This window comes from Symphalangus syndactylus, chromosome 24 (genome assembly GCF_028878055.3).
Source record: "Symphalangus syndactylus isolate Jambi chromosome 24, NHGRI_mSymSyn1-v2.1_pri, whole genome shotgun sequence".
Classification (NCBI taxonomy): domain Eukaryota; kingdom Metazoa; phylum Chordata; class Mammalia; order Primates; family Hylobatidae; genus Symphalangus; species Symphalangus syndactylus.
In genome coordinates, this window is record NC_072446.2 from 29,024,575 (window position 1) to 29,096,017 (window position 71,443).

General features: G+C 45.5%; 1 protein-coding gene, 1 non-coding gene and 1 pseudogene across 2 annotated transcripts; 1 reads left to right on the top strand and 2 right to left on the bottom strand.

The window, feature by feature from the left end:
- Positions 1-23,709: 23,709 nt before the first annotated feature.
- LOC129474975 (U6 spliceosomal RNA) lies at positions 23,710-23,816 on the bottom strand. The gene has a single exon (XR_008654714.1). It is a non-coding gene; the product is annotated as a U6 spliceosomal RNA (small nuclear RNA).
- A 9,388-nt stretch (positions 23,817-33,204) lies between these two features.
- Positions 33,205-38,927, bottom strand: SRSF6 (serine and arginine rich splicing factor 6). Its single transcript, XM_055266412.2, has 6 exons — positions 38,650-38,927; positions 38,281-38,429; positions 36,898-37,022; positions 36,551-36,759; positions 36,194-36,277; positions 33,205-36,089 (listed from the first exon to the last, which is right to left on the bottom strand). The coding sequence occupies exons 1-6, from the start codon at positions 38,754-38,756 to the stop codon at positions 35,729-35,731; spliced, it is 1,035 nt and encodes a 344-aa protein (XP_055122387.1). The 5' UTR covers positions 38,757-38,927; the 3' UTR covers positions 33,205-35,728.
- A 30,697-nt stretch (positions 38,928-69,624) lies between these two features.
- LOC134735852 (eukaryotic translation initiation factor 4E-binding protein 2-like) overlaps positions 69,625-71,443 on the top strand; it is a 2,734-nt pseudogene continuing 915 nt past the window's right edge.

Consider the following 71,443-nt stretch of genomic DNA (forward strand, 5'->3'; position numbering starts at 1 on the left):
GCCCAGGAGTTTAAAGCCAGCCTGGGCAACATAGTGAGACCCTGTGAAAAAAAAAAATTACCAGGCTTCCAAAGAAGCAGGAAAATATGACCTGTAAGCAGGAGATGAAAGAATTAGTAGAAAAGGTTTTAAAAACAGTTATTATAACTATATTCCATATGCTCAAGAAGCTAGAGGAATAAATGAACATGTTAAGTAGTGAAGTAGAAGATAATTTTTTTTTTTTTTTGAGACCAAGTCTCGCTCTGTTGCCCAGGCTGGAGTGCAGTGGTGAGATCTCGGCTCACTGTAAGCTCCACCTCCCGGGTTCACGCCATTCTCCTGCCTCAGCCTCCAAAGTAGCTGAAACTACAGGCGTCCGCCACCACACCCAGCTAATTTTTTGTATTTTTAGTAGAGACGGGGTTTCACTGTGTTGGCCAGTATGGTCTCGATCTCCTGACCTCATGCTCCACCCGCCTCGGCCTCCCGAAGTGCTGGGACTACAGGTGTGAGCCACTATGCCCAGCCAGAAGAGGAGGCTGGGCATGGTGGATCACGCCTGTAATTCCAGCACTTCGGGAGGCCGAGGTGGGCGGATCACCAGAGATCATAAGTTTGAGACCAGCCTGGCCAACATGGCAAAACCCTGTCTCTACTAAAAATACAAAAAAATTAGCCAGGCATGGTGTCGGGCACCTGTAATCCCAGCTGCTTGGGAGGCTGAGGCAGGAGAATTGCTTGAACCCGGGAGTCAGAGTTTGTGCTGAGATTGTGCCACTGCACTCCAGCTTGGGCGACAGAGTAGGACTCCAACTTGGGAAAAAAAAAAAAAGAAGATAATTTTTAAAAGACCCAAATTAGGCCGGGCGCGGTGGGTCACGCTTGTAATCCCAGCACTTTGGGAGGCCGAGGCGGGCGGATCACGAGGTCAGGAGATCGAGACCACAGTGAAACCCCGTCTCTACTAAAAATACAAAAAATTAGCCAGGTGTGGTGGCGGGTGCCTGTAGTCCCAGCTACTCGGAGAGGCTGAGGCAGGAGAATGGCATGAACCCGGGAGGCGGAGCTTGCAGTGAGCCGAGATTGTGCCACTGCACTCCAGCCTGGGCGACAGAGCGAGACTCCGTCTCAAAAAAATAAAATGAAATAAAATAAAAAAAAGACCAAAATTAAACTTCTAGATATAAAAAATACAATGTTTGAGATGAAAAATATACAGGATTCATCTCATAGTGCCAGAAATGAAAAGAAAAACAAAACAAAACACAATGATGGGCATTAATCAAAGGGGCAAAGGAAACAACAAGTGCTCCAAATGGCTGACACTGGAATAATTTGCACAACAAAATAAAGTAATATTGAATTATAAGCTAAAGAATAAAATAAATACCCAGGAGTCCATATTGATATAAAAAGATTGAATAAACTAATAAACAGGGGAGATGAGACAAATCTCCCATGCAGAGGGATTCCAATGCAAAGGGATTAGATAATCCACCCTAAAGGAAAGGAAGCATAATTCCCCACCTGTCTTAGTCTGTTTTCTGGTGCATAACAGAATACCACAGACTGGACAATTTATAAGCAATAGAAGTTTATTTGGCTTATGGTTCTGGAGGCTGGGAAGTCCAAGAGCATGGCACCAGCATCTAGCGAAGGCCTTTGTGCTGCATCACAACATGGCAGAAGGGCAAGCGAACATGGATAAAGAGAGGAAATTTGGCTGAACTCAACTTTTTTTTCTTTTTTTTAAACATAGGGTCTTGTGGCTGGGCACGGTAGCCCACACCTGTAATCCCAGCACTTTGGGAGGCTGAAGTGGGTGGATCATCTGAGGTCATGAGTTCAAGACCAGCCTGGTCAAAATGGTGAAACCTCCGTCTCTACTGAAAATACAAAAAAATTAGCCAGGCATGGTGGCAGGCACCTGTAATCCCTGGGAGGCTGAAGCAGGAGAATCACTTGAACCTGGGAAGCAAAAGTTGCAGTGAGCTGAGATCACGCCACTGCACTCTAGCCTGAGGACAGAGTGACAGAGCAAGACTCTTTCTCAAAAATAAAAGATAGGGTCTCACTATGTTACCCAGTCTGGAGTACAATCACTGTTCACAAGAATCGTAGCACACTACGGTTTTGAACTCCTAGGCTCAAGCAACCCTCCTGCTCCAGCCTCCCAAGTAGCTGGAACTATATCTTACTCAGCTGATGGTCAGCTTCATCCTTTTTATCAGGAACCCACTCTTAGGATAACTAACCCACTCCTGAGATAACAGCATTAATCCACTATGAGGGCATAGTCCTCCCGACCTAATCACCTCTTGAAGGTCCTGCCTCTTAATTACATTGGTAATGAAATTTCAACATGAGTTTGGAAGGGGACACTCAAACCATAGCACCACTCCTCAAGTGTGGATTGCACACAGTGACTTCCTTTGAAAGAGCACGGTATGGCAAGGGATGGGGAGGGAGATTAGTAACTTTACAGTGTGGGTATGGCTGTATGTTATCCAGAACATCAGAGACTGACAAATTTTCTACTGGGCTTTGGAAATTTACTGTTGCACTTATGTTTGTGAAAAAATAGGTCTATCTCCAATAGGAAAATTTGTGTCAGCGGGGACCAGAGCCTCAATTATTTCCTTTTCTCCGACTCTGCTAAATATCTGAACCTTGCTCTCAACACACCCTTAGAATTCATGTCTTACAATGATGCTGATGAACCCAATGAAAAAAATCGAGCTTTATTAGTTTTCCATTGCTGCTGTAACAAGTTACCACAAAGTTAGTGGCTTAAAACACCTAACATACATTTTTTTTTTTTTTTTTGAGATGGAGTCTTGCTCTGTCACCCAGGCTGGAGTGCAGTGGCAAGATCTCGGCTCACGGCAACCTCCGCCTCCCAGGTTCATGCCATTCTCCTGACTCAGCCTCCTGAGTAGCTGGGACTACAGGCGCACACCACCACGCCTGGCTAATTTTTTGTATTTTTAGTAGAGACGGGGTTTCACCGTGTTATCCAGGATGGTCTCGATCTCCTGACCCTGTGATCCGCCCGCCTTGGCCTCCCAAAGTGCTGGGATTACAGGCGTGAGTCACCACGTCCGGCCAAAACACCTAACATATGTTTATTATGTCATAGTTCTGGAAATCAGAAGTCCAAAATGGGTCTCACTCAGCCTTAAGGTGTCAGCAGAGCTGCATTCCTTTCTGGAGGCTCTAGGAGAGAATCCAGTTTCTTGTGTGTTCTAGCTTCGAGAGGCTGTCTACATTCATTGGTTTGTGGCCCCCTTCTCCATCGTCTAAGCTATCAATGGCCGGTCAAGATTTTCTCACACCATATCACTATGACACTCACTCTTTGGCCTCTCTTTTCATCTTTTTTTTTTTTTTCTTGAGACGGAGTCTCGCTCTGTCGCCCAGGCTGGAGTGCAGTGGCGCAATCTCGGCTCACTGCAAGCTCCGCCTCCCCGGTTCACGCCATTCTCCTGCCTCAGCCTCTCCGAGTAGCTGGGACTACAGGCGCCCGCCACCACGCCTGGCTAATTTTTTTTGTATTTTTAGTAGAGACGGGGTTTCACCATGGTCTTGATCTCCTGACCTCGTGATCCACCCGCCTCGGCCTCCCAAAGTGCTGGGATTACAAGCATGAACCACCGCGCCCGGCCTCTTGTCATCTTTTAAGGATGCTTGTTCTTACATTGGGCCCACCCAAATAATGTAGGATAATCTCCCTATTTTAAACTCAGTGTATCAGCAAACTTAGTTCCATCAGCAACTTTGATTCTGTCTTGCCATAAAACATAACATATTTACAGGTTCCAGGGATTAGAATGTGAATGTGTTTGGGGGATCATTATCCTGCCTAGCATACAAAGTAACAACAAAGTTGGTGTGATGGTTAATATTGTGTCAACTTGACTGGATTGAGGGATGCCAGCTGGCTGGTGAAACACTTCCTAGGAGTGTCTGTGAGGGTGTTTTCAGAGGAAATTGACATTTGAGTAAGTGGACTGGGAGAGGAAGACCTACCTTCAATGTGGGTGGGCACCATCCAATGGGCTGCCAGCATAGCTAGAACAAAGCAGGCAGAAGAAGGGATATTCAGCTGGCTATGTCCTCTAGAGTGCTCTCTCTGTCTTCCTGTGCCAGTGCTTGCTTCCTCTCCTCTTGCCCTTGGACATCAGACTCCAGTTTGTTGGGCCTTGGACTCTGGAACTTACACCAGCAGCATCCTGGGGGCTCTCAGGCTTTCAGCCTCAGACTGAAGGCTACACTTGGGCTTCCCTGGTTTTGAGGCTTTCAGACTTGGGCTGAGCCACACTGCCGCCTTCTCTTTTTCCCGAGCTTGCAGATAGCCTATGGTAGGACTTGTCTTGTAATCAATGTGAGCCAATTCTCTCTAATAAACCCTTTTTTATATATACATATATCCTATTGGTCCTGTTCCTCTGGAGAACACTGACTAATACAGTTGGTCAAGTAACCGATTCTCTTATGAAGTGCCTGGCATTCACATTCACTTTCATGGTGTCACTGTATACTGAGATAAGCTGATAAAAGTTATTGATACATATACATTAGAAGTAACCACTCACTTAAAAAAAGAAAGAAGAACAAAGAAAAAAACCCCACAGGAAACAAAAAATTAAAGTAAGTTTTTCCAGAATAGGCAAATTGTGCAGGCATTGGGAAGGTTGGTCATGCAAATATCATAATACTGATCCTAGGGTTACAGGTGGCAACTTGGAGAGGTAAATCCGTGTGTCGGAGACATTTGAACCAGAGGAACTCCATCTTGAATAGGGGCTGGGTAAAATGCCACTGAGACCTACTGGGCTGTATTCCCAGACTTTTAAGGCATTCTAAGTCACAAGGTGAGATAGGATGTCAGCCTATGATACAGATCATAAAGATCTTGCTGATAAAACAGGTTGCAGTAAAGAAGCCGGTCAAATCCCACCAAAACGAAGATGGCGACGAGAGTGACCTCTGGTATGCCTCACTGCCACACTCCCACCAGCGCCATGACAGTTTACAAATGTCATGGAAACGTCAGGAAGTTACGCTATATGGTCTAAAAAGGGGAGGCATGAATAATCCAACCCTTGTTTAGCATATCATCAAGAAATAACCATAAAAATGGGCAAGCAGCAGCCCTTAGTAGGGTCGGTGTTTTGTTGTTGTTGTTTTTTTTTTTGAGACAGTCTTGCTCTGTCGCCCAGGCTGGGGTGCAGTGGTGTAATCTCGGCTCACTGCAACCTCTGCCTGCCGGGTTCAAGTGATTCTCCTGTCTTAGCCTCCCGAGTAGCTGGGATTACAGACGCCTGCCACCACGCCCGGCTAATTTTTGTACTTTTAGTAGAGACAGGGTTTTGTCATGTTGGCCAGGCTGGTCTCGAACTCCTGACCTCAGGTGATCCACCCGCCTCTGCCCCACAAAGTGCTGGGATTATAGGCGTGAGCCACCGCGCCCGGCCTGGAGTAGTCATTCTTTTATTCCTTTACTTTCTTAATAAACTTGCTTTTACTTTACTCTATGGACTTGCCCTGAATTCTTTCTTGCACGATATCCAAGAACCCTCTCTTGGGGGTCTGGATCAGGACCCCTTTCCTGTAACACATGTAAGTGATTCTTTTTGGAATGTGTGTGCAGCAATCACCAAAACAACAGAAGCAGGGAGTGAGTGCAAAGCACATGAGGATGTTTCTGAAGTGTGTGCCCCAGAAGCTTGTGGCAGCTCAGGAGGCTCAGCTCATGTAAGTGGTTTTCTGGAGCACTTTGTACTGCAGGGTGAATCTTGTGGTAGCCAGGGCCACTGCAAAGACTGAAGCAACATTTGATTTGACAAATTCTTGTTTCATAAAAGGACTGTGTAACTCCCTCAACTTTTACATAACAGGATTGGATCTATGAGACTTAATGACATGTATGGAATTAGATTTCATTTGTGGGAGACTGCAGCATTTTGAATAGCACAATGTATAAACCAGAAACTTTTGGGCTATGTCCCCAGGGACAGAAAAGAAAAAAAGGATGCATGTAAGGGGTTGGTGGTCCCTGGAGGGAGAATTCCAAGTAATTCCCCTACTTCAACCAGAGTAGCAGCTGTGTATGTGTGTGTGTGTGTGTGTGTGTGTTTTAATCTGTTTGTTTTCTTGAGAAAGGATCTCACTCTCTCACCTAGGCTGGAGCCCAGAGGCACAACCATGGCTCACTGCAGCCTCAAACATCTGGACTCAAGCGATCCTCCCACCTCAGCCTCCCAAGTAGCTGGGACTACAGTCACGTATCACCACACTTGGCTAATTTTTTTATTTTTTATTTTTTATTTTATTATTTTTTTTTTTTTTTTGAGACGGAGTCTCGCTCTGTCACCCAGGCTGGAGTGCAGTGGCTCAATCTCAGCTCACTGCAAGCTCCGCCTCCCGGGTTCACGCCATTCTCCTGCCTCAGCCTCTCCGAGTAGCTGGGACTACAGGCGCCCGCCACCACGCCCGGCTAATTTTTTGTATTTTTAGTAGAGACGGGGTTTCACCATGGTCTCAATCTCCTGACCTCGTGATCCGCCCGCCTCGGCCTCCCAAAGTGCTGGGATTACAAGCGTGAGCCACCGCGCCCGGCCATTTTTTCATTTTTTATAGAGACAGGATCTCACCATATTGCCCAGGCTAGTCTTGAACTCCTGACCTCAAGTGAGCCTCCCGCCTTGGTCTCCCAAAATGCTTGGATTATAGGCATGATACAGCACACCCTGCCTAAAAATCGGTTTAAATTTTTTTAAAAAAGTTAAATAGGACATTTTGCTAAGGGTCCTGGGAAATTCATGGTCTTGCCTTGGTACCAGGATCCAGGGAAAAGAGTCCAGTTCTACAAAGCTTTTTATGTACTTTGTGCTTCTAATTCTTACCAATCCCCTGAAGAAGGAAGCTCCATTTTAGAGGTGAGAACTACAAGGTTCAGAGAGGTCACCAGCCTTGGTCAGGGCCTTACAAACTAGTACACAGCAGAGCCAGGTCTCAACTTTCTCCCTGCCCTCTTCTGCTACCTCTCATCTACATGGGGTGTGTTTCCATCACTATCACACCCTCCCCTCTCCACCCTCACTATCTCAGCTGAAACCTCAGACCATTAGGGAGCAATGCAGGCAAGTTACCCTTAGGATTACAGCACATTGAAGGTTCTTCTCAAGGACTTCCAGAAACATGCAAATCCTGGGTTAGCTGGTGTGAGGCATATCCCAGCAAAATACAGGTATTAAAAATGGCAAATACTGGCCAGGCATGGTGGCTCACACGTGTAATCCCAGAACTTTGAGAGGCTGAGGTAGGGGGATCACCTGAGGTCGGCAGTTTGAGACCAGCCTGGCCAACATGGTGAATCCCTGTCTCTACTAAAACTACAAAAATTAGCCAGGCATGGTGGCAGGTGCCTGTAATCCCAGCTACTCAGGAGGCTGAGGCAGAAGAATCACTTGAACCCGGAGGCAGAGGATGCAGTGAGCCGAGATCATGCCACTGTACTCCAACCTGGGCCACAGAGTGAGACTCTGTCTCATAAATAATAAATAAATTAACTAATTAAAAATGGCAAATATGGCTTCTGTAAGATCATTTTGGAGAGGGTTCAGGGAAGCAGAGCTTTGCTCTGGATTGAGTGTCGTCAGGAAGCAAAGGTACGAGTACTGTGACATGGAATCTTAATAATGTTTTCGCTAGAAGGCAGGAAATCTAGAGTAGAGATATACCTATAATTGGTAAAGACAGCTTGTGACTCATATCAACCAGCCTAAGGGTATGCTTGGTCCTTTTGAGGTTTAGGCAGGTTCTTGGTTTTGTTTGTGCTCAGACATGATTGGGGAATAGACTTGCTTTTGTCTTGTTCCATTGTGGTCTTAGCAGTCTTGTCTGATGTTGGTATTCTGTGAAAACATGTATGTTCCACAGAACACCAAGGCCTAGCAGTGACTGACAGGCCAGCTCCTGGTTTTCTCTTTCTTACAGTTTAGTGACATTAAAAAACAAAATTTCAACAAATTTAGTTTAAAGATGTGGCCAGGCGCGGTGGCTCACGCCTGTAATCCTAGCACTTTGGGAGGCCAAGGCAGGCAGATCACTTGAGAACAGGAGTTTGAGACCAGCCTGGCCAACATAGTGAAACCCTGTCTGCACTAAAAATACAAAAATTAGCCAGGGGTGGTGGTATATGCCTGTAGTCCCAGCTACTCGGGAGGCTGAGTCAGGAGAATCACTTGAGCCCGGGAGGTGAAGCTTGCAGTGGGCCAAGATTGTGCCACTGCACTTCAGCGTGGGTGACAGAGCAAGACTGTCTTAAAAAAAAAAAAGAGGCCGGGCACGGTGGCTCACGCCTGCAATCCCAGCACTTTGGGAGGCTGAGGCGGGTGGATCACGAGGTCAGGAGATCAAGACCATCCTGGCTAACACGGTGAAACCCCATCTCTATTAAAAATATAAAAAATTAGCTGGGCGTAGTGGCGGGCGCCTGTAGTCCCAGCTACTTGGGAGGCTGAGGCAGGAGAATGGCGTGAACCCCGGAGGCGGAGCTTGCAGCAAGCCGAGATTGCTCCACTGCATTCCAGCCTGGGCGACACAGCCAGACTCCATCTCAAAAAAAAAAAAAAAAAAAAAAAAAAAAGATCTAATTGGCTTTTATTAGAGAACCATAAATTGGGCAGTGTCTCCTCTAAAGATTTCACGTTCCATTGGGCATGACAGATCAGTTTTTATAAGATAGTTTGAGCAAAAACAAGGAAATAGCATAACACAAAAAGCAGATTAGTTACCATCAGGTTACTTCAGGTTACTTTTCTTATAAAGATTAAAGCATAGGGCATTTCCTTATCATGTAGACTAAAACTGGCCAGTTTAGGGATTTGGCTGTCATCTTTCTCTCCTGACTTCTCCGAAGATCAGAAAACCAGTTTAGTTGTTTGGTTTGGTGACAAATAACTTTAGCATCAATAACTTCATTTTGGTTTGATCTTTTCTGTTGGGGCCCAGTGCAGAAGCTCAGTCCAAAATAATGGCTTCCCACAAACTTCCTTTAATAGTGAGATTAAGTCACTGTGGGTAGTAAAACCAGACTTTGGCTCCAGAGCCTGCACTCATACTGAAGATGCTGTATTGTCTTGTTTGAAAGCACAGGCTGCTGAAGCCTGGGGATCTGTGCTCTTTATCTGTCTTGCCTAGTGTAGTACAGGATACATGAATGAGGAACAGAGGAATCAAAGAAACAGACGATGGTGTGACAGCCACGGCTCAGTACAGCAAAGCCCTTTATAATAACTCAGGTCCATTAAAAATGCACTGCGGGGCCGGGCGCAGTGGCTCATGCCTGTTATCCCAGCACTCTAGGAGGCCGAGGCAGGTGGATCACTTGAGGTCAGGAGTTTGAGACCAGTCTGGCCAACATGATGAAACCCTGTCTCTACTAAACATAAAAATGTTAGCCAGGTGTGGTGGTGCACACCTGTAATCCCAGCTACTCGGGAGGCTGAAGCAGGAGAATTGCTTGAGCCCAGGAGGCAGAGGTTGCAGTGAGCTGAGATCACACCACTGCACTCCTGCCTGGGCAACAGGGTGAGAGACTCTGTCAAAAACAACAACAACAACAACAACAACAACAACAACAACAACAACAACAAAAAGCACTGTGGAATTCTAGATACTCAAATAGATAAGCAAGCTGTTAAAATTAAGTTTAGCCTGAATCTGCTTCCTTACATATTTTAAGTTCAGCCTAAATGTTTCTCTGTACATAGTGAACTATAACCTAACTGGGTATGTAAACAGACTACATCCTACCTTCATACCAATGACTGAGTTTTGGCCAATCAAATATGGCCAACTGTTCAAACTGTGTTCAAACAAGGCAAATGCAAAGCTGTAAGCAATGCAGCTGTTACTTTACCTCACTTTGCTTTTTCTGTCCATAAATTCTCTCTGACCATGCGGCAGCACTGGAAATTCTCAGAACCTATTCTGTTTTTCTTTTTTCATTTATTTTTTTTTTAAGAGATGGGATGTTGCTATGTTGCCCAGGCTGGTCTTGAACTCCTGAGCTCGAGTGATCTTCCCATCTCAGCTTCCCAAAGGTGTGAGCCACTGCACCCAGCCACAGAACCTTTTCTGGTTTAGGGCACTGAAAGATTCAGAAATTGTTCTTTGCTTAATTAATCTGTTTAATTTGTCTAAAGTTTTTCATTTAACTTAAGACAAATTAAACAGATTAATTAAGCAAAGAACAATTTGGTGTCAGAAGTAGGAACCAAAGTGGAGCTCCTAGGGTCTCCTAGGAGCATCGAGCGATGAAATGAGTGACGTGCTGGACTCATTTTGTCCATTCCTCTCTCACAGCAACTGGGGATTGTGGGTAAGTTCTCAGATTCCAAAGCCCCATGAATTTGGGTTTCTAGCTATCCAAGTTTATTTGAGCAAATTTTTGATCTGAGCTGTCTTCAGAAGTCATGATAGAAAACTGGCAGTAAATGGCAATACTTCAGAGAGTAAGAAGTTCAGCTTTCAGAGATTTACAGGAATTTTTGGAGACAGAGTCTCGCTCTGTCACCCAGGCTGGAGTACAGTGGCGCAATCTTAGCTCACTGCAACATCCACCTCGCAGGTTCAAGCGATTCTCATGCCTCAGCCTCCCGAGTAGCTGGGACTATAGGCGCATGCCAGCATGCCCAGCTAATTTTTTTGTATTTTAGTAGAGATGGGGTTTCACTGTGTTGCCCAGGCTGGTCTTGAACTCCTGAGCTCAGACAATCCACCCGCCTCAGTCTCCCAAAGTGCTAGGATTACATGTGTGAGCCACTGTACCTGGCATGAAAGTTACAGGATTTTTTTTGTGTGTGTTCTGTCTCATTTGTTTCTTCTTCTTGCTTGTTTAAGTAGGGAAAAACTACTGGGTAAGTTGATCAAAGGGATCTGAGAGCCAAAGCCAAGATTCAGTATAAAAATAGCACCTTTAATTTCTGAAGAAAGAAGTACTCTACCTTTTGGCTATGCCTACCTATACCCATGAAAGTATTAGGCCCCAGAAGAAGCATGCACTTACAGAAATAGCAAAATCTTACTAAGGGTAATTTAAAATTACAGTGAAGTGTGGGTGTGGTGGCTCACACCTGTAATCCCAGAACTTTGGTCTAGGCAGGTGGATCACCTGAGGCCAGGAGTTTGAGACCAGCCTGGCCAATATGGCAAAACCCTGTCTCTACTAAAAAAACACAAAAGTTAGCCAGGTGTGGTGGCACATGCCTGTAATCCCAGCTACTTGGGAGGCTGAGGCAGGAGAATTGCTTGAACCCCGGAGGCAGAGGTTGCAGTGAGTCAGGATCATGCCACTACACTCCAGCCTGGGCAACAGAATGAGGCACTGTCTAAAAATAAACAAAAATAAATAAATAAAATTGCAATGAAATGTTCCAAATAAACAACACTGATACAGACAGGAGACAGGGAAATACTGGGTAGAAGAGGGTGGTTCCCCAGCAAAGGCCCCACCATCAAATCTGGATACTCACGGCCCTAAGTGAGGACAAGCGTTTCTGTTTTCACACCCAAAAAGTTGCCTTTTGGCCTGCCACTCCCCCATCCTGTACCCATATAAACCCTGAACTCCAGGCTCCAGAAGCAGATGAGAAGACGAGGAGACAAGGAGACAAGCAGACGAACAGCAGAACAGCACGGCAGAGAAGGAACGTCTGGAGGGGTTTGGCTGTGGATGTTCAGAGAATTGGCCACTGGACGGCCAAACTTCAGGGGAAGATCATCTTCCCACTCTATCCCCTGTCCAGCTCCCCATCCATCCTACTGAGAGCCACCACCACTGCTCAGTAAAACCCCTGCATTTATCCTTCAAGTCCACGTGTTACCTGATTCTTCCAGGATGCTGGACAAGAACTCAGGATACAGAAAGCTGTAACACTGGCCCTCTGCCCCTGCAAAAAGGCAGAGGATCCACTCAGCTGGTTAACACTTAAGCCATCTGTGGATGGCAAGGCTAAAAGAGCATACTGTAACATGTTCCCCCTTGGGCTTTGGGAATTGCAGACAGCCACCCCTAGACACTGTCATGGGGCTGGAGCCCAAAAGTGTCCACTCCTGTTCCTGCACCTGTCCATCTTTGTGCTCCCCATACCATAAGGGGTTTGAGCTTGCTGCAGCAGAACAGAGAGCCACAACCCTGTTGCATGTCCTGCAAGGGGGGCCAGGGAACTCTCCCATTTCAACCCTGCACTTTAAGAAGTGCATTTAAAAAAGAAGGCTCCACCAGGTGCGGCAGCTTATGCCTGTAATCCCAACACCTTGGGAGGCCAAGGCAGGTGGATCATGAGGTCAGGAGATCGAGACCATCCTGGCTAACACAGTGAAACCCCGTCTCTACTAAAAACACACACACACACACAAAGTTAGCTGGGTGTGGTGGCAGGCGCCTGTAGTCCCAGCTACTCGGGAGGCTGAGGCAAGAGAATGGTGTGAACCCGGGAGGCAGAGCTTGCAGTGAGCTGAGATCACGCCACTGCACTCCAGCCTGGGCAACAGAGCGAGACTCCGTCTCAAAAAAAAAAAAAAGAAAAAAAATGAAGGCTCCAGGGATGTCTATTGATGTGCAAAAGTTTCTAAAAAGATTCAGTATTGTTATTGGCTCTTTTAAAAGGATTTATAAAAGGCAAATAAAAAACTTGAGACTAATTAATTAAAAAATAAAATCCAGCTGGGCACAATGGCTCACACCTGTAATCCCAGCACTTTGGGAGGCCAAGGCAGGCAGATCATGTGAGGCCAGGACTTTGACACCAGCCTGGCTAACGTGGTGAAACCTTTTCTCTACTAAGAATACAAAAATTAGCCAGGCATGGTGGCAGGCAACTGTAATCCCAGCTACTTAGGAGGCTGAGGCACAAAAATCATTTGAACCCAGGGATGGAGGTTGCAGCGAGCCAAAATTGTACCACTGCACTCCAGCCTGGGTGACAGAGCAAGACTCTTTTCTTCTTCTTTTTCTGTTAAAATAAAAAAAAAATTAATTTGCTAATTTTCACTTTGTTACTATCTGATATGGTTTGGCTGTGTCCTCACTCAAATCTCATCTTGAATTCCCATGGGTTGTGGGAGGGACCTGATGGGAGGTAATTGAATCACAGAGTGGGGTGTTTTCCCGTGCTGTTCTCGTGATAGTGAGTAAGTCTCATGAGATCTGATAGTTTTATAAAGGGGAGTTTCCCTCTACAAACTCTCTTCTCTTGTCTGCTGCCATGTGAGATGTGCCTTTCACCTTCTGCTATGGTTGTGAGGCCTCCCCAGCCACGTGGAGCTGTAAGTCCATTAAACCGCTTTCTTTTGTAAATTGCCCAGTCTCAGGTATGTTTTTATCAGCAGCGTGAAAATGGAATAATGCAGTAAATTGGAACCAGTAGAGTGTGGTGCTGCTGAAAAGATACCCAAAAATGTGGAAGCAACTTTGGAACTGGGTAACAAGCAGAGACTGGAACAGTTTGGAGGGCTCAGAAGAAACAGGAAAAGTTTGGAACTTTTTAGAGACTTGTTGAATGGCTTTGACCAAAATGTTGATAATGATATGGACAATGAAATCCAGGCTGAGGTAGTCTCAGATGGAGATAAGGAACTTGTTGGGAACTAGAGCAAAGATGACTCTTTTTATGTTTTAGCAAAGAGACTGGCGGCACTTTGCCCCTGCCCTAGAGATCTGTGGAACTTTGAACTTGAGAGAGATGATTTAGGGTATCTTTTGGAAGAAATTTCTAAGCAGCAACACATTCAAGAGGTGACTTGGGTGCTGTTAAAGGCATTCAAGTTTAAAAGGGAAACAGAGCATAAAAGCTTGGAAAATTTGCAGCCTGACAATATGATAGAAAAGAAAATCCCACTTTCTGAGGAGAAATTCAAATCAGCTGCAGAAATTTGCATAAGTAATGAGGAGCCGAATGTTAATCCCCAAGACAATGGGAAAAATGTCTGCAGGGCATGTCAGAGGTCTTCACGGCAGCCCCTCCCATCATACGTCTGGAGGCCTAGGAGGAAAAGATGGTTTTGTGGGCTGGGCCCAGGGCCCCCCTGCTCTGTGCAGCCTAGGGACTTGGTACCCTGTGTTCCAGTCTCTCCAGCCATGGATAAAAGGGGCCAAGGTGCAGCTCAGGGTGTTGCTTCAGAGGGTGCAAGCCCCAAGCCTTGGCAGCTTCCACATGGTGTTCAGCCTGTGGGTGCACAGAAATAAAAAACTGAGGTTTGGGATCCTCCACCTAGATTTCAGAGCATGTACAGAAACGCCCAGATGCCCAGGCAGAAGTTTGCTGCAGGGGTGGGGCCCTCATTGAGACTCTCCACTAGGGCAGTGTGGAAGGGAAATGTGGGGTTGGAGCCGCCACACAGAGTCCCTATCAGAGCACCGCCTAGTGGAGCTGTGAGAAGAGGGCCATTATCCTCCAGACCCCAGAATGGTAGATCCACCGACAGCTTGCACTGTGCACCTGGAAAAGCTGCAGACACTTAATGCCAGCCAGTGAGAGCAGCCAGGAGGGGTGAAAAAGCTGCAAAGCCACAGGGGTGGAGCTACCCAAGACCATGGGAACCCACGATCAGCGTGACCTGGATGTGAGACATGGAGTCAAAGGAAATCATTTTGGAGCTTTAAGATTTGACTGCCCTGCTGGATTTCAGACTCTCATGGGGCCTGCAGCCCCTTTGTTTTCACCAATTTCTCCCATTTGGAATGGCTGTATTTACCAAATGCCTGTACCCCCATTGTATCTAGGAAGTAACTAACTTACTTTTGATTTTACAGGCTCATATGTGGAAGGAACTTGTCTTGTCTCAGATGAAACTTTGGACTGTAGACTTTTGAGTTAATGCTGAAATGAGTTAAGACTTTGGGGGACTGCTAGGAAGGCATGATTGGTTTTGAAATGTGAAGACATGAGATTTGTGAGGGGCTGGGGCAGAATGATATGGTTTGGCTGTGTCCCTACCCAAATCTCATCTTGAGTTCCCAGGTGTTGTGGGAGGGACCTGGTGGGAGGTAATTGAATCATGAGGGCAGGTCTTCCCTGTTATGTTCTCATGATAGTGAGTCTCACGAGATCTGATGGTTTTATAAAGGGGAGTTTACCTGCACAAGCTCTCTTCTCTTGTTTACTGCCATGTGAGACATGCCTTTCACTTTCCACTATGATTGTGAAGCCTACCCAACCACGTGGAACTGTAAGTCCATTAAGCCTCTTTCTTTTGTAAATTGCCCAGTCTCAGGTATGTCTTTATCAGCAGCATGAAAATGGACTAATACACTATTCCACCCTAAAGGCTAAAAGAAACCATCCTGGATAGTGTTTATAAAAGGTATGCCCTCTGACTGGGCATGGTAGCTCACCCCTGTAATCCCAGCTCTTTGAGAGGCCAAGGTGGGAGGAATCACTTGAGCCCAGGAGTTGGAGACCAGCCTGGGCAACATAGTGAGACCTCTTGAGACCTCTTCTCTAAAAAAAAAAATTAAAAAGTTATGCCCTCAGGTAAAGTATGTTTGCTGCCTTTTCAGAGATATCCATGCTGGGCTCATGCATAGCAAATCCTTTCTTTGCCCAATTCCTGAATGGGCTTCACCCAGAACTCAGTAGTTTTATTTTATTTTATTTCATTTTTTTATAATGTGCAAAGAGAAGGAGAAATAACTCAGTAAATTTAGCTAAGAAACAGTAGCTACATTAAAAAGACCACCTATTGAACTAAATCCATCTCCAAAATACATCTTTCTGACATTTAGCTGGCCATCTTAAAACATTTTTGTAAAATAAATTTACAGCTATAACGAAAATTTTCATTTGTAAGAGTTCTGAGAGGGATGACTGAGTCACTAAAAAACTCTTACCATTGTTTTAAATTTACATAACAAGTCTTTGCTTTGTTTAAGGTGCTTTTCCTTCCCAATTTTTTTTAACTGGGCCTTCACACCCTTCTTCCTTGGTTTTGGCAAATGATGGTACAATGTTTAGACCTCAAGTCTCAGCTCTGTGCTTTTGAGATATAAATTTTCTGTCTTCACTGAAGAATTATTTATTTATTTATTTTATTGTTTGAGATGAAGTCTCACTCTTGTTGCCCAGGCTGGAGTGCAATGGCACAATCTTGGTTCACTGCAACCTCTGCCTCCCGAGTTCAAGTGATTCTCCTGCCTCAGCCTCCCAAGTAGCTGGGATTACAGGTGTGCACCACCATGCCTGACTAATTTTGTATTTTTAGTAGAGGCAGGGTTTCACCATGTTGGTCAGGCTGATCTTGAACTCCTGACCTCATGTGATCCACCTGCCTCAGCCTCCCAAATTGCTGGGCTTACAGGCGTGAGCCACCATGCCTGGCTGAGTCATCTTTTTAGAAGGCAAATTATTGCCTACTGAACAATTGCTTTGAGCAACAAAACAGGTAATTGGAAGATTGATCATCTGAGTGGGGAAAAATTATTTATTTATTTACTTATTTATATTGAGGCAGGGTCACACTCTGTTGCCCAGGCTGGAGTGCAGTGGTGCAATCACAGCTCACTGCAGCCTCGGCCTCCGAAGGCTCAGGTGATCCTCCTGCCTCAACCCCTGCCAAGTAGTTGGGACTACAGGCATGTGCCACCATACCCAGCTAATTTTTGTATTTTCAGTAGAGATAGGGTTTCACCATGTTGCTCAGGCTGGTCTCAAACTCCTGGGCTCAAGCAATCCACCCACCTTGGCCTCCCAAAGTGCTGAGATTACAGGCATGAGCCACCATGCTTGGCTGAAAAAATTATTTAAAAGCCAGAAAATACAAATTCTTTATGAAAGCTTAAGATCACTTTCTGTACGTATATCTATATGTCTATATGGGTTGTGTGTATGTGATAATATTTGGTACATTAAGCTAGTTTTTAAATTATTGATATAATAGGAATGGCTTCAAAATTATCAGTTAAATATAATTCAGAAATTGTTGCCTGGGTCTACTGGTTAAACAGGTTTATGCTGTCTCCAATACATGTTTTAAGGGCCACAAAACTGCTGCTTCTATATTTTTGATACTTGCTTGATTTGTCTGTGAGCTTGTTTTTGGTTTTGAGCTTCTGGATTCTGGAATCCGACAGGTGGCCATATTAAGACCTGGGGACATGTTTTCAGCACCTAGACCACCAGCTAGCTTCAAGGCAGAATCAAGCCCAATATGGCCCCTTCCTCTCTGGTCCATCTTTGCCTCTTGGCTATTCTGGGAGGGGTTTGATCCTCTAGGCATCATTTTCACAGATCTGCCTGTTGTCCTGAGCTCCAAATGTGGCACATAAATTCTGGACCCAGAGGAACCCTGCCCTCTTTAGCCATCCTGGGTGCCACATGGCTACATGAGACCCAGGATGACTGGGGAAGACATTAGAGAGGGTACCTGTGTCAGAGTTTCAAATTTATTTTTAGTAATCTAAAATCTTATAGTTATGTTATATTAAATTAAGTAATAATCATAAAATGTCTGAGCCATTTATAAATAAAATACCAAACATTTATTATTAAATATAAGTTTAAGTTGATATGCTTTGGCATCTTATTTTTTATATGGTATAGAAAAGCTAAATATATTTAGATTTGCTAATAAAGAAAAAATGTGAGGCTGGGTGCAGTGGCTCATGCCTGTAATCCCAGCACTTTGGGAAGCTGAGGCAGGAGGACTGCTTCAGCTCACAAGTTTGAGACCAGCCTGGGCAACATAGTGAGATCCTATCTCTACAAAAATAAAAAAATTAGCTTGGACTACAGGCCACATTTTATATTTGTATGTTAAAATAATAATAAAAAAAATCTGATTTTTCTCTCTCGGAGACAGGGTCTCACTCTGTCACTCAGGCTGGAATGCCATGGTGCGATCATACCTCACTGCAGCTTTGAACTCCCAGGCCCAAGTGATACTCCTGCCTCAGCCTCCTGAGTAACTAGAACTACAGGTACACACCACCACACTGGCCAATTTTTTTATTCTTTATAGAAACAGGATGTCACTATGTTTCCCAGGCTGGTCTCCAACTCCTAGGCTCAAGTGATTCTCCTGCCTTGGGCTCCTAAAGTGCTGGGATTACAAGTGTGAGCCACCATGCCCAGCCTGGTTTTCTCTTTTAAACAAAAATGTCATGCAGTATTAATAAAATACAATAAAATATTTTTGCTCACCTTTTGCATAAACTGCAAAACAATTTTTAAAAAGGAAAGGGCAGGAGAGACAGATTCTGTCTCATGCTATTCTTGTTTAGGTCTTTTGATTGTTTGGAAAACAGTCTTCTCTCTATCAAAAAGTAAAGGTTTTTGCTTTTTAAAATCTGAATTATCACAGTGACCTGTGATCCTATTTTGATAAGGTCTTTTAATCCTTTAACATATTTGACAGGCTTCTCAAAATCAAATTTCAAATTAAAAATTGTCTTTTTTTTTTTTTTTGCCTTTAACCTTGGGATGCATCACAGGGTTCTTGCAGCATCCAGAAGAAAGATAATAAAAGGGCTTATTTGATGTGTTAAATTACATGGGAAGCATTGTCAAATAAGAAATAATGTTTAGGCCACACATGGTGGCTTACGCCTGCAATCCCAGAACTTTGCAAGCGTGGATCACTTGAGCCCAGGAGTATGAGATCAGCCTGAGCAACATGGGGAGATCCTGTCTCTATTTTAAATAAACAAATAAAAAGGAAAAAGTAATGATGTTTAACTTTCTTTGAGTTTTGTTTTTATGAATGTTATTAACATATGTTCCAAAATTGTATAAGATTCCCCAAATTCTGATATGTCTGGATGTGTGTGTGTGTGTGTGTGTGTGTGTCTGCGTGTGTGTATATATCATTTTATATATATGGTTATATATATATATATAATTATAGTTATTATGTTAAATTACTGTAGATCACAAAAATGAACAAATTTGTAAATTGTGTCTTTAACAATGACAATTAAGTTGGTTCTATAGTTAATTGCTTAATTCTGATGCAGTTTCTAAAAGTTCTTGGCTGGCATGGTGGCTCACACCTATAATCCCAGCACTTTGGGAGGCCAAGGTCGGAAAATCGCTTGAGCCCGAGAGTTCCAGACTAGCCTGAGTAACATAGGGAAATCCTGTCTCTATAAAAAATAAAAGTAAATTAGCCAGGTGTGGTGGTGCATGCCTGTAGGTCCCAGCTACCAGGGAGGCTTCAACCTGGGAGGTCAAGGATGCAGTGAGCTGTGATCACACCACTGCATTCTAGCCTGGGCGACAGGGTGACACCCTGTCTCAAAAAAATAAAAAAATAAAATTAAAGTGAAAACTCTTCTCAAGAAGTAAAATCCTAGAGTATTATGTCTTCAAGGAGGTTCATGGAAAAAGTAAAAAAGACCCTTACAAGCACTTTGTTTTTCCTGAGAAGCACTCTTAAACACAGGTTTCTGATAAGTTTTCAATCATACCATTTGGACTGGATAAGAATTCCCAGAAGTGTAATAAAGAGAATGACTGATAAAACTGCTCACCCAAGAAAGAGAGGAGTTAATTGAATATCAAGACAATAGTTTCCCAGATTTTCATGCTAAATCAGGCAGTCCAGAAATTGTTTAGATATGCAATTTGAATGAACCCATGGTCCAAGACAAATGACCTATGATAACCCATCTAATAAATCGTGCTATACATATGACTTGGGGAAACGAAATCAGTATTTAAGAGGATATAAACCTAATGTTAAGCATGTACTCATAGAGAGCCTGGATGCTTGTCTAGTCCTTCCTGAGTCCTTAAAGCTTCCGTTATTAAAAGCTCTGCACTCCATGACTCCTCATGGAAGAGACAAAATTATCCAAACAGGAATCATATATATATATATGATTCGATGACTGTTCTAAATTGCTAAAATAACTTATGACCAGTGTTTGGTTTGTTAAACCTATAATCCTGGGAAGACAATCAAAACTTCAGGTATATTTCTGCTACCTGATGGGCTATTTAAACATTTATAGATGGACTGCATTTAATTGTCATTTTCAATGTATGTTTTCTGGCTTTATAGAAACTTTCCCATGTAAGTGGGCTGATGCTATAACAGTAGCTAAAAGGTTATTAGGAAATGTATTTCTCTCATGGACATTCCTGGAGAAATCTCCAGTGATAGGGGTACTTGTTTCACTGGACAAGTTGTAAAATGGTTAAATAAGGTATTACAGATACAATAAATATCTGGAAAAGCTACCTAAATCAACTGTATTGGCTTGGTCAAAGGCATTAGGAATTGATAACAATCAGATCCACTTTCAGTGGAAAACATGAGTTGACCCCATATGAAATAGTCACTAAAAGGTCTATGCTCCTAATAATAGAATCGCATGTATCTTCCACTCCTAATCTCTGATATGACTAAATGCTATAAGGCTTTCTTTCTTTCTTTTTCTTTCTCTTTCTTTCTTTTTTTTTGAGACTTGGTCTTTGTTGCCTACACTGGAGTGCAGTGGCACCATCATGGCTTACTCCAACCTCCATGTCCCGGGCTCAAGTCATCCTTCCACCTTAGCCTCCTGAGTACAGTGGCTGGGACCACGAGCATGCACTACCATGCCCGGCTAATTTTTATATTTTTGGTAGAGACTCGGTTGCACCCTGTTGCCCAGGCTGGTCTCCAACTCCTGAGCTCAAGCAATCCTCCTGCCTCCGACTCCCAAAGTGCTGGGACTACAGGTGTGAGCCACTGCACCCAGCCTTTCAAGGCTTTAATGCATTCTGCCAAAGTGTATTTTCACCAGGTAAAGGAAACTTTTCATGATCCACTGACTAAGGACAGTTGAAGACTTCACTATCTAGAACTCAGAGATTGGGACTTTTGGAAATGACATCAGAGAAAAATTGCACTTGCTACCCACACTGCAGCAAAACTTTGTGACTTTGAGCTTTGGGTTTGTGATCTTGCAACTCAGAAGAGCCCTGCTAGAACTGTACACCTATTGGAGAACATAAGGTAAAGCTAACCAGAGAAGGTTCTCTCCAGAAGCAGACGACATCCTAGATGTGGACAGCTTTCCCAAAATCAGGGATCAACATTCCTCTGCCATCATGAGATTCTTACTTCTCCTAATTTTTTCCTTACTTATGCCTCTATGAACAATAGAACTGGAAAAGAGGTCTTGTGTGCACCCGTGGGGTATACTTTTATTTGTGGAGGATTTTGCAGCCAATCTTATACATGGACAATCTTATGCCTTGATAGATGGAAGATATAGGGCCAATGTCGGTGAGAAATTTTAATGGTACGTTTGTTGCATCATAATCAGTCAGAAACAGAACACTGGTCCACTCTTAACCTACATCATAGGTTAAAGAATACATTGCGGCAGGTACAGGAGGCAATCAGCCTGACCCTTCACTGAGCTGTTAACACTTAGCTGTCCACAGACTGCAAGCTGAGTGAAATGAGCCACTCCAGTTCCTGCTCACAAGGGGGTCAAGGTCAAGGGAACAAGCACCATCTCAAGGCAACCATCAGGTAATGGTCAGGCAGTTGTTCAGCTGTCTCTCTAAAATAATAATTGGTCACATCTGGCACCAAGGAAAAATTAATCTCCCAATAGACAGAAAACACCTGAAGCTGGTGATCCGCAGCTTCCCACTAAGATCTCAGAATTTGGGTGAGTGGGTCCAAGCATGTGCACTAAGAGGCAAAATGGTGGAGTTTAACTGGTACACGACCTTTCTCTAGGTACACTTGGCTGGTAAGGGGAAAATGCCTGAAGTGAGCATGCACACAGCTTCAGTAAACACACCACGCATGCACCCCTTCCCAAGTGTTGGCAGGCTACTGCATATGCGGACAGCCTGCCCCAAGGAAAAATCAAGGGAGGAGAGATGCAAAACTCCAGAAGCATGCCAATGTATAAAACCCCAAGTCTAAGGTCAGTCAGGGCACTTGGATTGCTCAAGTTGCCTGCTTGGCCCTGTTCCAAGTGTATTTTACTTCCTTTCATTCCTGCTCTAAAACTTTTTCATAAACTTTCACTGTTTCTCTAAAAAAAAAAGAAAAAGAAAACATCGCCAGGGAGGCTTCACTCTTTTAGATGGGCATCATTTGTTAGATCTCTTTTTCTATGGTTTGGAGTAAATGAGGCAATAATTAGAAATTTATCCCTTATAATAGTCTCTATAAGATTCTACTACAAAGGTTTTCGTTAGACAACAGACTTTAAATTCTCTTGCTAAATTGTAGTAGGATGGGCTCGTGTCTGTAATCCCAGCACTTTGTGAGGCAGAGGCCAGTGGATTGCTTGAGCCCAGGAGTTTGTGACTAGCCTGGGCAACATAGCAAGATCCCATCTCTACAAAAAATAAACACAAAAATTGGCCAAATATGGTGTTATGTGCCTGTAGTCCCAGCTACTTGAGAGGCTGAGGCAGGAGGATCACTTGAGCCTGGGAGATCGAGGCTGCAGTGAGATATGATTTCCAGCCTGAGTGACAGAGTAAGATCCTCTTTCAAAAAAGTTGAATAAATAAGGTTGTGCTCTTTTTTTTTTTTTTTTTAAGAGACGAGGTCTCACTATGTTGCCCAGGCTGGTCTCAAACTCGAGTTCAAGCAATCCTCCTTTCTCTGCCCCCTAAAGTGCTGGAGTGCTGGGATTACAGGTGTGAGCCGCACACCTGGCCTCATTCCCTTCTTTCTCATGCCCCCTTTCTCTCTATCTCCTTCCTTCCCTCCCTTATGTTAAATACAAATTTTAGGAGTTCATTATTTGGACTGGGCTCTGGCATTAGACCCAATGGACCAAACCAAAATGGAGTACAAATGCTGAAGTTCCACACCACTAAGCCAAAACCAAGATTTTTTTTTTTTTTTTGAGATGGAGTTTTGCTCTTGTCACCCAGGCTGGAGTGCAATGGCATGATCTCAGCTCATTTCAACTTCTACCTCCCAGGTTCAAGCAATTCTCCCGCCTCAACCTCCTGAGTAGCTGGGGATTATAGGTGCCCACCACCAAGCCCAGCTAATTTTTGTATTTTTAGTAGAGACAGGGTTTCACCATGTTGGCCAGGCTGGTCTCAAACTCCTGACCTCACGTGATACACCTGCCTTGGCCTCCCAAAGTGCTGGGATTTACAGGTGTGAGCCATTGCACCCAGCCTGAAATCACTGTTATCAAACCTTCCAAGAAATCAGGAGAGAGTGAAATAATAACCAAATCTCCAAACAGGCCAGTTTTAGACCTACAGGACTACAGGTGCATGCCACCACACCTGCCTAATTTTTATTTTTTTTGTAGAGAGAGGGTCTCACTATGTTGCCCCAGCTGGTCTCAAACTCCTAGGCTCAAGAGATCCTCTTGCCTTAGCCTCCCAAAGTGTGTGATTACAGGTGTGAGCCCTCACACCTAGTCCAGCCATTCTATATTGTTCTTCTGTGCTCTCTTAATGTTTAACCATGCCTTTTATTTAAATAATTCCAGGAACTGGCCTTAGGATATCCAGAATATCAAACCAAGGTTGAGAGTGTCCCATCTCAGGAAAGAATGCTGAACAATTGATTTACAGCCTTGTTGCCTCCAGCTAGACCACCAGGTGGCCCATTACCCAACATAACCATTGGAACTAGATAATGCTGACCTGCATACCCTACCCCCTCAGAGCTTTGCCCCGTCCTGCCTGCATATCTACCCCTGATATTATTTATTTTTAAATAATTTTAAATTAAAATATGGAATGCTTCACGAATTTGCATGCCATCCTTGCGCAGGGGTCATGCTAATCTTCTCTGTATCGTTCCAATTTTAGTATATATGCTGCTGAAGCAAGCACTAAGTGTGATGTTTTATATTCCTCTGAAATAGGAAATATTTACTTACTGCTTAACTTACTTGCTATTATCTGTAGCGTCACAACAGGAAACAGAAGGCACACTCCCACTTGAGTAATTTGAAGAGAATATAATAAATCATTAACTTATTTACAATGGTGTGGGCAGGGTGTAGGAAAATTACAATGGTTAGCATAAGATGGTGGGGCTAGGACAATGGGAGGCAGTGGTTACCGGGACTTGGAACAAGAGGGCTGTGTACACCAGACACTATGGCCTTTGGTTGAAGGCCACCGCCAGCCTTAGTTAAGCCTTCGGGGGTGGGGGTGGGGTGCTGTGGGAATAAAGACCCCAACTTCCATCTCCTCCCTCTCTCCACGTCCCACTCAGAAACCAGAGGGCAGGGAAGTGTGTGGATGAAATCATGAGGCTAGTTTCCTGAGGCTCAGACAGGCGAATAGGAAATTGGGATGGAAAAATGGAAGATATCTCTCATATTCATTTAGGCAAAATGAAACGACTGAACTTCAGAATGCTGCCTTGTGTGTGACTTTGGGCATGTGGGTTTACCTGACCTGTTTCATCATCTGTAAAATGCTGGATAACAGTTTCTACCACGTATAGTTATTGCAGAGACAGATGTGGAGTTGCCTAGCACCCCATTATCAGTTAGCTATCATTGTCGCTAACCCCCAAAACTGAGTAGTACACAACAGTATGTTTTTACTTTTCACATTTCTGCAGGTTGGCTGATCTGGGCTGGGTTCTGCTTCGAGCCGGTGGCCAAGGCTCACAGGCAGCTCTGGCCAGCCTGTCTCTTGCCCTCTTGTCCTCTGGCTGAGGTGTATTATTCTCATAGAGACAGCTGGGATGCAGGAGAGCAAGCCCAGGTGTGCAAGTGTGTCTTAACATGTTGTCTTAAGTGTGTCTTAAGGTGTTGTCTTAAGTATGTCTTAAGGCTTTAGCTGTGTTGTATTAATTTTTCTGGAGCTTCGGTAACAAATTACCACAAACTTGGTGGCCTAAAATATACATATATTTTTTGAGACGGAGTCTCGCTCTGTTGCCCAGGCTGGAGTGCAGTGGCACATCTCAGCTCACTGCAAGCTCCACCTCCCGGGTTCACGCCATTCTCCTGCCTCATCCTCCCAAGTAGCTGGGACTACAGGCGCCTGCCACCACGCCTGGCTAATTTTTTGTATTTTTAGTAGAGACGGGGTTTCACCGTGTTAGCCAAGATGGTCTCGATCTCCTGACCTCATGATCCGCCCACCTCGGCCTCCCAAAGTGCTGGGATTACAGGCGTGAGCCACGGCGCCTGGCCTAAAATATTTTCAAAGTAATGGCAAAAACCGCAATTACATTTGCACCAACCTAATAACACAAATTTATTGTCTTATGGTTCTGGAGATCAAAAGTCAGAAATGGGTTTCACTGGGCCAATCAAGGGAGAGAGGGAGGCAGGGGCCCGCCCGGTCAGGGAGTCGGCAGGGCTGTGCTCCCTTAGGGAGAACCCGTTTCCTCGTTCCGTGGCTCCGCCCATCTTCAGAGCTGACAGTAGAGCATCTCCAATCTACTGGTGCTTCCATTTTTACTCCAACTTTTGACTCTCCAGCCTCCCTAGATTATAAGGGAGGCTGGAGAGTCAAAAAAAGCCTCCCTTTGTGATTACACTGGGCCTAGCCAGATAATCGCATCTCCAGAACATTATTTAATTACCTCTGCAAAGTGTCTTTTACAATGTTAGTTACATATTCACAGGTTCTGGAGATTAGCTCGTGGACCTTTTGGGGGGCGGGGGAGGGTATCATTCAGCCTACCAAATAGATCATGCCTGCTAAATTCCATTGGCCAACATCAAGAGAGGGAAGTACTCATAAATGCAGAAAGGGGAGATAGTAAGTATTTCTGACAGTAACGTAATCTACCACACATCTGGCAAGGTACTTTTTTTTTTTTTTTTTTTTTTTTTGGAGACAGTCTTGCTCTGTCGCCCAGGCTGGAGTGCAGTGGCGTGATCTTGGCTTACTGCAACCTCCGCCTCCTGAGTTCAAGAGATCCTCCTGCCTCAGCCTCTGGAGTAGCTGGGATTACAGGAGCCTGCCACCATGCCCAGCTAATTTTTTTATTTTTAGTAGAGATGGGTTTTCGCCATGTTGGCCAGGCCGGTCTTGAACTCCTGACCTCAGGCGATCTGCCTGCCTCGGCCTCCCAAAGTGCAGGGATTACAGGCATTAGCCACCGCACTCGGCCAAAGTTTTTAATAAATGCTTACTGAATATGAGTTGGACTATGATGACTCATGGTGCTATACTTTTCCAGGGCTTCCTGAAAAACTTCCTGAAAACACCAGTGAGCACTGATCATCTTATTATGATCACAGCCACACTGTTGTCTGGGCTTGAGTTACTGCTGGGTCTGCAGGCAATGGTCAAGGTGGATGAAAACTATAATTTGAGGTCTTTACTTACTCATTCCATTTATAGTGCTGTTGTGTACTCTAGAATCACACTGAAAGTTAGGCTCTGAATTTTCCTTCTTCCTCTACTCATTATTCAGAGCAAGATGACACATTATCTGCTTTAAACCATCTGACCGTGCGGAAAAGAGGCCGCAGGATCTTAGAGAAACAATTTCCTTTTAATCCTCTTATCCCTTTGCCAGAAACGGCCCAGAAGTCAGCTGAGGAAGCATATATCAAGGCAGGGAAGCCATACACTGCTCTGCTTTGAGCAGGTTAGAGCAATCCTGGAGTGCTTTGTTTACCAGTGGACACCACTCTGTAACAGTGGCACTCACAAGGCCAGGCGCAGTGGCTCATGCCTGTAATCCCAGCACTTTGGGAGGCCGAGGCGGGCGGATCACAAGGTCAGGAGATCGAGACCATCCTGGCTAACATGGTGAAACCCCGTCTCTACTAAAAATACAAAAAAAAATTAGCCAGGCATGGTGGCAGGCACCTGTAGTCCCAGCTACTCGGGAGGCTGAGGCAGGAGAATGGCATGAACCTGGGAGGCGGAGCTTGCAGTGAGCCGAGATCGCGCCATTGCACTCCAGCCTGGGCGACAGAGCAAGACTCTGTCTTGAAAAAAAAAAAAAGAGTGGCACTCACAAATTAAGAGTGCAGGAAGACAACATATGGTTAGGAGATTCAAAACTGTGGCACTGACTGAGGCAGGGTTGAGATGGTTTCTGCTTGGAGAAGAGAGGACCTTCAGATGACCAGAAGGTAACATGATTTGTGTGGCCAGAGGGAGAATCAGGTAATATTTTCCTAGCTCTGTCAACCGAGAAGGCCTATGACCAAACAAGTGGCAATGAATTTGCTTATTGCCCAGACTGGTTGCTAAATACCATTTCCAACAAAACCAGGGCTCATTGGAGAAATGGCTGATTTCAGATCTGGACTGAAAATGTACAACATGATCCTGGAAATCTTACCATACCAGAAAGCGAGGAAACTGACAAGATTAGAATTGTTTCAAAAGGACTTAGGAGACAACTTGAGTTGCGTCCCACCGACCGAAGACAGAATTAGGTAACTGAGTAGAAGGCCAGGCACAGTGGCCCACATCTGTAATCCCAACACTTTGTGAGGCGGAGGCAGGCAGATTGCTTGAGCTCAGGATTTCAAAACCAGCCTGGGCAACATGGCGAAACTCTGTCCCTACAAAAAATAGAAAAATTAGCCAGGCATGGTGGCATGTGCCTGTCATCCCAGCTACTTGGGAGGCTGAGGTGGGAGGATGGCTTGACCCCAGGAGGTTGAGGCTGCAGTGAGCCATGATCATGCCACTGTATTCCAGCCTAAGTAACAGAGTGAGACCCTAACTCAAAAAAGAAAAAAGAAGAAGGTAGCATTGATAAGGCGAGCTGCAATGGATTGAAATAAATGTTTAAAGCCACAAGTCCACGGTTTAATGTATCTAGGCAAAAATAATCAATGGTTGCCATTATGACAAAAAAGACATTCAGATACGGTCTTGCTAAGTTACCCAGGCTGGTCTTGAACTCCTGGCCTTCAACTCCTTGAACTCCTCCCACCTTGGCTTCCTATAGGTGTGGGACACCGCACCCCACTCGCCCCCACGTAGTTTTCTGTTTTTTCTTTTTTCTTTTTTTTTTTTGAGACAGAGTCTCTGTCACGCAGGCTGGAGTGCAGAGGCGCGATCTCGGCTCACTGCAGCCTCCACCTGCAGGGCCCAGGTGATCTTCCACTTCAGCCTCCCAAGCAGCTGCGACTACAGGCACCTGCCACCATGCCTGGCTAATTTTTCTATTTTTTTGTAGAAGCAGGGTCTCCCTATGTTGCCCAGGCTGGTCTTGAACTCTTGGGCTCAAGTCATCTGCCTACCTCAGCCTCCCAAAAGTGCTGGGATTACAGCCATGAGCCACAATGCCCAGCCCCCAAGAAGTTTTGAAAAAAAATAAAGGTGGTGATGGGCACACTGAAAGCCCAGACTCACCGACAGAATATATGCATGTAACAAACCTGCACTTGCATATCCTATTCAAAATTTTTTTAAAAATTGGAATTTGACAAAACTGCTAGAGTAGTGGGTCTTAAATTTTAGTATGTGCCAGAACCACCTAAGGGGCTTTTAAAAACACCTATGGCTGTGCTCTACCCAGTTTTATTTTTTAAATACTTATTTATTTGAGACAGAGTATCGTTCTGTCCCCATACTGGAGCACGATCTTGGCTCACTGCAACCTCTACCTACTGGGTTCAAGGGATTCTCCTGCCTCAGCCTCCCAAGCAGTTGGGATTACAGGCGTGTGCCACCACGCCCAGCTAATTTTTGTATTTTTAGTAGAGACAGGGTTTCACCATGTTGGTCAGGCTGGTCTCCCACTCCTGACCTCAGGTGATCCACCCGCCTCGGCCTCCCAAAGTGCTGGGATTGTAGGAGTGAGCCACTGCGCCCGGCCCAGAGTTTTAATTTATTTGCTTAAAAAAAATGTTGGCCAGGCCAACAGAGTGAGACTGTATCTCAAAAAAAAAATTGTTGTGGGTACATAGTAGGTGTATATATTCATAGAGTAAATGAGATACTTTGATACAGGCATGCAATATGTAATAATTGCAACATGGAAAATGGGGTATTCATTCTCTCAAAGCATTTTTTTGTATTTTTTTCTTTTTAATTACCCATACTACAGAGAAATACCCTCAAGCATTTATCCTTAATGTTACAAACAATCCAGTTATATAGTCTTTATTTTAAAATGTACAATTAAATTAGACTATAGTCACCCTTTGTGCTATCACATACATTTTATTCTTTTTTGGACCCATTAACCATCCCCACTTACCTCTTACCCCCCTACTACACCTCCCCCCTCCCAGCCTCTCATAACCATCCTTTTACTATTTCCAGGAGTTCGTTTTGATTTTTAGCTCCCACAAATAAGAGAGAACATGCGAAGTTTGTCTTTCTGTGCCTGATTCTATCCAAAGTTTTTGATTCAGAGTCCAGGGTGAAGACTGAAGTTGTATTTATAACATCGGAGATGATTTTGCTGCTGCTGGTTGGGAACCATGTGCTTTTTTTTTTAGACAGGGTCTTGCTCTGTCACCCAGACTGGAGTGCAGTGGCATGATCGGCTCACTGCAGCCTTAACGTCCTGGGCTCAAGTGATCCTCCCACCTCAGCCTCTTGAGTAGATGGGACAGGCAGGCAGCATCATGTCTAATTTTTAATTTTTTTTGTAGAGATGGGGTCTCACTATGTTGCCCAGGCTGGTCTCAAACTCCTGGGCTCAATGGATCCTCCCAGAGTGTTGGAATTACAGGCGTGAGCCACTGTGCCTTGGCAGAACCACACTTCTTGCTGGGCACAGTGGTTCATGCCTGTAATCCCAGCACTTTGGGAGGCCAAGGCGGGAGGATTGCTTGAGGTCAGGAGTTTGAGACAAGCCTGGGCAACATGATGAAACCCCACCTCTACCAAAAATACAAAAAATTGGCTGGGCATGGTGGCAGCTACTCAGGAGGCTGAGGTGGGAGGATTGCTTGAGCCCAGGAGGCAGAGGTTGCAGTGAGCTGATTGTACCACTGCAACTCTAACCTGGGTGATAGAGTGAGACCGTCTCAAAAAAAAAAAAAAAAAAAAGAAAACCGCTTCACTAGGTCTATTAATTTACAGGAAATGCAGCATACAGGAGAATACACTTAATGATACCATGAGATTGCAATCAGTAAAATCAAGACTGGGAAACTCTCCAGGACAATGACTTAGCTTCTCCAATAGATACACTGCAAAGGGACAAAAAGAGAGACTCTAGATTTAAAGAGAGTTTAGATGTCTTTAAAGAGCTATATAGTTCATCTACAGATAAAATGTCTAGGATTTCCCTCAAAATTATTTGGGAGAGGAAGTAGACAGGTATATATTGTTAAAGCTAGAGGAGCACAAGGGCGGTTCATTCTACTATTCTCACTGGTGTTTGAAACTTTGTATAACAAAAGTAACAGTAATGTATTTAGTATACTCCAGCTGCTCATGAACAACGAAAAAGTAGGGACAGTAGATACTTTAATACTTGGGCACCACGTTCCACATTTGGTATCTTTGTTTTGCCTTTTTCTCAAGTTGGTTAGAACAGTATTATTAGAGTTTAGCTATTTTTTTTTTTCTTTTTTTGAGACAGTCTTGCTCTGTTGCCCAGGCTGGAGTACAGTGGTGCAGTCTCTGCTCACTGCAACCCCCCCTCCTAGGTTCAAGCGTTTCTTTTGCCTTGGTCTCCAGGGTAGCGGGGATTACAAGCCTGCGCCACCACGCCTGGCTAATTTTTGTATTATTAGCAGAGATGGGTTTTCACCATGTTGGCCAGGCTGGTCTCCAACTCCTGATCTCAAGTGATCTGCCTGCCTTGGCCTCCTATACAGGAATGAGCCAGTGCACCCGGAGAGTTTAGTTCTTCTATTTCAGAATGTTTTCCTAAATGCAGTCACTATTTAATGAGTGACTGCCAAATGCTTTGATAATAGTATTTACTTTTCACAATATTAGCAGGTCTTGTTTTATAGATGAGGGTGCAACTTATTTGTCTCCCAATCCTTTTGGCCCTGGGCTAGGGGATTTGCTCTGCTTTCAGCAGTAATGGGGGTTCAATCTGATGCCATCAAAGCTTTGCCTTCAGCAGCTCTTAATCTCCAAATTGGCTCCCTCCTAAAGACAAAAATAAAAAACCACCTTCTTTAAACCTTACCTTTAAAACAGTCTACTCCCTTAGCTGGCTGTGGTGGTGCACACTTGTCTCGGCAATTTGGGAGACTGAGGTGGGAGCATCGCTTGGGCCCATGATTGCACCACTGCACTCCAGCAGGTTAAGAGTAAGACTCCATCTCTTAAAAAAAAGAAAACCCTATAGTGTACCTGCCCCCTCCTCCCCGCCACCCCTCCAAAACAATTCCTTTATGGTAGAAGGCCAGGCAAGGTAGCTCACACCTGTAGTCCCAGCACTTTGGGAGGCCGAGGCGGGGGGATCACCTGAGGTCAGGAGTTCAAGATCAGCCTGACCAACATGGAGAAACCCTGCCTCTATTAAAAAAATACAATCTTAGCTGGGCGTGGTGGCGCATGCCTGTAATCCCAGCTACTTGGGAGGTTGAGGCAGGTGAATAGCTTGAACCCAGGAGGAGGAGGTTGTGGTGAGCTGAGATTGCACCATTGCACTTCAGCCTGCGTAACAAGGGTTAAACTCCGTCTCGGGGGAAAAAAAATTTATTTTGTAGGTTCTTCCCTCATCTTGGATTTGTCTCATTTCTACATGACAGCATTTTGGGCAGGAATATCACAAGAGACTGTCCTCGATGTATTATGTCCAGTGACCCGTTAATAACCTGGATCACTATGAAGTCATTTCTAAAAATAATTTTGAGGGAGAGGGTAGGCTAACTGGAGGCTAGGTATATTAACTACTCTTTAAAAAGTAACATGAAGAAAAATCCTGAGGATGCATCAGAGATTAAGAGACTCAAGAGCCATGACAACAAAATGCAACCAATGAATCTTGGACCAAGAGAAAAAATGTAAGGGACATTAAGGGACAACTGATGAAATCTCAGTATGAAATGTGTATCAGACAACAGTATTTTATCAACGTTAATTTCCGGATTTTGATAATTCTGTAGTTATAGAAGGTAATGGCCCTGTTCCTAGAAAACACATTAAAAAAAATTTTTTTTGAGACAGGGTTTCACTGTCGCCCAGGCTGGAGTGCCATGGTGTGATCTTGGCTAACTGCCACCTCCGCCTCCTGCGTTCAAGCGATTCTCCTGTCTGTCTCAGTCTCCCAGTAGTAGGACTATAGGCACGCACCACCATGCCTGGCTGATTTTTGTATTTTTGGTGGAGACAGGGTTTCACCATGTTGGCCAGGCTGGTCTTCAGCTCAGGTGATCCTCCTGTCTTGGCCTCCCAAAGTGCTGGGATTACAGGCATGAGCCACCGCACCCACTCTTCTAAGTTTTGAACCATGATTCCTTTCTACTCAAAAGGAATAAAAAGTTAATGACTGTGTTAAGTGGTATACTGGGGGCCATCTGCAGGATTGCTCAAAGATAAACAGGCATATGTAAACAAGCTATTTAGGATCTAGGAAGACCAACTGCACAATTGTACTGACTCGTCCTTTCAGTAAATGGATGCATACATGTTTGGGATACTAATCTATGTTATTCAAAATAGGGTCACTGAGGAAACTCAAAGATTAGCATGTAAATTGGTAATTACTACACTAGGTGCTCTATTGCAAGAATGCTGAAAGTTTTATTGTATAATGTTGAATCCTGAAAGTGATTTTTAAATTCATGTTGATACACAACTCAAAGGATTATTCATTCACGCTGTTGGTTCTGAAAAAAATTTATCATACATTCATTCAACAGTAACCAGTCAGCCATTTAAAGCCAATCTCTGTATTACCATATATTAAAGCAAACTGTGTACTACTACTCAGGGCATGAAAACCTAAAAGGGCATTTTTATATGATCATAGAAATCTCTCAGCAGACGCAAGAAACGTTAACAGCAGCTGCATTAGTAAGTAGATTCCAAGGTATAGTCCAAGCACGTATATTTGTAAATAAAATTGTATTTGTTATGGTATTCTCTTGTACTGTTCATATTCTTGACTTTTAATCTTCACATCCCATGCATGTTTTATCCCTATTGTTTCATGATGACACTGAAGCACAGTGATTGAGTTGCCCAACATAAATCACATACTAAATCCCAAACTCACGTTTCTGGGGAAGTGAAAACAAGATCCTGTTCTCATACTCAAGACAGGAATGGCTTGCCAATGCAAACTCCAATTCAAAAAACCATTTGTTAAGAATCTGGTCCTAAGTGGGCATATGCAATAAACTCAAAACAAGCCTTTCCCTCAGTAAGTATTTTATTGAGATTTAAAGCACAAAATAGGTGAACAAATCGGGAGGAAGGTGGTAACACAAGAATGGGAACGTAAAAGTCAAAGTAGGCAGGACTCAAACTGGCCATAAAGGCACTACGGCATGTTCATAAACACCATCAAGTAAAAGAAAGGGGAATCAAGATGTTCTCACTTCTTTTCTGCTCCACCTTAATACTCCATCTAGCCACTGGTATGGAGCATGTCATCGACTCATTCTTCTCACAAGTTAGCAAGGGAACTAAACATTTTATCAGTCAACCCTATGCTCATCAAGTGAGCCAATGTTACACAGTGATTTTGTGCATCCAGTGACTTAGAACTACAGGCAAGGATAGGCCCTGACTGTTAATAAATTGGTTGTGGCTATTACTAGAAAATTACGGGTACAGGCATTCACCTATACAATGACCTGCTTACTGTGGCAGCTAACAATGTAGTCAAACCAGTCTATTACCATATGACGTCCTAATAACAAGAGAGCCCAGTTGAAGGATGTTTCATACTTTTAGAAAGCCTAATTTCTTACTGTAATATCCCCCCATCCCTCTTTTAAAAAGGCTGTGGTTCAAAAAGCTTTTATGTTCTTTCCCTGAAAACAAGAGAACTTTGGTCAAAGCCAATTTTTAAGAGTCATCACTTCTGCTGAGTAGGCAAAACCATGAACTATAACAACAGACATAATTTTCTTTCCTTAAATTCTGAGGTTTATACTGGAAAAATAAACCCATTTCTTTATAAACATCTAATTAAATAAAGTATCAAAGAAAATAAGATAATGGAAGAAGCATCCGCCTTTTGGGGCACTATATTCCTAAGGCTGGGCTTTAAAATTTTTTAACAGGAAACCCAGGAATTTCTGAAAAACAAGGCTTTTTTCACATTACCAAGAACTCACAGCTACTCTGTGAATGCCCAGATATTTGACTCAAGTTTTTCACTCAATCTTATTAGGTATATTTCTGGATTATTTGAACCTACAAACCAACCCTAGAATATCATGCTTTCCAGTCACACCTGTGGCACAATGAGCAGTGTACAACCATGCCCCATCACAATCCAACCCTTGGTACCCTACATTGTGACAGCTCCTACAAAGGTATTAAAGCTGAGCCAATTAATCTATATTTTGATTTCAGACTAAGATTAATAAGTGCTTTTAAATAAAGTAACTTTATGTAAAAGTATCGGAACAAAGGGATGTAAGGTTAATTCACTTCTCAAACTGCAATTTCAACTCATCAGGCTTATGGATGTATGGACTAATTGCTAACCTAGCAACTCCTACAAATTTGCAGTATTCAAATTTGGTTTCCACAGTACTCATTACACTTTACTCATAATAAAGTACAAAAATTTTGGGTTTACCCGTTTCACTATTTTTCAAACCAATTACACAAAGCATTAAAATTTACAAGTATGATCTAACTAATTATCAAATAATCCCACTAACTACAAAGGGGACTGACTACTGGGCGGAACTTAACTGGCAACCGACTTTACTAAGTGCCTGTTAAACATAATGATCTTTCAGCAGAAAATGCAGTATGTGCTTTTACACTTTGAATAAACTCAATTTCAGATCAAAAAGAGGCTACTTCCATTTCCACATGACAAACATTAAAGACAACTGAACCACTGTCAACACTAATTACGCTGACAACTTTCAGAAAGTGGATTATCTAAACAAGATCCCAAGTATTAGGAGCTATTTCTTAAAGTTTACATTTGCCTTTGAAAAAAGTTCCATTACTTAAAATTATTAATTTAAGCAAAATCATGGAACACATTGACTAAAAAATACCTTTTATTTTTACTCAACTTGTTAAAGGGGCAGATAAAGACTTTGGCAAATTTGATTAACCGCACAAAATAATGTTATCCAAACTGAGTAATTTATTGCTGGTCTGAGGCTTGCCTTGTTTACACTTAAGTAGAATTTACGTTGTTTCCACAAATGGCAGATATCAACATTTAAAGGAATTTAATAGTGACCTATTCAATAAGGCAATCATCTTGGTAGCAAACTTTTATTTAAATCTTACATAACTCAAGCTTTATAAAAAGCCAACATAATTGAAAATTGGGTTCTCCCTCTAAAGCCTTAAGTATTCAGAGCTCAAAACAGTTAATTTAAAAATAAGCAAACAAATAAAACAAAAAAACCCTGCCAGCAGATCCTGCTGAAATACTTTAAAAAAAAAAAACAAAAAAAAAAACTAAATGAGCTTAATCTTTACAAAAGTTATGTTAGCTCAAAAGCTATAAAATCAAAGTTATCTTAATTCTACAAAGAAGGGAGAGGGGGTCTTCATGCCACCATTTCCTTAGAACCTCATCTTTTTCATCCAATTTGGCCACAAATCAAATTTCTGTGTGCCCCTGTTTTCAAGAGATTCCTCTTGCAGAAGAGGCCAAGTATAAACATGGAAGAGTAACTGCCTAAGTAGGAAAGTGTTCCGTAATAGTGTGCAAACAAGAGAGTTCTGAGTTAATCTCTGGAACTCGACCTGGACCTTGATCTTGACTTTGAGCGAGATCTAGAACGGGATCTTGAAGTAGCTCTTTTTGGTGGAGGGGACACAGAACGGGCCTTTGAGGGTGGAACAGGTAGCGGCGAATTGGAACGGGACTGGCTCCTTGATCTGGATTTTGACTTTATATCACCCTTTCCATTTTCTTTGGGGGATCGGGACCGAGACCTGCTTCGAGATTTCTCATACTCATCCTTAGATCTGCTTCGAGAATGTGAATGGGAGCCCCGATCAGACTTGGGCTTAGATTTGCTCTTTGATCTAGATTTCCTGCCTTTTGATCGAGAACGTGATCGACCTTTGCTCCGCGACCTGGACCTGGACAAGGAAAGACCGATTTTCTCAATACTTTGTGAGAACATACACATACTCCATAAACAAGTACGGTAATATTCACAGTGACTTAACACAACGTTATTTACCGGGAGCGACTTTTTGAGATACTTCGAGATCTACTGCGGCTGCTCCTGCGACTCCTACTTCGTGACCGTCTTCTAGATCGAGACCTATTAGGAGAAAAACAATGAAGTCTTGATCCCAATCCATCTTAAATACATCTGTGCCATCTGGCAAAAATAGATAAGACGAAGAATAATGTTTTTCTTTACTACGAAATTAAATACACTGTTCAAAACATCTAGAAAGAACCCAATGATGCACAGCCAAAACAAACTAAAAGCTGGCTTTAATTCAAGTAGGCAACAACTGGAATTACTCAATTACTCCCTTTTTTATTGGCAAATATTGTTTCCTTCCCACAGTGTCCTTCAACAAGTTACCTGGATCTGCTTCCAGAGTAAGATCGCCTATGGCTTGTGCGTGGCTTATCTTCAATAAGCCTAATATTTCTGCCATTTATTTCTGTGCCATCCAGTTTGTCCAAAGCACGCTTCATGTCAGAGTAGGAGCGAAACTCAATTACACCCTCATTTGTTCGTTCCTTGTGGGCATCCGCATAGGTTACTTCACCTGCTTGTCGCATAAAATCCTGAAATGACAAGATTGGTCAGACTTGGAAATCTTAAAAGATCTATATACTGTAATAAATTCCCAGAAATAAAAATGTAAAAAGAGTTTACTTTAAAGCATTAGTCATATCATTTCTATCTTGAATTACAAAACATACCTTTAAATCTTGCCAACTGCACCGACTAGAAAGATTTTCTACAATAAGCCTGTATTCTGTACGAACAGGTGGTCCATATTTGTCTCTGCCAGATGTTCTCCGACTGCTGTATCCACCTCCACCACCTTTATCACATGAAGGGAACAATTAGATGCCTTGTAATGATAAAAACGCATAATGTCTTTGAAAGTTAGTACAAACATATCAACTTTTATTTACTGGAGTAGGACTTTGCTATTATATTGCTAAACCTTCGACACATTTGTGATTTGCCATAAAATTAAATTAAGGGCAAGTCAAATAGACTAAATCCAACTAAACCTCTCCTACAATCTGTTAGAGAGTGACTGCTCCTTTATTCGATTTACCTCGCTAAGTTTTATTTTACAGAACATTGTAAAATATAAAACTTAACTGATTACATGCATTTCTACATTTTACAAAAATGTTTACTAGTTTTACACTAAGTACTTACATCACAGTGTGAGGTTTTTGGTGGTGGTTTGGCCACAAAACACGCAAGGTAACAGTCACCTAGTTCAGATTAACCAGTTTTGTCTAACCCTTGGAATCCTCACCATCACCCTGCGTCTAATGGCAAAAGGCTGCTGTCGTCATGGCTTCCGGTAAGGTCAGCCAAAGGGTCATAGGGCAAGGGTCACACAATGTATGGAAAAGCCAAGGCCAATCAGGAAAGGCAGTCATCTTAGCCTCAGTGGACACAGCCTCAGCCCCATTGGTCACTTTCAAATTGAAACATCAAGGACTTGTTAAAAAGTTTGAATTCAACATGCAACAATTTAAACATCAAACATTTAACATAACCAAAAATCCCCCCAACCTCCTCCCAATAACATGCCCCAATTAGTTCAAATACAGCATGAAGCTTATTTAGATCTACTTTGTGGTACAATACCACATTACTTAAAAATAGTACATTCTTTGGCCCCCATCAAGTTCCATAGCTTTAAGACCTATACTTTATGCTCCTCCCCATCCCCGCCCCCCGCCCCCCCCACCCCACCTCCACCCGAGCCTGCCCCCGAACCTCTAACTAATGCACTGATAGGTAAGCAAGGAGGATACAACAAATACAGCCACCCCTTACTTCCTCTGTGGGAAGAACCCGTGACAGTGCTGACAAGGGGCCAGAAGAAGCCACCCACCTCCCAACTTGGCAAATAAAACCAAACACCCAAACCCAATCCCCGCGCTCCGGCGTCCCATGGCTGCCCCGGGCAGACATGAAGGCAGCAAGGCTCGGGGACACCCAAGTCAAACGACCCCCGGCCCTCGCGCCTGCCCGGGCTGGGAGGCCCCACCCCACCCACCCCCGCCCCGAAGGTCCCCAAGGGCGCGGAGCGCGCGGGGGGTAGGACTCACTGCGGCTTCCGTAGCTGTAGCCGTCGCGATCGCGACGCGGGCCCCGGGCGTGCTCTACGATCACGCGCTCGCCGCAGAGCTCCTTGCCGTTCAGCTCGTAAACGGCGTCGTCGGCGTCGCGGGAGTCCTCGAACTCCACGAAGCCGTACCTGGGGACGGTGCGAGGGCCGGACAACGGCGGGGGAGTCGTTAGCCAGGGCGCGCACGTGCGCGCGCCCGCACCCCACCGCGCGCCCTCGCGACGCCGCGCCGTCGCCATCTTGGAGGCCCTGCCACGCGGCGCCGCGGCCTTGGCCTCTTCTTTGCTTGGATAGTTCCCGCCGCCGCCAGGCCTGGGACGCTGGGCGCGGGCGCCCAGGACCGACTCACCCATTTTTGAGGTCTACTTCGAGGAGGCGGCCATAGCCACTGAAAAAGCGCTGGATGTCCTTCTCCCGGACGTTGTAGCTCAGGCGTCCTATGTAGACGCGCGGCATGTCCGTGGCGGGCGGGGGCCCAAGGGCTGGTTGTCGAACGGCGGACCGCAAGCCAGTAGCCGCGGTGCGGGTGCGGGGACGGCAAGAGCCCGAACACGCGCCTCACACCACAGTGGCGGCCGAGTCCAGCCACACAATGGCGCGCGCGCGCGCCCCAGGCTTACGCTATATGGGCGGCCGGTGGGGCGGGACCTGGCGCGTGACGTCAGCGCGCAGCGGCACGTCCGTCCCGTGTCGGCCCTGGGCTAGATGGTGACTGGCGAGTCTGTTTCCCGCGACGTTTCGGTCTTGCTCGCTTCTAGGATTTTTCTCTAGCCCTCCCCACAGTCTTTGAAAACACAATGTCTCTAATCCAGCCGAAGAATTGTTTTCTAATTTGTACCTTTTATAAAACTGTGCACGATCTCTTCGGGGTTGAAGCTCGGGAGGCGGGCTGAAAGAATCCCAGTTTTTCATTGGATTCTCGAGGTTATCATAATAGGTCGCCGCGGTCTCTGCTTGGTGGCTTAAAACGAGGCTGCCGATTTCCCCCAGCGATTGGTTGATGCTCGCTTTGATGGGGACCGCGCTCTCGGACCCAGTCGCTTGCCTTGCTTCGCGGAATCTGAGGATCGCGCGCCGAGGTCTTGCTGACCGGGCGGGGGTCGCGTTGTGAGCGCGCAGACCCGCTGACATCAGCCTCTCCGGGTCTCACTCGCAGCCTTCGCCTCCCCGGACGTTCCCCTCTTCCTCCGTGGGTCTTTCTTGGAGCCCTGGCAGCTTGACTCACTTGTGGATTGGGGTATCCGTGGCAATCCTGCGCTCACTGTAGGTGCTCAAAAGGGAACGCGGACGAGAGACCCGGCAGCCCTCCCACAGCGATGAACGATTTTTTTTTTCTCCCGTATATGGAAAGTCCTTTGTCCCAATACTATCATTTCCTCCATTGACTTGAAAGTGCCTTATTTTGTGAGTTTATCAATGGAGATGCTATTTAAAGCTGGAGAACCAGAAGAAAACCTCAAAGGAGTAAGTTTAAGTGGAGAGCGGAAGACCCAGGCCAACGCCTGGGTACTCTGAAATTTAAGTACAGGAAAGGAGACTGGGAGGAGTGACAAGGGAGGTAGGGAGAAGACCAGGAGAGTAGGGTGTCACCGAAGCTAAAAAAAAAAAGGAAGGGATATCAATGAGATAACACCAGCTCTTTAGATATTTGTGTATTCCTGCTCTGTTTTGAGTGGTGCAACCTCAATATCTTTCAGCTTCGGGTTGAAAAAGGGGGGTTTTGTCCTCCTGGAGCTATTTGGAAATCTAGAGGGAAACGTTGTTTGTCACGACTGGGGGAGGTAGAGGCTGTGCTTAAAGTTAGTTAAATAAAAAATACGAGTCTGTAATCCCCACACCTTGGGAAGCTGAGGCAAGAGGATCTCTTGAGCCCAGGAGTTGGAGGCTGCAGTGAGCTATGATCATGCCACTGCACTCCAGCCTGGGTGACAAAGCAAGACTCCAACCTGCTTGAAGGAAAGAACAAAGCTCCCGCAGCGTGGAAGGGGACCCCAGAGGGTTGCCACTGCTGCCTAGACCGCCAGCTTTTAGTCCCTTATTTGGCCCCGCCCATATCCTGCTGATTGGTCCATTTTACAGAGCGCTGATTGGTCCACTTTACAGAATGCTGATTGGTCCGTTTTTACAGAGTGCTGATTGGTGCGTCTACAAACCTTTAGCTAGACAGAGAGCGCTGACCATGTTAGGCTGGTCTGGTCTGGAACTCCCAACCTGAGGTGATCCACCCGCCTTAGCCTCCCAAAGTGCTGGGATTACAGGCGTGAGCACTGCACCCAGCCCAACACCAGCTCTTTAGATATTTTTGTATTCCTGCTCTGTTTTGAGTAGTGCAACCTCAATATCCTTCAGCTTCGGGTTGAAAGGGGGGGTTTTGTCCTCCTGGAACTATTTGGCAGTCTGGAGGGAAACGTTGTTTGTCACGACTGGGGGAGATAGAGACCGTACGTAAAGTCAGATAAATAAAAAAATATGATTCTGTAATCCCTGCACCTTGGGAAGCTGAGGCAGGAAGATCTCTTGAGCCCAGGAGTTCGAGGCTGCAGTAAGCTATGATCATGCCACTGCACTGCAGCCTGGATGACAAAGCAAGACTCTGACTCTATGAAATAAAGAAAAACAAGGAGTAAGGCATGGTAGCACTTTGGGAGGCCCAGTTGGGAGGATTGCTTGAGCCCAGGAGTTTGATATCAAACTGGGTAACATGGGGAGATCCCATCTCTACAAAAAAAATTTTTTTTAATTAGCTGGGCATAGTGGCACATGCCTGTAGTCGCAGCTATTGGGGAGGCTCTCAACAGAGGGCAGTGGTTCTCAACAGGGGGCAGTTCTGTCCCCCCTGGGGACATCTGTCAATATCTGAAGACTTTCTGGTTGTCACAGCTGGAGGAGGGAAGGAGCTGCTGGTATCTTATGGGTAGAGGCCAGGGATGCCACGAAACATCCTACAAGGCATAGGACAGCCCCACCACGAAGGATTATCTGGCCCCGAATGTCAGTAGCTGAGGTTGAGAAGTGCTATTCCAAATCCTGTACAGAAGTTTTTTTCTTTTCTTTTTTAAATAGAGGCAGGATCTCCCTATGTTACCCATACTGATCTCGAACTCCTGGGCTCAAGGAGTTCAAGCCTTATCCTCCCAAAGTGCTGGGATTACAGGCATAAGTCACCATGCCCAGCCTACAGAAGTTTTTAAAACGGGGTTTGGACTAGCTTGGCAGCGTGCAATCCAATCTCCCAGTTGGAAGAGCCTCAGAGGATCTTTCAAGCATCTGATTCATGATTCTTTCTAACTCTGTCACTGACAGTTTCCAATTCTGGATTCTGTTCCTGGAGCAACTGCTGCTATATTCACTCCACTCCATACAAATACACCTGAGTTGCTAGGAGAGGGGATTTGCCGGGCACCGTGGCCCACACCTGTAATCCCATCACCTTGAGAGGCAGAGATGGGATCACTTGATCCTGGGAGCACAAGACCAGCCTGAACAACATAGCAAGACTCCATCTCTTAAAAAAAAAAAAAAAGAAGGCCAGTACTGGCGGCGCATACTTGTAGTCCCAGCTACTCCAGGGACTGAGGTGGGAAGATCACTTGAGCCTTGGAGGTCAAGGCTGCAGTGAGGTATGATGGCTCCACTTTACTCCAGCCTGGGTGACAGAGCAAGACTCTTGTGTAAAAAAGAAAGGAGAGAAAGGAAAGAAAGAAATAAGAAAAGATATGCGCTCCCATGCTGCACATCTACCATTTCTCCTTTGAGTTGTCCTCCCAACACATCAGAGTTGGGTCCTCAGGAAGACTCCACAGAATGGTGACAATCCAACGCCTCTCTCAATTATGATATTTGAAACTGTTTTCTCTTCCGCAGCAGCGCTCTTGGGTTTTTTGTTAGGGGTAGCCACTGGGCTTTGGGAAAGAGAAGTGAGAGGAAAAGTGGATGATATCAGCTGCATCTTTCTCTTTGACAAACGAATTCCCCATCTTTCAATAAATACTACCCCACTAACTCCCCAAAGCAATGTCCAGTCCCACCAATACCATAAGAGTGTCATTTCCTGCTTCAACTCTTGCAAGTAATTTTAATAAATTTTTAAAAAATGAGAGTTTGATGAGTAAAAAATGTTATCATTGTCAAATTCTCCTTTCCCTAACTATATTCCATGAACTTGTTTAAGCCTCTCTCTATACATATTTATGTATACATGCACATATAAATCTTGCTGCTGCCCACTCTTTGGGTCCGCACTACCTTTAAGAGCTGTAACACTCACTGCAGAAAGTCTGCGGCTTAAGATCACGAACCCACTAGAAGGAAGGAACTCCGGACACATCTGAACATCTGAAGGAACAAACTCCGGACACACCATCTTTAAGAACTGTAACACTCACCGCGAGGGTCCGCGGCTTCGTTCTTGAAGTCAGCGAGACCAAGAACCCACCAGAAGGAACCAATTCCAGACACACTACCACAGGGACTCTGAAATTCTGTTAAATTTAGGAATGAAAGCTGGGTGCAGGGACTTGTGCTTGTAATCCCGGTGCTTTGGGAGGGTGAGGCGGGAGGATCTCTGGAGGATGAGGTGAGAGGATCTCTGGAGGCCAGGAGTTCAAGACCAGCCTGGGCAATACATCAAGTCTACAAAAAATGAAAAAAGGCCGGGCACAGTGGCTAACGCCTGTAATCCCAACACTTTGGGAGGACGAGGCGGGCAGATCACTTGAGGTCAGGAGTTCGAGACCAGCCTGGCCAAAATGGTTAAACCTCGTCTCTACTAAAAACACAAAAATTAGCTGAGTGTGGTGGTGCAGGCCTGTAATCTCAGCTACTCGGGAGACTGAGGCATGAGAATCGCTTAAACCCGGGAGGTGGAGGTCGCAGTGAGCAGAGATTGCACTACTGCACTCCAGCCTGGGTGACAGAACGAGACTACGTGTCAAAGAAAGAAAAAAAGAAAGAAAAATGTTAGTAGGCATGGTGGCACGCACCTGTAGTCCTAGCTACTTGGGAGGCAAAGGCAGGAGGATCACTTGAGCCCAGGAGTTTCAGGCTGCAGTGAGTCATGATTGTGTGACTACTCTCCAGCCTGGGCCACAGAGTGAAGACCTGTTCCCTTCCCTTCCAAAAATTTAGGAATGGCAACTGGGAAGTGTCTAAAAAGGTTAGGAAAAAAACCCAAAAGAGTGTGGTGTCACAGAAGCTAGGAGTGGAAAGGGTTTCAAGGAGGTAGTGGTTAATTGACAAACAGCAAGTTCATAAACCTTTGACCTAGTAACCTTAATCCTAGAAATCTATTTGACAAGGAGCCAGTTTGTAAAACCATAGGTCCAAGGATGCTTATTCAAGCCATGGAATACTCTTCCACGATGAAAATAAGTAAGATTATTCTCATTTCAAATAAATATTTATCGAATGCCTACTGTTCTCAGCATTGGGAAAACAATAGTAACGTCATGTGTTGGCTTTGCAAACTAGGGCCCCAGTCAAATCTTGGCCTGCCACCTGTTTTGTGAATAAGGTTCTGTGGGAACACAGTATCACCCATTCATTTACACATTGTCTATGGCTCCTCTCAAGCTACAACAGTAGTCTTGATTCGTTATTATATTGAGTGGTTGCAACAAAGACTATCCAGTCTGCAAAGCCTAAACTATTTCCTAGCTGGCTCTTCACAGAAGAGGTTTGCTTACCTCAATCTGTGTGACTGACCACTAATGATGCTTATGAGTGTTGTTAAGAAGGCGAGTTTTAATATATGCATGATCCCATTTTTTTTTTCGTAAATAACACCACCTCAAGCCCCGCCCCACCCTGCTTTTTTTTTTTTTTTTTTTTTTTTGAGTCAGAGTCTCACTTGATCATCCAGGCTGGAGTGCAGTGGTGCCATCTTGGCTTACTGCAATCTCCGCCTCTCGGGCTCAGGAAATTTTCCCACCTCAGCCTCCTGAGTAGCTGGGACTACTGGCATGCGCCACCATGTCCAGCTAATTTTTTGTAGAGATGGGGTTTTGCTATGTTGCCCAGGCTAGTGTCGAACTCCTAGACTCAACTGATCTGCCCACTTCGGCCTTTCAAAGTGCTGGGATTACAGGCATGAGCCACCTTGCCTGGCCCAAAACCCCCAGCTCTTGATACGACTACATATGTGTGTATTGGATGGGTTTGTGGTTGCTTTTGAACATCAATGGGGGTAGGTCCTATACAGTCACATCCCTCCAACTCTCCCTGCATTCCTTACTCTTCCTTCTCCCACCAGCTCTTGAATGTGCCAAACATACACCGACTTCAGGGCCTTGTCACTGGACAGCTCCCTGCATCTGGAACTATTTTTCTGTGATTTGCTCCCCTCATTTTCTTTTGGTTTCTGCTCAACGTTGTTGCTGTGGCTTGAACATGTCCCTCAACAATTTCTGTGTTGGAGACTTTATCCCCAGTGCATGATATTGGGAGGTGGGGCCTAATAAGAGGCGATTGAATCATGAATAGGGGTGGAGCCTTCACAAATTAATGTTGTTATTACGGAAGGAGTGGGTTGGTTATTGACAGGGTGGATTGTTATAAAGCGAGTCTGGCCCCGGTGCCTCTCCATCTTGTGTAAGAAATAAATTTCTTTTCCGGCTGTCCAAGTGCAATGATGTTTGCAACTAATTGACCACAGTTACAGATTTCTTTGTTCCTCCTCCACTTCCACTGCGTCACTTGCCTAGCCTTAAAAAAAGAGCGAGAGAAATTTTTCATTATAAATTACCCAGTTTGTGGTATTCTAATTTTATTATAAATTAGAATGATATACCAGTTTGTGGTATATCAGCAGGAAAAACTGTTATCAGAAGCGCCTCCTCCACCACCTATTTAAAAATAGCGTCTTTCCCCTGCACTCTGTGTCTCTTCTTCCCCGTTCCATTTCTTTTCATGGAACTTTTCATCACCTGCCTCTCCCATCCCCAACTAGAATGTCAGCATCAGTGGAGCAGGGATGCTGTCTGTCTTTTTACACCTTCATCTCCAGCCCTTAGAAAAGTCCAAAAACAGGCTGGGCGCAGTGGCTCACGCCTGTAATCCCAGCACTTTAGGAGGCCGAGGCAGGCGGATCACCTGAGGTCAGGAGTTCGAGACCAGTCTGGCCAACGTGGTGAAACCCCCTCTCTACTAAAAATACAAAAATTGGCCGGGTGTGGTGGTGCATGCCTGCAATCCCAGCTACTTGGGAGGCTGAGGGAAGAGAATCACTTGAACTGGGGAGTCACAGGTTGCAATGCAGTGAGCCAAGATCGTGCCATTGCACTCCAGCCTGGGCGATAGAGTGAGCAAGACTTCATCTCAAAAAAAAGAAAAAAGAAAAGTCCACATACAGCTAGACACAGTAGCACACACCTGTAGTCCCAGCTACTCGGGAGGCTGAGGCAGAAAAGTGCGTGAACCCAGGGTTTCGAGACTGCAGTGAGCTAATGCACTCCAGCCTGGGTGACAGAGTGAAACCCTATCTCTAAAAACAAAACAAAACAAAAACAAAACTGCAGCACACATAGTAAGTGCTAATTGAGAGCGGCACCACTCTGGGACATTGTCCAGAGCACGTGAAGCGAGACTCTCCATTCAGCAGATATTAGTGTGCTGATGGGTTCACCAGGATGTGCTAGTGGGATGGAATCTTCCACCTTCTGGTTAGTGCTGCCCACACACACCACCTTCAGAGGGGTGCAGGGATGTCCTCACCAGATCCCACATTTCCTCCACCAAGATTTATCCAAACAGAAAATTCCAGTGTGGCTCTGGAGCCACTGGAACTCTCAGATTATTGGTGGCAGTGTAAATTGGCACAATCATTTTGGAAAGCTGCATGGTGGTGTCCATTAAAGCTGAAAGCTGGTAGTGGCTGTCACCGTGACCTAGGGAGGGGAGGGCTAGGAAGGGGTATTAGGGGCCGCTGGAATTCTGGTCACATTTTGTTTCTTGAGCTGGGTACTGGGGTGCTCTGTTGATGAAAATGCACTGAGCTGTGTGCTCATGATTTGTGCATGCTACTGTATGCATGTTGTACTTCACCGGAAAATTAAAACAAAAAAGATGATAAATCTCTAAAGAAAATTACAAAATTACACACTTCACCTAGAACCCTCTGGGTCATGCTGGTAACTAAAGCTCTACTGATAACTTTATTTATTTATTTATTTATTTTTTCTGAGATGGAGTCTCGCTCTGCCCCCAGGCTGGAGTGCAGTGACACGATCTCAGCTCACTGCAACCTCCACCTCCTGGGTTCAAGCAATTCACCTGTTTCACTGCAACCTCCACCTGGGTTCAAGCAATTCTCCTGTTTCACTGCAACCTCCACTTCCTGGGTTCAAGTGATTCTCCTGTCTCACTGCAACCTCCGCCTCCTGGGTTCAAGCAATTCTCCTGTTTCAGCCTCCTGAGTAGCTAGGATTACAGGCGTGTGCCATCACTCCTGGCTAATTTTTGTATTTTTAGTAGAGGCGGGGTTTTACCATGTTGGCCAGGCTGGTCTCAAACTTCTGACCTCATGATTCGCCCACCTCGGCTTCCCAAAGTGCTGGAATTACACCACGCCCGGCTGAGAACTTGATTTACAGTCTTTGTCCATAAATGTTAATTTATCTGAATCAATTAGTTGTTTCTGGTTTGGTTGAGGGGGCAGGGGGCTTGTTTTCCAATGGGTTTTCTGTAGGCTAGGACACGATCCATGGTGCTGAAGGTGTGGCTTTGTTGCCACCTGGTGGCTATCAGTGTGATTACGGTGGTAGAAAAATTAACAGCGGCTCATTCCTGCCTGAAAGAAGCTCACAGCGATTAATAGAAGAATCCAAGTCTTCTAATTGTCAAGCCTCTTATTCACCTAGAAGTTTTCTGGCCCTCACTTGGCTACAGCCCTGTTGGAGAGTTCACTGTTTAACTGGGGGTCCAAGTCCATTGTTGGGCATCTTTCACTGTGTGTTATTAATTCTTTATGTACACAATTGCCTTCCTTGAATTGTCTACCCACTGGTCCTGGCTGTGCCCAAGGCTGTGCAAATACATTTGTTTCCCACAAATGGGTCTTTCAGATGTTGGGGTCAGCACTCAGATGCTCTATTCATGTCCTCTCTTCTGGCTAAGTGCCCATAGTCTCCCTGATATGGTTAGGCTCTATGTCTCCACCCAAATCTCATCTCAAATTGTAATCCCCACGTGGACAGAGGCACCTGGTGGGAGACAATTGGGTCACGGGGGTGGTTTCTCCCATGCTGTTCTCGTGATAGTGAGGGAGTTCTCATGAGATCTAATGGTTTAGAAGTGGCAGTTTCCCTTTTGTGCTCTCTCTCTATCTATCTCTATCTCTCTATCTCTATCTCTCAATCTCTCTCAATCTCTTTCCCTCCCTCTCTCCTTCCCTTCCTCCCTTCCTCTCTCTCTCCCTCTCTCCCTCTCTCTCCCTCCCTACCTCTCTCTCCCTCTCTTTCCCTCCCTGTCCCTTTCCTTCTCCCTCTCCCTCTCCCTCTCCCTGCCACCGCACCCAGCCAAGACCCCATCTCTTAAAAAAAAAAAAAAAAAGAAGCTTTTGAAAATGTCCATTGTGGCAAATGTGGAAGCAGGCCAGTCAGCAGAATGGAAATCCAGTAGGTGCTGATGGGTAGACTCAGGATCATTGCCCAGGTTTCCGGGGCAGTGGGGAAATAGAAATGCTGATGAGAATGCCAGGTGCAGTGGCTCACACCTGTATTCCCAGGACTCTGGGAGGCTGAGGTGGGTGGATCACCTGAAGGCAGGAGTTCGAGACCAGCCTGGCCAACTTGGTGAAACCCCGTCTCTACTAAAAATACAAAAATTAGCCGGGCATGGTGGAAGGCGCCCGTAATCCCAGCTACTTTGGAGGCTGAGGCAGGAGAATGGCTTGAACCCAAGAGGTGGAGGTAGCAGGGAGCCGAGACTGTACCATTGTACTCCAGCCTGGGCAACAAGATGAAACACTGTCCCAAAAAAAAAAAAAGAAATGTTGATGAGGAAAATCCTAGTTGGCCACGTGTCAGGTGAAGAGCATGAGGCCATGGGGAAGATTAGAGACAGTTACAGCCCACAGCACACTTTAGTTAGCAGCATTGTCTTCAAGCCTGTCAGAATCCTGCAGGAAGCAGCACTGAGGTCCCCTCTCAGATCTTTCCTGAAGCTGGTGCATGCAGGTTTCCGGCCTGGCCAGGCTGTGGCTTGCAGACCTTTTACTCATCATTAGTTCCACATGCTGTCATCTGGACAGATATAATGGAAGCATGTTCCTGATTGCCTCGGGGGTGCATGTGCTTTTCACTGCAGCCCTTATTCTGGCAGCAAAAGCTGCCTCACATGGTGGCCCTCTAATGCCACAGGCAGGAGAAGCTGAGCGGGTCTGCCACATGGCAGAGGTACAGAATGTACCTCCTAGGAGAGTGAGGGGAAATGAGTTGTTTTCAGGCACCTCAACTAGCCCGGGCACAGTGCTCATCTCAGGGGACATAACCAGATGAGACAGGCCCAGGTGGGCCATCCAAAAATCGCAGTCCCAAGGCAGTGGTCTCAGGCATTGGCAAGCACCATTGAAACACGGATATGTGGGTCCCATCGTTGGCGTCAGGCTCCCTGGGTGCATGCAGGGCCTGGGGCCTGCGTGTTAAAATCCTCCTGAGAGCCGAGAGGCAGATGCTCAGGGACCACACTAGGAAAGGTGGAACTGAAGGGACAGCAAGCAGATAAGTGGCTGCCCGGGCTGGTGATGGGAGGAAGGAATTGACTGCTGAGAGGCAGGAAGGAGAGGGAAATGTTCCAGATCATGATCATTGTGATGTCTACACAAATGTATATATTCGTCAAAACTCATTGAACTGTCTACTTAAAATGGGTACACTTTACCATATGTAAATTATGTATCAATAAAGATGATAAAAAACAAAGCTGGCCAGGCGTGGTGGTTCACGCCATAATCCCAGCACTTTGGGAGGCCAAGGCAGGTGCATTACCTGAGGTCAGGAGTTTGAGACCAGCCTGGCCAACACGGTGAAACCACGTCTCTACTAAAAAATACAAAAATTAGCCAGGCATGGTGGTAGGCACCTGTAGTCCCAGCTACTCGGGAGACTGAGGCACGAGAATCGCTTGAACCCGGGAGGTAGAGGTTGCAGCCAGCCGAGATCGTGTCACTGCATTCCAGCCTGGGTGACAAGAGCAAAACTCCCTCTCAAACAAACAAACAAACAAAAAAACCTAAGAAGGTCATCACATGTTTTTGTCCTCAGAGAGCCTTGGTTAAGCCTCTTTCACCCCACCCTAAGGCCAGGTGCAGTGGCCCACGCCTGTAATCCCAGCACTTTGGGAGGCTGAGGTGGGCGGATCACTTGAGGGTCAGGAGTTTGAGACCAGCCTGGCTAAACATGGTAAAATCCCATCTCTGCTGAGAATACAAAAGGGCATGGTTGTGTGTGCCTGTAATTCCAGCTACTCTAGAGGCTGAGGCAGGAGAATTGCTTGAACCCGGGAGGTGGAGGCTGCAGTGAGCCGAGATCACACCACAGCACTCCAGCCTGCCTCACAGGGCAACAGAGAGAGACTTCATTCCCTACTCCCCACCTAAAAAATTCACCCCACCCTAGGCAGATGCCAGAACTTCCTTCACATCTGAACAAAACCCAAAAACTGGGACCTCCAGGCCTGTAGGGGCCGCTGTCTCCCGCAGTGTCACAGTGTCTCTCAACGGACCATTGAGAGAACCCACTTTGTGCCACAGGCACCGTATGGGGAAGAGGGTTGGGAGTACAGCCGTGTGTCCCTTAAAGACGGGGATGTGTTCTCTGAAAAGTTGCATTAGGTGATTTCAACCCTGTGTGAACATCATAGAGTCCACTATACATCCCTAGATGGGATAGCCTCCCACACACGAGGGCTGGTGCAGCCTGCCACCCCTAGGCTACAAACTACAGCATGCAACTGACACATAGACGATGGTAACACAGTGGGAAGTGTCTGTGTATGGATGACGCCAGACTGGCAAGCCCCAGAATTGGGGCTTAGCTTGGGAGAGTTCTTGTCTTTGTCCAGGAAAGAATTCAAGCGTGAGCTGGTGATGTTAGCAACTTTTATTGAAGCAGCGTACATCAGCCACAGAGGTGCTGCCACAGGCAGTGTGCACAGAACAGCAGCTCAGGCCAGGGGCAGTTCTGCACTCATATTGATATTCACTTTTTTTTTTTTTTTTTTTTTTTGAGATCGAGTCTTGCTGTGTCACCCAGGCTGGAGTGCATTGGCGTGATCTCGACTCGTTGCAACCTCTGCCTCCAGGGTTCAAGCGATTCTCCCACCTCAGCTTCTGTAGTAGCTGGGATTACAGGCGCCTGCCACCATACCCGGCTGATTTTTGTATTTTTGGTAGAGACGGGGTTTCACCATGTTGGCCAGACCGGTCTCAAACTCCTGACCTCAGGTGATCCTCCTGCCTCAGCCTTTCAAAGTGCTGGGATTACAGGCATGAGCCACTGCAGCCGGTCAAGATCCACTTTTAATTACATGCAAATTAAGGGGTGGATTATGAAGAAATTTCTAGAAAAATAGCAGTAACTTCTGGGTAGGTGGGTCATTGCCATGGGAAGGGGTGATAATGTCCTGTTGTTGCCATGGCAACAGTAAACTGACAGGGCACTGGTGGGTGTGTCTTACAGAGCGTCCTTTTACCTTTTTCCTGTTTCAGCTAGTCTTCAATCTGGTCTGGTGTGCAAGCTCCACCTCTGGAGTCCAGTCCTGCCTTCAACCTCATCTAAACATAGAAAAGTATGTTGAAAATACGGTTATAATCTTATGGGACGATCTTCGTGTAAGTGGCTCCTCCTTGACCCACTCACTGTTGTGTGGCTCATTGTAATGACTGTATTTGGAGTTTTACTGCCTGAGTCTAGTTCCCTCATCTGCTAGGTTTGTGACCCTGGACAAACTTCATGACTTTCTCGTGCCTCAGTTTCCTTGGCTGTAAAATGGAGAAAGCAATAGTACCTATCTCAAAGAGTTGTGCAAAATTTTTAAAAAATTATTTTATTGTAAATCACTTGGAACAGCAGCTAGCATACAGTAGGCATGAAGTGAGCGTTCGTGATTATTATTTAATAAATGCAACTTTCATCCATGCTGTTTTTCCCTCCTAATTTTGCCATGGAGATCATTTTTATGGAGAGCTCTTAGTTCTCCATCTTTTATGACAGGCTGATTCTGGTCCCATTCCAGCCATCTTCTTGGATAGAGGATGGTGACATGGGAGGTGGGAGCTGGACCTGGAGCAGAAAGAGCTGGAAGGTTGGGGTGTAGCCTCAGTCTGGGACAGTTTGACTCTGTAGTGAAGACAGGCTTGAATCCCCTCCCCCCAGGACCCTTTCTTTTTATTTTATTTAGTTATTTGAGATAGGGTTTCGCTCTGTCACCCAGGCTGGAATTCAGTGGCATGATCATAGCTCACTGCAGCCTCCATCTCCTGGGCTCAAGTGATCCTCCCACCTCAGCCTCCCAAGTAGCTGGGACCACAGGCATGAGCCACGACATCTGGCTAAGTTTTTGATTTTTTTTTTTTTTTTTTGAGATGGAGTCTGGCTCTGTCTCCCAGGCTGGAGTGCAGTTTTGCAATCTCGGCTCACTGCAAGCTCGCCTCCCGGGTTCACGCCATTCTCCTGCCTCAGCCTCCTGAGTAGCTGGGTCTACAGGTGCCCGCCACCACGTCTGGCTAACTTTTTGTATTTTTAGTAGAGATGGGGTTTCACCATGTTAGCCAGGATGGTCTCGATCTCCTGACCTTGTGATCCGCCCACCTCAGCCTCCCAAAGTGCTGGGATTACAGGTGTGAGCCACCGTGCCTGGCCGATTTTTTTTGTAGAGACAGGGTTTTGCCATGTTGCCCAGGCTGCTCTTGAACTCCTGGACTCAAGTGATCCGCCTGCCTTGGCCTCCCAAAGTGCTGGGATTAGAGATGTGAGCCACCGTGCCTGAAGCAGGACCTTTTCTTGAGCCCTCTGGCCCTTGCTAATGCCTAGCAGGCTGGGGTTCTGCTTGCTTTACCTCTATGAGCCCCTCAGCCTGCACCTCAGAAAAATGGGGATGAAGCTGGCTCCCGGGGCGGTGGTCAGGATCAGGTGAGAGGGCATGTAGAACTCTTGGTGCTTGTCTTTGTTTGAATTTTTCTGGAAGCAGCTTCTGAGACAAGATTCTCAGTATTATTTTACAAGTAGTTGATTTGGGAGGTGATCCCAGCAAGCACCAGTAGGAGAAGATACGAGACAGGGAATGGGAGAAAGTCAGCAAATGTGTTAATGGGATGAGGACAGCCCAGAGCAACTGGAGCTTCATGCCTCTGTGAACTCTGGGAGACGGTACAGAACACACCTCGGACAGAGGGGAGAGGATGGCCTTCTCCCAGCCAAGCAGGGAGAAAGCTGGGTGTTCATACGTTAACTGCCCAGCTGCCCTTGGTTGAAGCTTGCTTCCAGGAGTGTTCACTCTGGCGTTTCCTGCTTGCTTGATTGGCTGAATCTTCTTCCACAGCCAGAAATTAAGAAGCCCCAGGGCTGGGAGGCAGGAGTTCCCAGCAAGCCTTTGGCTTGTGAAGGTGAGTACTGGGAGGACAACAGTGCAAATTGTGTCTGCTACAGGCAGTCAGCTCCTGATAAGAACTAGTTAATGTAGTCAGGCGTGGTGGCTCATGCCTGTAATCCCAGCACTTTGGAAGGCCAAGGTGGGCGGATCACCTGAGGTCAGGAGTTTGAGACCAGCTTGACCAACATAGTAAAACCCTGTCTCTACTAAAAATACAAAAATTAGCTGGGTGTGGTGGCACATGCCTATAATCCCAGCTACTTGGGAGGCTGAAATAGGAAAATCGCTTGAACCTGGGAGGTGGAGGTTGCAGTGAGCTGAGATCGCACCACTGCACTCCAGCCTGGAAGAAAGAGGGAGACTCCATCACAAAAAAAAAAAAAAAAAGAACTAGGTAATGTAGTTGAGCGTGGTGGCTCAGGCCTGCTAATCCCAGTACTTTGGAGGCCAAAGCAGGAGGATCACTTGAACCCAGGAGTTTGAGACCAGCTTGCGCAACACAGCAAAACCTCATCTCTACCAAAAAAAAAAAAAAAAAAAAAAAATTACCTGGGCGTGGTGGTGAGCACCTGTAGTCCCAGCTATGTGGGAAGATCGCTTGATCCCAGGAGTTCAAGGCTGCAGTGAGCTAGGATCGTGGTATTGCACTCCGGCCTGGGCAAGAGAGCAAGAACTTGTCTCTTAAAAAAAAACAAAACTGTAGATTTAAGCATCTTACCTGTCTCACAGGAGTAGAGAAAAACAAAGACCCAAGTTAAAGGAGCTTCTTGTAAACGGACCACTTTTGTCACGTGGTGCACTCCAGCGGACTTTCACCTCCTCCTTCAGATGTGAACCTGCCCTCCCACAAACACTGAGTAACAGAAGATCATGACACCAGCCTCAGATTTTGGATGAACTCATGAATGCCTGCTCACCACAGTGAAAGGTCTTCTGGTGCCTGTAGGACACAGGCGCCCATGCAGGGCTGGAGACCTGACCAGGTTCAGGTCTCTCTAAGACAATGTGGCAGATGTCAGGTGTTTGGGGAGTGGGGACCATGGGGATAGTCCAGTGGCCCACTGCTGATGGAGGTTGTGAGTTCTTTCTTTCTTTCTTTTCTTTTCTTTTTTTTTTTTTTTTTTTGAGACAGAGTCTCGCTCTCTCACCCAGGCTGGAGTGCAGTGGTGCGATCTTGGCTCACTGCAACCTCCGCCTCCCAGGTTCAAGTGATCCTCCTGCCTCAGCCTCCCAAGTAGCTGGAACTACAGGTGCTTGCCACCAAACCTGGCTAATTTTTTGTATTTTTAGTACAGACGGGATTTCACTGTATTAGCCAGGATGGTCTTGATCTCCTAAAATCATGATCTACCCACCTCGGCCTCCCAAGGTGCTGAGATTACAGGCGTGAGCCACTGCGCCGGCCGGTTGTGAGCACTTTCAAGAGTGAATACCAATGTTTCAAAACATTGGCCATCAACATTTTTGATGTGGCTTGGAGCCGTGAGGGGCTTTGGAATTATCCAACTTTGTACCTTTCCAGCAATGGGACAAGCCATCTCCTGCCTCTGAGCCTCATTTCTCATCTGTAGCATGGACATGGTAGTAGAACACCTTCCAGAGTCGAGTTGAGAAGTAAGGGTGGTGCTGCATCGTCAGTGCCTGGCACGGTATAGACCAGGAGTTGGCAAATTTTTCCTATAAAGGGCCAGGCAGTCAATATTTCAGCTTTGTGGGCCGCATGGTCTCTGCTGCACCTACTCAAATTTGTAGCATTAAAGCTACTATAGGCAATATATACATCTTATAAAAATAGATGCTGGGTGGGTGCGGTGGCTCACGCCTGTGATCCCAGCACTTTGGGAGGCCGAGGCGGGCAGATCACATGACGTCAGGAGTTCGAGACTAGCCTGGCCAAAATGGTGAAACTCCGTCTCTACTAAAATACAAAAATTAGCCAGGCTTGGTGGCAGGCATCTGTAGTCCCAGCTACCCAGGAGGCTGAGGCAGGAGAATCACTTGAACCGGGAGATGGAGGTTGCAGTGAGCAAAGATCACGCCATGGCAGCCTGGGCAACAGAGCAAGACTCTGTCTCAAAACAAAAAACAAAAAACAAACAACAAGCAAATGCTGACGCTCTGTATAGGGAATGGGCAGAAATGGGAAGAAATGGGGAGATTTTATCTCTTCCTCCTGAAAGGAACAAATGTTTCTTATCTATCTTTGTGTCCTCCTTTGGGCCAGCATGGGGCCTGGGACATATAGATGCTCAAGAAACGTTTACTGAAGGGAGAAAAACAACCTATAGCATGAAGAAGAGAATGGTGTTTGGAGTCAAACAGACCTGTGTCCAAATCAATTTATTCTCTACATGGCTTGGGCTAAGCCCCTCCTTTTCTCTGAGCCTCTTCATCTATAAAATGGGTGTTAAGAGTAACATCTACTGCATAAGTTGTTGTGTGAGTATTAATGGGCAAAAAGTGTGAAAGTTGAAAAATATTTTTAAAAAAGAAAGCATGAATAAAGTCTCTGCTTTCCATGATTTTTAACGCATGGCTCTCAACTCTTAGTTCCCCTGGCTTGAGGGGCATTTTTGTCTCCTCCAATCTGTACAACCAGCTTTCTCTGGCCCCTCTTGGACTCTGGGAGGAAGTGAGGGAGGGCATCTCATCTCTGCAGGAGGGAGGAGTGGTTGTCTGTAATAGAGGGTGGTGGGAGAGTCAAGCTTCCTCTTCTGAATTCAGGACCAGGCAGGCAGTAACTGCAGACAATCAATTTTTGCCTCAAGGGCTCAGTGTTCGCTGTAAAGAATTAATGGCCTAGAAAGGTGTCTACCAATTATGTTTCCACTCAAGGTGCAGAGATTACAGAAACACAGCCAAGCCCATTTCAGATCCAGTCCTCCTAGCGCTGGCTGGCAATTACCACCCTACAGACCTCCATCCCAGGGGAATGCTGGGAGTCATGGGTCTCTCCTTAGAGGGTATGCTCAGACTTCCAAGTGTGTGCAGAACATTTTATGTTTCCACAGAAAAGAGGGAGAAAAAGGAAGGACGCATAGGTCTCTTGGTTCAGCTGTCCTAAAAGCAGACCCTGAGACAAAGATTCAAGTGCATGCAATGGTCTTGGGAAGTCACCCCGGGAAACGCCATTAACAGGGGAGGGAAGTGAGATGGGGAAGGGACAGAGCATATGGGTATATTATCCAATCAGTTACACTTTGGACAACTGGAGCTTCATCTCACCTGGACTCTGGGAAATGGTGCAACATATATATCTCAAAATGGTCCCATCTGAGGGGCAAGGGAGCTGGGGTATTTATACACCAACTCCTGTGGATCAGTAGTTGAAGTGTTACTGGTGGAGGGTGTTCAGGTTCTTGGTGTCTTGAACAAAGAATTGGACAAAACGCACAAAGCAAGGAAAGAATGAAGCAACAAAAGCAGAAATTTATTGAAAATGAAAGTACACTGTACAGTGTGGGAGCAGGCCCTGGATGCAGAATCTTCTTTTTTTTTTTTTTTTTTTTTTTTTTTTTTTTTTTTTTTTTTTGAGACGGAGTCTTGCTGTGTCACCCAGGCTGGAGTGCAGTGGCGCGATCTCGGCTCACTGCAAGCTCCGCCTCCCGGGTTCAGGCCATTCTCCTGTCTCAGCCTCCCGAGGAGCTGGGACTACAGGCGCCCGCCAACACGCCCGGCTAATTTTTTGTATTTTTAGTAGAGACAGGGTTTCACCGTGTTAGCCAGGATGGTCTCGATCTCCTGACCTCGTGATCCGCCCGCCTCGGCCTCCCAAAGTGCTGGGATTACAGGCTTGAGCCACCGCGCCCGGCCGGATGCAGAATCTTCTCTGGTCCAAATATCCACAAGAGGTTTTCCATTGGCCACTTGGTGTTCACCTCATGTAAATGAAGTGGTGGCCTGTAATCAGAGGCTGAAGTGAAGTCACAAAGTTACACTCCTATGCAAACGTCTTGGTACTTTCATTTCCCATCTGCCCCACAGAAAAGGTGGGTGTTTGCAAAGGGTGTAGACTCTGGTCCTTTTTTTACTTAGGTATGGAAAGTTATGGTTTTTCTTTCAATTTAGTTCTAGGGAGTCAGCCTGAAAGGTCCTTAGGTTCCCTGCCTCCAGACCCCATTCTCCTGCCTCAGAAGGCTGCTGGGTGGGGGGAGTGGGGAGTGGGGATGGGGGGGGCTGTTAATTACCCAGCACTTCCAGTATCTCTCATTTGGTGGCCAAGAGAGTTCTGAGGCAGGAAATGCAGGTGATGGCAGTTGTTGTGCCCTGAAATGGTTAGACCTAGGGAACAAGCCAGGTACCCAACAGAATCCGCTACAACACAGGTTAAAGGTCCACTCTGGTCCAGGCACTTCACACCTGAGATTATTTATTTATTTATTTTGAGAACTGAGTCTTGCTCTGTTGCGCAGGGGCAGGCTGGAGTGCAGTGATGCAATCTCGGCTCACTGCAACCTCCGTCTCCCAGGTTCAAGCAATTCTCCTGCTTCAGCCTCCCAAGTAGCTGGGATTACAGGCACCTGCTACCATGCCCAGCTAATTTTTGTATTTTTGGTAGAGACGGGGTTTTGCCAAGTTGGCCAGGCTGGTCTCTAACTCCTGCCCTCACGTAATCCGCCTGCCTCGGCCTCCCAAAGTGCTGGGATTACAGGCATGAGCTACCATGCTCAGTCCTGAGATCTATTTTAATCCCTGTGTATATCCAAGACTGAACCTTAGTTAACCTCCTTTGCCCAGGCCTCTTCCTCCGGGCTGGAAATGGGGAGGTGAGTGAAGCTCTCATCCTGGGTGCAAAATGTAAGGGGGCACCAGAAAACACACCATCAAATAATATTTTGATGCAGCATTAAAAAGGAATAAATGAATGCAAAAAAATCCATGGTGAGCAAAAGATCAAACATTTTAATCAAGACAGGATCAGTAATAGTGCTGTGCTGAGCCATATTGAAGCCCGAGGAAAAAGGAAAGATCAGTAACCCTGATCTTGTTCTTCACGGATTTTTTTTGCACTCATTTTGATTTTTTAAAAAAAAATTACTGCATTAAAACATTATTTATCTTTTTAAATGATTTTTTTGGAGGCACAGCCTTATATTTGGTGTCTGGAGTACCTCACTTGCTCACTTTAGTCCTGACCCTGCTCCCTCCCCCATCTTTCCCATCTTACTGCACGGTGCTCAGTCCACTTAGCTGCTCAAGTCAAAAATCTAGGGTTCCCTTGCCCCCCCATTCCCTCCCCTCTCCCTGCTGTACCATTTCTGGACTTTCAGTTCCACCTCTAAGCATCTCTCAGATTTGTCCTTTTTTTTAAAATTCTCCATTGCTACCACCCCTCTATAAGGACCTCATTCGTGGCCTCCTTTGGGCAGACAGGAAGAGCTTCTTGGATACTCCCTGCAAGCTCTGGTGTGTCCACTCACATCAGTGGCTCCAGCAGACATGATAGTGGCTCTTTGTCTGGCCCTCTGATTTCCACCTCTAAGTCCTCCCACATCTGCGTGAGTTTTTGTTCCAATATGAAATCTGATTCCCACAGTGCTTGTAGAGGCTCTGTTTTTGTGACTGCCCCCTGATGGATCCTCCAAGGCTACGACCATCTCTCTGCTACCTTGGCTGCTCCTTGGTCACCCAGAGGCACAGTCTCAGAGCCTCAATGAAGAAAAACCCCTTCTGATTTCTCCTTATCCTCTCACCTTCTGGGATTTCTATTTTCTTTTTTTCGAGACTGAATCTTGCTCTGCTGCTTAGGCTGGAGTGCAGTGGCATGATCTTGGCTCACTGCAGTCTCCACCTCCTGGGTTAAAGCGACCCTCCTGCCTCTGCCTCCTGAGTAGCTGGGACTAAAGGTGTGCACCGCCATGCCTGGCTAATTTTTGTATTTTTTGTAGAGATGGGGTTTCACATGTTGGACAGGCTGGTCTCGAACTCCCAAACTCAAGTGATCCTCCCGCCTCGGCCTCTCAAAGTGCTGGGATTACAGGTGTGAGCCACTGAGCCCAGCCCTGGATTCCTATTTTCTTTCCATCCCATACTGGGGCAAGGGCTGAAGGAGGTGGGGGCACTGAGTCCCCGAGCGTCCCAGGCAATGTCTTTCTCTTGGTTGCATTTTCTCTAAATCTCCCTGCCTCCTTGGTTCCACCTCCAGGCTTGGAAGAGATCACCTTCTTCTGAGCTCTTTTACTGAACCCACCTCATGACTGCTTATAATATATACCAGAGCTCAGACCTCCCAGATTTGCCTTTGCATGGAAAGGGAAGTTTTTGAAATTAAGAACCTCTCCATAATCCCCACCAGGCTAGGTTTTAAGACTATGGCCTCTGTACAGACTCAAAGCTAAAGGATGGCCTCTTTATTTCAGGTGGGGTCGGCACTCCTCTTGATTTAATGGGGCTGGGGGTGGTGGAAAGAAGAGATTCAGAGCATTATGACTCACAGGGATGAAAAGTAGATGGATCTATTTGACAGTTACAAAAATATTAACCCCTTTACACAGTCAAATGGTTCCCCAAGTTCTCAATACCTTTGCTCTTCTTCTGGGCATTCATTATTTCTGGAGAGTTCTGGCAAATTCTGTTAAGCGTTTCCTCCCCTTATCGGGGCCATATTTTCTCTCCTTTCAGAGGCCATCTTTGTCTTGGGCACCACAATGGCTCCTCGGCTCACTTCTTTAAGTTCTGAATAGATAAAGAAGTTCCTTGAATCACTGATGGTGAAATCCAGACGTTGGGTGGGCACTTCACCAAGGAAAAGGGAGACCTGGATTCCAATCCTGGACTTGACTGGATCTAATACAGTTCCCGAGTGGAGAATAGGGAAAAGGGTACACCTGAAGTGTGTTGTTGGAAGGACGAAATGAGATAATGCGTGTATAGTGAAGCTTCATGTAGCAGCTGGCACAGTGAATCTACCCAGGGTCTGTTTCCTCCCCTCTTTCTCCACCTTCTGCCATTCTTTGCTTTCTGAGATGAGTCTCACTGTTCTGGAATTCTGGGCTTCCCTGAGCAGAGCTTAGTTTGTTCACCCACTCTGCAAAGTTAATCCAGCTCTAGGGCACCAGTCCATTGGACTGTTGTTGAACAGTGCAGTGGCTAAGTGGGCAGCTGCTAATCAAATGACTAATTATTAGTGTGACATTCTCAGCACAGAGCCAGGCATGTTGGTCCTCCAGTCCCATGAGCTGAGGATTTCTCCAATGCCATCTGATCTTCATCATTGCTGTACACATACATACACACACTCACATCTTGGATCCTGGCATCTGGGAATCTTGGATCCTGGCATCTGGGAATCTTGGGTCAGTAGAGGTGATAGGTTAAGGGAGGTGAGTGGCGGAGCAGGGAAGAGACTAGAAGTCCCTCTAGGTACCTACAGGTACCCCTCCCCACCACCCACTGATATGGTTTGGCTGTGTCCCTACCCAAATCTCACCTTGAATTGTAATAATCCCCATGTGTCAAGGGCAAGGCCAGGTGGAGATGATTGAATCATGGGGGTCGTTTCCCCCATACTGTTCTCTTGGTAGTGAATAAGTCTCATGAGATCTGATGGCTTTATAAATGGGAGTTCCCCTGCGCAAGCTCTATTGCCTGCCACCATGTGAGACCTGACTTTGTTCTTCATTGGCCTTCTGCCATGATTGTGAGGCCTCCCCAGCCATGTGGAACTGTGAGTCAATTAAACCTCTTTCATTTATAAGTTACCCAGTCTCAGATATGTCTTCTTTTTTTTTTTATTTTTAGCAGAGATGGGGTTTCATCATATTGGCCAGGCTGGTCTCAAACTCCTGACCTCAAGTGATCTGCCCACCTCAGCCTCCCAAAGTGCTGGGATGACAGGCATGAGCCACCGCGCCTGGCCAGGTATGTATTAGCAGCGTGAGAACAGACTAATACACCCTCCTTAGCCACTCACCTGCCCAGCCCTTATAGCCTGGGGCTTCCTTTTTGTCACACCTATTTTGAGTCCTGAGCGCAGGCAGATGAGTGGAACATAGTGCTATAAAGCTCAGTGTGCCATGGTCTCTGCTGACCTCTTTACCTCGGTCCTGAATTGCCCCTTCCCTCTGTGCTTGTGCTCCAGTCACAATAATCTCTGTCTCTCTCTCTTTTTTTTTTTTTGAGATGGGATCTTACTCTGTTGCCCAGGCTGGAGTGCAGTGGCTCAATTCTAGCTCACTGCAGCCTTGAACTCAAGCTCAAGCAATTCTCTCTCTTCAGCCTCTTGAGTAGCTGGGACTACAGGCACACACCACACACGGCTAATTTTTACCTTTTTCGTAGAGGTGGGAGGTCTCACTGTGTTGCCCAGGCTGGTCTCAAACCCCTGGCCTCAAGCAATCCTCCCACTTTGGGCTCCCAAAGTGCTGAGATTACAGGCATGAGCCAGTGCACCAGGCCACAATAACCTCCTTTTGGTGACTAGAAAACACCAAACTTATTCTGCTCAGAGCCTCATCACCTGCCCTGCTGGTCCCACTGTGTCGATGCCTGTTCTCTTCTCTTCCCATGGCTGGCTTTGCATCCTTCAGATCTTAGCTCACATATCCCTTCTTCAGAGAAGTCTTCCCTGACTATCCTCTCTAAAGAGGACCCTACGGAGATTATTTATTATGGCACTTCACACACTTTCTTCCTTCACAGCATATATCGCAACTGTAATTTTTCTAACCCACTTCTTCATTTGCTTTTCTACTCCCCCACCAGCTTGTACACTCCATGAGGGCAAGAGCTATTTTGCTTCTGTTCACTACTCCACCACCACCTAGAAGAGTGCAGGCACAGAGTACGTGCTTAGTAAGTATTTATGCAATGAGTGATCTCCATGTTCCTTTTCATTTTATTGTCCTAAATGAATTTTGCAGACAGCCCAATGGGCCATCAGATTGACTCACTTTGAGAATAATTTCTGGGGCCAAATCTCCCTATTTATTTATTTAGAGACAGAGTGTCACTGTCATCCCCTTCTCATTCTTTAGAAGCAGCTGGGGTTGGATCTTTCAACATGTGATGCCCGAGCCTCCTTGAGACCAATCCTGGACTCACATTGCCATGGCCAGCCCAGCAGGCTCCTTCCTTCCTTCTTCCTTCCTTCCTTCCTTCCTTCCTTCCATCCTCCCTCCCTCCCTCCTTTCTTTCTTTCTCTCTCTTTCTTTCTTTCTTTTTCTTTCTTCCTTCCTTTCTTTCTTTCTTTTTCTTTCTTTCTCCTTCCTTCTTCCCTTCCCCTCCTTTTTTCTTCTTTCTCTCTCTCTCTTTCTTTTTCTTTCTTTCTTTTTCTTTCTCTCTCTCTCTATCCTTCCTTTCTTCGTTCCTTCCTTCCTTCCTTCTTCCCTTCCCCTCCTTTTTTCCCTTTCTTTCTTTCTTTCTTCTCTCTCTCTTTCCTTCCTTCCTTTCTTTTTTCTTTCTTTTTGTTTTTATCTCTTTTCTCCTTCCTTCCTTCCTTTCTTTCTTCTTTTTTTTTTTTTTTTTGTTGAGACAGAGTTTCGCTCTGTTGCCCAGGCTGGAGTGCAATGGCATGGTCTCGGCTCACTGCAACCTCTGCCTTTCAGATTCAAGTGATTCTCCTGCCTTAGCCTCCCAAGTAGCTGGGATTACAGGCGCATGCCACCACACTTGACTAATTTTTGTGTTTTTAGTAGAGATGAAGTTTTGCCGTGTTGGCCAGGCTGGTCTTGAACTCCTGACCTAAGTGATCTGCCCGCCTCGGCCTCCCAGGGTGCTAGGATTACAGGCATGAGCCACTGTGCCCAGCCTGCTTCCTTTGTAATAAGCAACTCTCCCTACATCTGGTAAGGGAGAGTCAGGGAGTAAGAACTAGTCTTCACTCATAAGTAACTCTATGAAAACTGTGTGAACTTGGACAACTTAATCTCAGTGGGTGGCAATTTTCCAATTTTTAAAAAGGGAATAACAGTAATAATTTCTCAATCCCAGTTCTACTGACATTTTGGGCTGGATAATTCTTTCTTGGGTAGTGTGCGTGTCCTGTACATCGAAGGATGTTTGGCAGCATCTACCCACTAGATGCCAGTAGCAAATCCAGTTAGGACAATCAAGAATGTCTCCAGACATTGCCAGACATCACCAGCGGGCAAAACCACAACTTTTCCTTTCCTCTTTCCCCCATTTTAAACCACTCCAATAATACCTGCCTTATTGGATTATTGGTAGTTTAAATGAGAGAGGTCATGTTAAGTGCTTATTATTATGCTTCGCACAGAAGAAGGATTTAATCAATATTTAAAATCTATTACATTATTAACAATGTCATCACATTGAAGGCTGCAGGACTTTCAGGGAATTCTGGCAGATCCAGAAAAATTCACTCTAGTGCCCGTGGTATACTGGAGCTATCTTGTCTGTGCTTCCAAACATTGATTGCTAAATTTTCAGGAAATTTGCAAACCAGTTGTTGAACATAGCCATCCTTGAAACGGGCAATTGTAGTAGGAGTATTTACATCATGGGAACTGACAAATACTACATAGCAGGGCTTTATTTTCTGGGAGCTACCTGGCTACCATAGTGCTTCTTTATTAATGCACTAAATGACAAGATCTTGTGGTGAGTCAGTTAACTACTGATATTTTGAAATAGTGATGACCATAAATGATATTTTGAGATATCAACAACTGTAATATGATATGAAAATCAGTGATTTCCACTGGAGGCAAAGTTATTGATATTGGTTTGTTGCCCCCTTTCAGATTTGAAGGAAATGTTAAATTTGAGTTAGAAATAGGAAAAAATAAAGATGTAGTTTCGTTTTTCATCCACAGACTCCCTGAATTCTGTCCATGGACCTCAGTTAAGAACGTCTGCTTTAGGCCTTGCACAGTGGCTCATGCCTATACAATCAGAACTTAGGGAGGCTGAGGTGGGAGGATCACTTGAGTTCAGGAGTTTAATAAGACCACCCTAGGCAACATAGTGAGACCCTGTCTCTACAAAAAAAAAACGAAGGAAGGGAGAAAGAGAAAGAAAGAAAGAGAAAGAAAGAAGAAAAGAAAGACAGGCTCTAGTGCTCTAGTGGTATTGTGTAAATTAACCTGGGCCTTTAGGATCAGACAGGCCTGGGTTTGAAGCCCAAGTCTGCCAGTCACTTAGGTGAGCAACTCTTAGTTTCCTCAGTCTCTAAAATGGGAATCTTAACTTCACAGGTTGTTGGAATTAAATAAAAGGATGAATTTAAAGCGCTTTAAGAGGGACCTGGCACCAGTAGAGTGTGTGTTTGTGTGTGTGTGTGTGTTTATGTGTGTGTGTGTTTGTGTGTGTATGTGTGTGTGTTTGTGTGTGCGTGTGTGTTTGTGTGTGTGTTTGTGCGTGTTTTGGGGGAGGGACTTTATCACTTTTCTCCCCATCCCCGGTATCTGCAGAGATCTCTGGATTTGAGCGGTTAAGCCTTAGCCTTAGTGACAGATCACATCCCAGATGGCGCTCCTGGCTTATCTTTATTTCCAGTTTCTGTCTGGATGAAATATCTGTAACGTGTACACTGGAAAGAACAAATAGAATTATGAGTCACTTTTCACAAAATGTGTAGTGGATTTCACATACTCTCATGCTTGATTTTCCACCATGTTTCAAACTGTTACAAAATGTTTTCTTCCCCCTACTTTAGGACACTGTGGCATAGGTCCCAGTGGAGAAGGGACATGGTATTCCCTTCACCCTTGCCCTCTCTGCCTTCCCCATGGCACAGCAAGCGAAGAAACTTATTCTCTCCCACCCTTAGCCTGGAAGCTCCGTTATTCCCAGGCACAGGACCATTTTTCCAGCTCAGTAGAGTCTGGGGCTAAGATAAAGGAGGGCAGAACCATTAGGTATCAATTTATATGTAAATGTGAAAGTTGCCGAAGAAAGAGACATTTGGCTCTTGTTCTTTAGGAAACATTCCAGCTGGGACCTTCTGGAAAGTGGACACCAGCGCCTAGAACCCTGAGTACACACAGGAACTCTAGCCCCCCTCTGTCTCCTTGTCTTCACCCATGGGGAGACTGAGGCCCAAGGTTACAGAGTGAGTAATGTGCAGGGCTGATTACAGCTCCATGACTGCTCCTGCACAGCAGGGCTACCGTATATGCAAGAGTAGCAGCTCAGGGCAGTTTTGCAGTTATATTTATAGCTATTTTTAATCACATGTAGGTGAATGGGCGGTTTATACAGAAATTTCTAGGGAAGGGGTAGTAACTTTTGGCTCGCTGGGTCATTGCCATGGCAAAGGGTGGTAACTTTCAGGTGTTGCCATGGCAAGGGTAAACATGGCACCCTGGTGGGTGTGTCTTAAGGAAAGCTGCTTCCACCCCATCCCTGTTTTAGCCAGTGCTCAATTCTGCCTGGTGTCCGAGCCCTGCCTCTAGAGTCAAGTCCTGCCTCTTACTTCAGGCCTAGGGCTTAAAACCCATAGGTGGACCCCAAAGCCAGTGTTTGGCTGCTTTAATGGGTCACCCTGACCAGAAGGTGCCCTCTGACCGGCCTGTAGCCTCACATTCTCCTTTCTCCTTACTTAGTTAGTTCTGCCTATTGAGGCTGACAAAGACTGTCTTCTTAGACCAAAACTGTCACTGGGCTTTTCTGAGCCCTCTGCTCACCTAGCCCTGAGCTTGAGCTTTTCTCTATCCTCATAGAATCCAATTTGAGCAAGAATCCTGCTAAGTCAGTTTAGCAAAAACTCCCCACCCTCGGTATCTTATCACCCTGGCCTGCCTTCAGCAGACATTCTGTTGCGCTCCTTCCCCTGCTCCTTGGTGATAAATCTCTACTTGAACTGGATGCAGTCAGAGTTGAGTCCAGTCTCTCTCCCTCACTGCAGGACCCCATTCCAGTGGTCCCTATGCTTATGGTCAGGGCCCCTCTTCAATCAAGTTTGCCGTATTGTCTTTAACAAGTGTCATGAGTAATTTTTTCTTTAGTAAGACTCACCTTCTGGCTTGGGAGCTTGAAGCTGAGAGGAACAGTGTACTGTAGACTCCATTCATAAAGATTAAAATGAAGAGTTATTGTGCCCAGTGCTATGCTGTGTATGTATGGAGGACAGTCAGTAGCAGAGGAGCCCTCCCACCTTGGTCCTGAGCTCTATATCAAGGTATCAAGAATTAGAATGGAGAGCTGGGTGCAGTGGCATGCACCTCTAGTCCCAGCTACTCAGGAGGCTGATAAGGGAGGATCGCTTAAGTGCAAGAGTTAGAGGCTGCAATGAGCTATGATGGAGCCATTGTACTCCAACCTGGGTGACAGAGCAAGACTGTCTCTTAAAAAAAAAAAAAGAAGGGTGGCTGGGTGCGGTGGCTCATGCCTGTAATCCCAGCACTTTGGCAGGCTGAGGCAGGTGGATCACCTGAGGTCGGGAGTTCCAGACCGGCCTGACCAACATGGAGAAACCCCATCTCTACTAAAAATACAAAATTAGCTGGGCGTGGTGGTACATGCCTGTAATCCCAGCTATTCGGGAGGCTGAGCAGGAGAATCACTGGGAGGCGGAGGTTGTGGTAAGCTAAGATTGCACCATTGCACTCCAGCAACGAGAGCAAAACTCCTTCTCAAAAAATAAAAATAAAAAAAAAGGGAGGGCACTGTGAATGTGGATCAGTGTAGAACCTTCTCCCTAAAGCAAAAGAAGAGTGGGCTTTATCCCTGCCCTGGGCTTTTCTTCTCTGTGGTCAGTCATCTCCATCCAGCTCATTGCCCCAACCTCTTGAGAATAATAGAGTCAGAGGGATGAGTGGGAGATGGAAGGCTGTCGCCCTAGAGGAAGCAACCTCAGCCCTCTCACTTCTTCAGCCACCTGGCAAGTAGTTTTCCAAAAAGGAAAAGGCATCCTCACCTCTGCCAAATGTTCTAGCACCCCTAGCCCTTGAAGATGGCCCATGGCAGTGTTCTTGCTTCTTAGATATGTGGTAAAGAGAGAGGCCAGGGGCTGGAGATGGCATGTGCTGGGGGAGGCTGAGCATATCTTTAAACCAATGTATCATATTTAAGGGTTTGATCTTGGCCTGGTGCAGTGGGTCACGTCTATCATCCTAGCACCTTGGTAGGCTGAGATGGGAGGATTGCTTTAGGCCAGGAGTTTGACACCAGCCTGGGCAACATAGTGAAACCTCATCTCTACTAAAAACAAAACAGAAAATTAGCTGGCTGGGGTGGCCTGTGCCTGTGGTTCCAGCTACTCAGGAGGCTGAGTCAGGAGGATTGTTTGAGGCCGGGAGATGGAGGCTGTGGTGAGCTGTGATAGCACCACTGCACTCCAGTCTGCGCGACAGAGGGAGTCCCTGTCAAAATAAATAAATAAATAAATAATATATGTATATATTTGTTTTGTTTTTTTTTGAGACGGAGTCTCTCTGTCTCCCAGGCTGGAATGCAGTGATGCAATCTCGGCTCACTGCAACCTCTGCCTCCCAGGTTCAAGAGATTCTCTTGCCTCAGCCTCCCCAGTAGCTGGGATTACAGACACCCGCCACCACGCCCGGCTAATTTTTTGTATTTTTAGTAGAGACGGGGTTTCTCCATGTTGGTCAGGCTGGTCTCAAATTCCTGACCTCAGGTGATCTGCCCACCTCCGCCTCCCAAAGTTTTGGGATTACAGGCATGAGCCACCAAGCCCGACCAATTTCTTTTCTTTTCTTTCTTTCTTTTTTTTTTTTTTTTTTTTTGAGATGGAGTCTTGCTCTGTCGCCCAGGCTGGAGTGCGGTGGCGCGATCTCGGCTCACTGCAAGCTCTGCCTCCTGGGTTCACGCCATTCGCCTGCCGCAGCGTGCCGAGTAGCTGGGACTACAGGCACCCGCCACGACGCCCAGCTAATTTTTTGTGTTTTTAGTAGAGACAGGGTTTCACCGTGTTATCCAGGATGGTCTCGATCTCCTGACCTCGTGATCCGCCCTTCTGGGCCTCCCAAAGTACTGGGATTACAGGTGTAAGCCACCGCGCCCAGCCTCTTTCTTTCTAAGAGTTTGACCTTGATCTTAAGAGCAATGGGAAATCCTCAAAGAGATTTAAACAGGGAAGTGATGAGGTCAGACCTGTGGTTTAGAAAAATCTCTCTGGCATCTATGGGAGATAAATGGGGGCAGTGGACAGAAAGATGAATGAACAGGCTGCTTCAGTCATTTACAAGAGATGTAATGGTGCCCAAATCAAAGCAGGGGTAGGGGAGATGCAGACAAGAGGATGGATGGATAGAGACTCGGGAGACAGAACTGACAGCACCTGGTGAGCGACTGGATGTGGGAGTAGGAGAGAGTAATGATATCCAAGATTACGGCTTTAGCAAGGGGCGGGTGGCGATGCTGACATTCTCTGAGATTGGACTGCAGGAGAAGAAGCAATAGCTTTTGGGGGAAAGATGATGAGATTAGTTTTGGCCATGCTGGGTCTGATGACCTGTGGGACATCCAATTAGAGATGTTTGGTTGGAGTTCAAGACAGCAGCTTGGGAGACATTAGCATCTAGGTGGTAATTAAATTGAGAAAAGAACAGGTTTGAGGACAAAATCCAGAGGAAGATGATGGGAGGGATGGAAAGAGGACTGAGAGGTGAAGATCGCAGAGGCAGGAGTCAGGAGCAGGGTGCCATGGAAGTTGATTAAAGGGAGTATTTCAAGGAGACATCTGCCAACAATGCGAAATGCTGGTGAGAGGTCAGATAAGATTAGGGTCTGGCAAAAGTAGGAATTGGAAGTTGAGGCCAGGAGTTCTAGACCAGCCTGGGCAACATAGTGAGACCTCATCTCTACAAAAAATAAAAAAAAAATTTAGGCACAGTGTCACATGCCTGTGGTCCCAGCTACTTGGGAGGCTGAGGTGGGAGGATGGCTTGAGTCTGGGAGATGGAGGCTGCAGTGACTTGCGATGGCACCACTGCATTCCAGTATGGACAACAGAGTGAGATCCTGTCTCAAAACAAAAAACAAAAAAACCCAGTAGGAGTTGGGGTGGGTTGGAGAAATAATAGGAGGTAAGGATATGAGACCTGTAGACTTCTTTTCTTCCTCCCTCTCTCCCTCCCTCCCTTTCTCCCTTCCTTCCTACAAAGACAAAGAAATAATTACCTGGAATCCTACCATCATGAGATGACCATTATTAACATTTTGGTGCCCAGCCTTCATGTGCATCTCTTTAAGCACCACACCCTGCATACTACAGAAAATTTAACTTATTTTAATTTTATTTATCTATCTTTTAAAGAGACAGGGTCTTGCTCTGTTGCCCAGGCTGGAGTGCAGTGGTGCAATCACAGCTCACTGAAGCCTCAAATTCCTGGGCTCAAGCCATCCTCCCATCTCAGCTTCCCAAGTAGCTAGGACTAGAGGCATGCACAACCACACCAAACTAATTTTTTTTTGTTGTTGTTGAGACTAGGGTCTCGCTATGTTGTCCAGACTCATCTTGAACTCCTGGGTGTGTCTGGCCAGAAAACTTAAAGGAGATGATATACATGCTGTTTTTTAAATCATGGATATTCCCCCTTACTTCCATAACAACACTCAACCCTTTATTTTTTGCCTTTACCCATAAGCTGTGTTAACAATCTACGTTCTTCCATTTTTTTAATATATATAATTCTATCCAGAGAGAGAGAGAACAAGAGCGAGAGAGTGTATGTGTGGTGTGTGTGATTGTTTTACAAAAATAGGATTATATTATTCACTCTTGCTTTTCTCCCTCAACCATTCCTCAGTGAAATCCCTTTAAACTTTCTGGAGAGGCTCTGACTTACTTCTTTTAGCGGCCACGTTCTAGCCCATGGTGTGGACGTGCCATGCTCCACTCAGGTGAGTACTCATATCCACCCCCATTTCATGGATATGCACTTTGCTTCCAGTTCTTGGTCACTAGGAACAGCACTGCAATAAGTGTTCTTACACGTGTTATTATAGACAAATACTTTTATTTCTATGGGATAAATTCCCAGGAGTAAAATTTCTGGGTTGAAGAGTATGTATATATTTTCCCCTACAATTTTATTATAGAAACTTTCAAATATATGGATAAGTTGAAGAATCGCATATTTTAACACTGATATACTTATCGCCTTGCTGTCTTTGCTTAATCATCTAGCCATTATCTAGTCACTCATCTTTTCACTTCTCAATCCATCTTATTTTTTGGCCCATTTCAATGTAAGTTGTAGACATCAGCATATTCTGCCTCTAAACACCTTGACCTGCATAACTTCAGCTCAACATTTGTTTACAGGTATTTTTCAGATATAATTTATATAAAGTGAATTGCACAAATCTTAAGTGTACCTTTCAACAAGCTCGGACAAAGGCAAACACTTATGAGTCCCAAATCCCAGTTAAGTTATAGGACAGTGACATCAACTCCAGAAAGTTCTCTCAAGCCTTTCCCCAATCTATCCCTACCCCACTCCCCCAAACAACCACTGTTCTGATTTTTTCATGATATATTAATTTTGCTGTTCTGGAATTTCATGTAAATGAAATCGTATAGTGTATATGCTTTTTTTTTTTTTTTTTTTTTTTTTTTTTTTTTTTTTTTGAGACAGAGCCTTGCTCTGTCGCCAAGGCTGGAGTGCAGTGGCGCGATCTTGGCTCACTGCAACCTCCGCCTCCTGGGTTCAAGCAATTCTCCCTGCCTCAGCCTCCTGAGTAGCTGGGATTACAGGCACCTGCCACCACGCCTGGCTAAGTTTTGTATTTTTAGTAGAGATGGGGTTTTGCCGTGTTGGCCAGGCTGGTCTCAAACTCCTGATCTCAAGTGATCTGCCCACCTTGGCCTCCCAAAGTGCTGGGATTACAGGCGTGAGCCACTGCGCCCAGCCATATATGCTTTTTAGTAAGGCTCTTTGACTATGTGTAATGTTTTTGAGGTTTATTCATATTGTTGTTTGTGGCTTTTTAGTGCTCAACCATATTCTATTTTATGAATACACCACAGTGTGTTTATCCATTCTTCTGATCTGTTTTTGGCTTTTGATTATTATGAATAAAGCTGCTATGAACACTTGCATGCTAGCCTTTTTGTGGGCATGTTTTACTTTCTCTTGAGTAAATATCTAGGAGTAGAATTGCAGGTCACAGGACAGGCGTATGTTTACTTTTATGACACTGACAGATTTTTTTTCCTAAAGTGATTGTATCATTTTATACTCCCCTCAACAATGTGTGAGTTTTAGTTACACTACATTCTTAACAGTAATTGATGTTGTTAGTTTTTAAATGTAGCCATTTGGTAAATATGTAGAGGTATTCCAATGTGATTTTAATTTGTTTTTCCCTGGTGACTAATGAAGGACGAAGCTTGTTTCATGTGCATTTGGGCCATTTCCACATTTTCTTGTGTAAAGTGTTTGTTAAGGTCTTTTGCTCATTTTTAATGGGCTGATCTTTTTTGAGATGGGGTCTTGCTCTGTCGCCCAGGCTGGAGTGCAGTAGCACAGTCTTGGCTCACTGCAATGTCCAATTCTGCATTGAGAATTGGACTCAAACAATTCTCCTGTCTCAGCCTCCTGAGTAGCTGGGATTACAGGCACCCGCCACCATGCCCAGCTAATTTTTGTGTTTTTAATAGAGACATGATTTCACCATGTTGGCCAGGC

Excerpts from the sequence above, each read along its gene's own strand:
- SRSF6 (XM_055266412.2), bottom strand. The coding sequence starts at position 38,756 with ATGCCGCGCGTCTACATAGGACGCCTGAGCTACAACGTCCGGGAGAAG. Across the intron at positions 38,430-38,649 it reads GAAGTAGACCTCAAAAATGG|GTACGGCTTCGTGGAGTTCG; the intron begins GTGAGTCGGTCC and ends CACCGTCCCCAG. Across the intron at positions 36,278-36,550 it reads TACTCTGGAAGCAGATCCAG|GTCTCGATCTAGAAGACGGT; the intron begins GTAACTTGTTGA and ends TTCTCCTAATAG.